This window comes from Musca autumnalis, unplaced genomic scaffold (assembly GCF_047663935.1).
Source record: "Musca autumnalis isolate F117 unplaced genomic scaffold, ASM4766393v1 scaffold_1, whole genome shotgun sequence".
Taxonomy (NCBI): domain Eukaryota; kingdom Metazoa; phylum Arthropoda; class Insecta; order Diptera; family Muscidae; genus Musca; species Musca autumnalis.
The window spans coordinates 221,395,748-221,467,836 of NW_027411644.1; the positions used below are offsets into that span (position 1 = coordinate 221,395,748).

The window sequence follows — 72,089 nt, forward strand, 5'->3', positions numbered from 1 at the left end:
TATATTAGCATTGTTCCTTTACCTTTTTAATGGTAAGAGTGGTAAAAGAGAAAAGTGTCAAAATTGCTCTCTCATGAACATTTTTACCAGTAAAGTAAAGGAACGGAGAAATGGTAGATCTGGCAGCAATGTCAAAAAGAAACATAAAAAAATCAATTTTCGTCTTTTATTTCATTTAGTTTTGTCAGCGTTCGACTTTTTCTTCTGTCCATTTTCTTCTTCATTGTGAAATAATCAAACAAAAGTGGAAAAATCAGTTCTGCCATTTTTTACCTGCAGAAATTTTGCTGGTAACCTGTGGTAGAAGAGAAAGCCATTTTCGCTCTCTCTCCCCTCTCACTCTCTTAAAAATTGCTTCCAGTTTGGCACTTTTCGGGTTTAAGGAACACTTTGCAGGTTAAAAATGGTAACAAATGGTAAAAATGGTAACCTCAGGTAAGTAAAGGAACACAGCTATTTATTCCTCATCAAATTTCAACATTGCGATTATTTAATAATTCACAAACAAAGACACAAATATATATTTTTTATTTGGATGTCAATATACTTCAATTGTACAATAAATCGTACCAGCACTTTTGTATGTGCTGAAATACAACTCTGCACTCTAGTACCAAAAACATCTGGCATGTTGTAGCAACGTGGATTTACTACGAGATACAGCAACGCTAACCCTGTTGGTGAACGCGAAATATGTCAAACGAGAATTCGAATTTCGAAATTCCATACAAATTTTTCACAATGGCGAAGTAAAATTCATGGCACACGGAAATTAAAGAAACAGAAATAGTTATTTTTTATTTAACTAAACTACAGAATAAAATTAATTAATTAAAAATACTAAAAAAGAAACGCCAATAAACAACAACTACAACAGTTTAAATAAAATGTAAGTGCAAAAAAGCAAACAAGAAAAAATATTGTGTGAAAAAATACCCCAAGCTTTGTATACGTAAATGAAATGAAAAAAAAAGTTGAAGGTGAGACGACCTACCGAGAGCTATACGAAAAATATGAGTATGTGAGTAGTACCCAGCAGCCACACCACATACACGACAAAATGTGCGAGCTTTGTGAATATTAAAAATGCAAAAATTTGTGTGTGTTCTCTGTAGATTTTATTTTTTGCAAAAACGAAAAAATAAAAAAGAATTTGTGTAAAAAAGAAAATTTATATGACTTCGTCGAGCATAAAATTTTTTCGGAAATAATTTTTGTAAAGAAAAAAAAGAAGAAATCCTCATGAAAGAGAAAAAGTGTCAAATGCAGTGACAATCAGAAATGTGCAATTCGCCCTCTTCCAGAAACCTACAGGAAACGAAAAGAGACAACAGTATCTTTCGTGGATGTGTGTGTTTGTGTTCGTGTAACTGTGTGTGTGCGTGAAGTCTCATTTTCGATATCCAAACAAAAAATTATGAACTTTCATGGCAGAAAACAAAGTCAGCTGTCAAAGGCTTAACAAGGCGCTACCGCCTGCCGCCGTTGATTTGTTTTCTTTAAGGATTTTATGAGACTTTCCCGTTTATCGGCAAAATGAACAAATATCTATCAATTGGTCAAATATTCATTGCAAAACTTTTGCTAAACGTGTTAATTATATTTTATATCTAATCAGAGTATGTATTTACATATTATGTATGCAAATTTGTTTAATTGTTTTATGTTTTCTTTTGTTTTAAGTTATCTACTTGGCTCTGCTGCATGGGGGAGGTTATTAGAAGTTGGTTCTGGTTGAAAGTGTTTGTAAAGGTGAGAACACAATGAGAAAATCTGAAAATACATCCAACGTTTGAGTAAAGTTTTGTGTCATTTCTGGTAGAAGAATAAAATACAAAGAGCTGCCAAGTTTCAATTTTTCTTTATTCTTCTACCAGAAATGACACAAAACTTTACTGAAACGTTGGATGTGTTTTTACCTAAATTCAGGCTTATCCATGGCGCAATAATACAGGTACAACGGCAAAAACAGCTGATCTTCATACCAGTTGCCAAATTGCATTATTGTGAAAATAAATCACATACAAAATGTAAACAAGCAATTCACAGTAATGCAATATTGTCAGCAAATTTGACGTTTTACATGATTTGATGTAACACCTTCTTATTCCACCATGGGCTTATCCAAGCCTCAATTTGTATACAAGAATAAAGAAATGCAGGATTGCATTTGAGTTAGGTTGTACTTGGCCTTTATCCATTTACATACAATTCAGCGTGAAGCAAGAAACAAGTCATTTTGTTCTAAAGGTAGAAACACAATGGCTATTGTTGCTTGCTTTACGCTCAATTTCAAGTAAATGAATAAAAGCCAGGTGCTACCTAATTCAAATGCGATTTTGGATTTCTTTATTCCTTTACACAAATTCAGGCTTGGATAAGCATGAATATCTCATTGTGTTCTCACCTTAAAGCTGAAAACACATCCAACGTTTGCATAAAGTTTTGTCAATTTTTGTAGAAGAATAAAGTAGAAAGTACTGCCAAGTTTCCATTTTTTTGAAACTAAACTTTACTCAAACGTTGGATGTGTATCTTTGGACTTAAAGCCTGGGTACATAAGCTGCCTCGCCCGGTTGCCTTGCTTTCCTTCTTCATTTGTGTACCCAGGCCTTACGTCCAAAGATACCAAGGAAATGGATTCTAGGTGGCTATAAAGTTACTGGTAATTTTCTACACTAGTTTACTTCTTTTGTATCGTTGTACCTAGAGCCTTAATGATCTTTCCAACTTTAGGTTAGGGGCTCCACTTTGAACATTTTAGTTGGTTTTAAGTGGGCGGATTTTGGTACTTTTACCTATAGACAGGTTAAAAAATGCTTATTTCGAATTCAGATTCTAAAACAAGCAGTGAAAACGAAAATAAAGTAGTGGAAGCAAGTTGAATTCCGTGAAACTTGAAACTTTTTCGACCTTGTGCCGGGATTTAGGACTTTCTCCTATGTACAGAGCTAAAGAGGGCTAACGCGATCATTTTATGAATTTAATTCAAGGGTAGGCATTGTGACTCACAAGAGAGCCCATGTGCTCTAAGTGAGCGTAAATTTGTTATCGCTCACAGCCTGTGTAGATGCTAACACGTTGTGAGCAACAACAAATTTACGCTCATTGAGAGCACAAGAGAGACCCAACAATTTTCTCTGCCTCACTCTGATTTAATTCTTAAAAACAATTAACTACTAGTAAGTATCAACAATATTAGGAGTGGAATATCCTTACTAAGAGGGTTCCGTAGCCAAGGTTACTATACCATTACCAAGGGGTCAGGGGCCAGATCATATTGTTTCGTGAAATATTCTTATCTCTTAATTCATCTTGAGTTAAATAAAGCCTCGTTTACTCCTAATATGGTCTGGTACTCTTTTTGTAGATCTTACAATGCTCCTGATCGGGTTCTGAAATTGGTGGCAGTCCATCCTGCTAAGCCAGAAAAATTCTTAAAACGTCGTAGTTTTCAGATATTTTCGGTTTGAGTCCCATAGGACATTGTTAACATGTAATATGATCTGGTACCCCCTTGGTCCATATGGTAACCCTCTTAGTAGGGATATTCTATGACTATTTAATTAATAGTATTCAGATATTTTCGGTTTGAGTCCCATATGACATTGTTAACATGTAATATGATCTGGTACCAGTGTTGCCGAATTTGACGATTTATCGTCATTTTGACGATTTTTTGGCCCAATATTGAAAAATGACGATTTGACGATTTTATGGTCCAAAATGACGATTTTTCACTTAAGCCAGAAATGTATGAAATAAAAGACGATAACTACACTTTGACCAAAATCTCCGAACGATTTTAAGGAAAACAATGTTCCAAACTCGATTTTTGAGCTTTTTTAATGTTTTATAGCAATTTCCAGACGGAGTGGCTATATTTAGGCACATATCTGGAATACAGGTATTTTCATAGTTTTTGCCCCACATTCAAATTACATCAGCTGAAAATTTTCGTTTAGTTTTGTTAATGGATGAAAATCTTCCCTGAAAAGTTTTCGAGATAAAATATTAATTGTATCTATTTTGTTGTAAAAAATATGAGTCCAGCTTTATTAACTTCCTATTAATGCCCCCTTTAAACTGTCAGCCAGTTTTGAATGACAATTTTTATCGATTTCCGACTGGCCAACAACCAAAATGTACGTGTACCGACAAACATGGGCGGTCACACTGTCAAGAAAGCGATTTTTGAGCTAAGCTGTAATTCAAAATGACAATGTGTATCCAGCTTTACCATGCTGCATTACTGCAAACTCGATAACCATAGAAAACTATCATCTACTGAGTGCTGTTTTTATAGGGTATTTAAGTGATATTGGGTTAGATTTATTGCTGTGGGTGGTATATCTTATGTTGCCAGTCTCATTCACAAAAATATCAGCGAAAAATCGCATTAAACGGTAACCAATCCGAGTTTTGGACTATGTTGACGATTTTTTGACGATTTTACAAATTTTAATGACGATTTGACGATTTTTTTGACGATTTCCAATCAAAAACTGTCGGCAACGCTGTCTGGTACCCCCTTCGTCCATATGGTAACCCTCTTAGTAGGATATTCAATGACTAATATTGATGATACTTGTTAGCAGTTAAACCTTGTTAAGAATTACGTTCATAAGATCTCATGTTTTTTAAGCATTTGCCGAAAACAAGAGGTATTTTGGAACCTTCATTACATTTTTAAAACATTTACTTGACAACTTGCATTACAGGTAAATTATTAGTTTTTGTTGAACTAAGTGGTTAATTTTTTTAATTATACATTCAATCTAATCCTAAACAAGTCGACCGACAAATTTTTGCAGAAATCCCGTCTTATTTATCGCAACTATTTGTCATTTTTCACTAATAAATGCATGAAAAATGTTCGATTTCTTAGTTTGAAAACAATTACTTGACAAACTGTGTGTCTCGAACTAGGTTGGTCTTTTTCATTTGTTCTTTTATTGGACCAAAGCCACACCAAAAAGGCAACGGGCTGATTGAGTTTTGTAGTCTCCCTATTCTTTCTCTGTTAGTTCTTCCTATTCTTTATCTGTTAGTCCTTCCTATTCTTTCTCTGATAGTCCTATTTTTCTAATAACTCTTAAGATCTTATGGGTACTTTACACGATATGTATTTTACATATGGGTTGTCACTTTGCGTATACATTTTATATATAAAAAGTGACAACCCATATGTAAAATACATATCGTGTAAAGTACCCATTAGCTTTCAAGTCCATAGATAATTTTGTTACATACCTAATAATAAAAACAAACCCACTTTTCTCCCAGCAATTGTTTATATGCCGCCGTTTCAGTTAGTCAGCAAACGCCGTTGAAAATTGGTTAACGGCGTTTCCCATAATGCAACGACGACGACACTGACTATGATTTCGAACATAACTTCTGTTTGTGTGTGTGCGCCGTATGTCGGTTGTCTAGGTGTTAAGAAGAGATTTTGTGCTTTATTTTTATTGGCAAAATTTTAACAAATGTGGAAAAAATAATTAACAATTGATGAGAAAATGCGAGAACAACTGTGATATAGTGTGGCTATAAAATTCAACTCTTAAATTGTGTTAAAAAGCAAAAAAGTTGCATAAAAAACATGTGGAAATTTTAAAGAAAATTAAAAGTGCTGGTCAAAATACATGTCCACCGCTGACTGACTGCCTGCCAAGAGCCAGCCAGCCAGCCATATGCAGGCAGAGCAGTGAGAGCACAGCACATATGGAACCAATAATTTGACATACAAAATCTTTCGAATACTACAAAAAATATACAAAAAGAAAAACAACTAGAAACAGGCACATCAATACCACCACCACCGTACATCATCGTCATCCAACATCGTTGTGTCGTCCGTCCGAGCAGCCACCACTTGATACTAAACAAAGAAATTTTCGAAAAAAAAAATCGCAAGAGAACTTGAAAAGAAATCAGATTTCGAACTCAAATGTTTTCTTAATGGCAAAAATGGTATATTTTATTGTGTTTTTAATTGATTATAAACAAATTGTAATAATTGTATATTTTAAGGTTTTTTTAGAGGCAAAAAATTTGTGCCTGTGGGTTTTGTGTACTTTAAAAAATGTGTCGGGGAAAATTAAAACATCAATGTCATGCATACGTCCAGATGTTTGTTTAAGAACTACCTATCTTCACAAATAATAACCATCCCTATACCCGCAAACAGTGCCCAAATTGTTCTGTTACAAAATTGTTGACTTTTTAGGTTATTGACTTGAAAAAAAGAAGAAAAAAGAAGGTACCCCCCGAACTAGTATTGACCTTTCTTCCACATAATCATCATCTCTATGCTTGTCTCCACCATCATGGAATGTTCGTTCAGTGCAATGTTTTCTTTTTCAATACGTACAAACATCCGTTCTTACAATCAGTGACAATGGACGTCGAACGGACGGACACATGATAGGCAAACAAATAGACATGACTTAACCCTTCTTTTCTTCTTTCACTTTTATATCATTCCATTTCTTTGGTTTCTAAATGTGTATTTGGATTTTTAATTGGATTCGATTCGATTTTTTACAAAAATTTCCTCGAATGAAGCTGGACCGAGGCACAGCTTGCATAAACTTGTAATTTTTATTGAATGCTGTTTTATGTTTCGATTTTCCTTATTTGTAAACCCTTTAATGTAACGGGTCTTTTTACAAGCGTTGATGGCTTGGTGGTTTGATTCCTTGGGTTGTTTTTGTTTTTGCTATTTACATTTTCATATACGAGGGTTGTTTTGTAAGTGTATGTGTATTTGCATTTTATTGTAATATGCTCTAGGTTAGGTTCGAGGATGTGTGACTTCCATTTGGGCATTTTTGCCTCTGCGTTCATAGTATTTTTTTTTTTTTTCAAAAACCACATACAGCTAATATGATAGCCTTTTGATGTTATTAAAAAGCATTAAGGATACCTTCGATATTTTTTCAAGATCAATACTTTTATCCATTCTAATAACGTGGACCAAAGAAACACAATTCGTATATGTTATACTTCGCAAGAATTCATGCTTCTATTTTATAAAACACGAGGTAGGCGAATAGGTGGTGTGTGTCGATCTGTTTTTAATTGGTCTTCTCTTGGATTTAGGAATAGACGTACGCTTTGTTAATAAGCTGATACATAATAATTATCCGTATGTCTCCACAGGTCTTCAACAGTTCGGCAGGCAGCCAATCATCTCCTGTTGCCTTATTGTTCTTCAGCTGATTAATCGCTGCCTTGACCTCACTTTGGCTACGTGGTAAACACTCAATGGCAATCGTTTAGGATTGGTTCTGGGTTATCTTCATGTTCGCTAGAGCTGGCAAACTATCGATATTTCCAACATAGATATTTTCAATATTTATACCCTCAGCCTTTAGGCTAGAAAGGGTATAGGTATACACTTTCATACGGGCAAAATGTGCCTCATCGAAATAATGGTTTTAGACCCCAAGTATGTTTGGACGAAATGTGTTTCAGACAATTTGGAGTTGATTTAGAAATGTCCGTCCGTCTGTCTGCCTGGCTGGTGCGCACGATAACTCTCGAACGGATGAACCGATTCGGTTCAAATTTTGGCTATCGTAATATTATGTCTAAACTTAGTTTAGGTATACACTTTCATACGGGCAAAATGTGCCTCATCGAAATAATGGTTTTAGACCCCAAGTATGTTTGGACGAAATGTGTTTCAGACAATTTGGAGTTGATTTAGAAATGTCCGTCCGTCTGTCTGCCTGGCTGGTGCGCACGATAACTCTCGAACGGATGAACCGATTCGGTTCAAATTTTGGCTATCGTAATATTATGTCTAAACTTAGTTTAAGTTCGAAGATAAGCTATATCGGTCCACTCCATCCGGTACCTCCCCCACAAAAGTTGCAATATGTTCGGAAAATTTTTGGGCACGATAACTCTTGAAGGGATTAACCGATTTGGTCCATACTTTGCACATCGTCAAATTTCTACCAGACTTAGATGAGGTTCCAATATGGAGTCAATCGGCCTACTCCTTCGGGTACCTCCCACACAAAATTTCGGATAAGTTCAGTTTAGAACCTGTTCTCTAATCGCTTTGATTTTTGTTGTAACAACTTGTATTCACTGCCCTCTATACCGATGGTACAAGTTTCATCAGGGGCAAGTCCGTACTTCCGAAAAAATAGCCTGAAAGCTGCAAAAAAAAACCTATGACACCGTGTGTAGTGGTGGTTGGAGCGCACGATAACTCTCGAACGGATCTGCCGATTCGATACAAAATTTGGCCTTCGTAATATTTTATATCGGTCCACTCCTTCAGGTACCTCCCCCACAAAACTTCAAGAATGTTCGGGAAAATTGTGCGCACTATAACTCTTGAAGGAAGTGACCGAATCCATACTTTGCACATCCTAATATACCATAATATACCATCCTGGTAGATACCAGATATAGATCCGATTCGAATATGGATAAGTTCACTTTAAGACCTGCTCTCGAATCACATCCATTACGACGATAAAAGTTTCCATATTTCTTAGGAAACAGCCCGAAAGGTGTAAAAACCCCTATGCCACCATATGTGGCGGTCGGAGAGCACGATAACTCTCGAACTGTTCAACCGATTTTGTCCAACATTTGGTCTTCGTCGTATTATATCCAAATTTAGTTTCATGGGGCAATACCGGTCCACAAGTTTCGGTAATTCTCCCCAATATTTTAAAAATTTCACTAAAATGCTAGGAGATATCACTTGAATGGGGCAACCAATTTGGCCCGAACTTTGGATATCGTAATATTTTATCAAAATTTTGTTTAACTTCTAAAATGGCCCATATCGGTCCTCCCTAAGGGTACCTGCCATACAAAAGTTCAACATTTGTGTCTTAGTGCAGTTAATTCCTAATCCACATTTTTGTCGGCTAGTTCAAATGTCCCAAAAGGGCCACAAAATTCTGAAGAGAACTTAAATACATTCGATCTGTCCGGAGGTAAATGTTTCGCTTCACATTGGCTGAGGGTATATATCTGTCGGCAAAGCCGACTGACACTTTTTTACTTGTTCATTTCAAAACATATATATTATCATTAATTTGTCTTCACCATTAATTTGGAAATAATCTCTAATGTTCGCCCGTATTCGATATCAAAAGCTTGATGAAATGCTAATATCTGCATCAGGTAACAGGTTCTCTTAACCGTCTTTGGAGGAGAATGTGCCTGCACCATACCCTTCAGTCTGGTATGTCACATTCTGGTATAATTTTCTGACTTCATTCTTACTCCTGAACATGTCGAGTTTCTCACGCTCACTTCTTTCCTGCTCTTCTTCTTTCTGAAAATACCCTTCTCCGCTCTTCGTGGTATTTTTTATTGGGGCTACTCACTGCAGCCTTCCTCTGTATGCCACATTATTTTCTTCAATATCTTTACGACACCCCTGATTGTACCATCATTAGGTGGTGGTTTGTGGTACCCAAGTATAGATTTTGCGACAGTTTAACTATAATGGGATATTCTTTGCCACTGTGCTTCCACATTATCGGGAGAAGGACTGCTATCTTCCAGCATTTGGGACAATTAAGTGGAGTAGGCTTGTGTTATTTGTTGTGATTGCAGCTTCCCAACATCAAGCTATCTTAGATTGCACTTTTGCCGCAACATTAAGACGATTGCATACCTTAGCTGCTACAATCGAATTACACACAGGAAGAATGTCTTCCGACTATCACAACACGGTTGATCTGGTTTTCCCATCTTTTGAAGTGGCCTTGTGTATGCCGAGGTGTTGGAATCTGATGCTGTTAACTACCACGTTTTGGCCGCTGCAAAATGATCAGCTGATTGATTCCGTTGTCGGATGTTACATCATGAAGGCTGAACTTGCCGACCGTGGGACAAAGATATGTCATGGCCATGCTCTCTCTCTCTAGGCGCTTGAAGAATGCATCCTTGGTCTCGTTTCCTCTTCGATAGGGGCATGGACGCAGATGAGATGATGTTAAAGAACTTTGCTTTCATACGTATTGTGGCTTTTCTCTCATCAAGCGGAGTACATCTGGAGATCATTTTTGTTTGCTTTCGGTGTACCATAAATGGTGATGATGAGTCCATAATATTAGCTTCATACCAATTACATCCGCCAGTGCACAAACTGTGCCCACTCTGTAGAGGGTCCGGATATTCCAAGTGCAGATAACAGTACCTCCAGATTTTACGTATGTGGTGGTATTTTTCACAATGATTTGACCTTACGAAAAGCAGGAATCAATATAGCGAAAGTGAACACGAACCTTGACTAAAGTAGCCATATTTGACTAAATGTCTGCTGGGGACTAATAAAATGGTTCCAACCAATTGGGAGTATATTGTTATAGGTGTTCTTGACTAACAGGTATGTGATGAAATTCGACTCGATTTGCAGAATCGAAATTGAATATATTTGGGTTGCCTTTAATGATAAATATATATTTTCTTCGCGAAACTACCTAATTTAAATGATACTTTTGAAATCCAATCATAGTTTCAATAAAATATTCACCAAAATTTGAATTATACGATTTCGATGTATGCAAAATCGAGTCGAATCGGTTTCCATCACATACCTGTAAATTTTCTTTCTTACAAAAGCGGAATACTTATGGTTAAAAAAAAACTTTCCACATTCGTAAGGATTTATATTACGTTAGAGGGTATATCATCCCTTTATACATGTTTTATTTTGTGGCATATTTCGTTTTGTAACCTTGGCAACGCAAATCCGTAACATTTGCCGGTTATTTCTTATTTACTTTCTCTAATAAGAACTTGACATAATTATTAACCTCCTACATCCTTATTTTTCCCCAACATTTTGACAGTGTTTGTCGTCATCAAATTGCATGTTTTCCAGTCGTTTAATATTTCGTATTTATGTTGCTAGGACAGTAAGCTCCTACCTACATACCGCCATTACAACCTTTTGACATGTGAAAAACAAAACTAAGTAAGGACTTCTTAATTAGGATTAATAAAAGTGTTTTCCTGTTGATTTTATGTGACATGAAAAATCATACCCCATATACTTACATGTGTATGGCTGTATTTTAGATGCTAATTTGATATTTGTTGTTTTCTTCCATTTTATATGAATTTCATGGTAAAAATGGTCCTATTTGCAGAACTTAATTATATTTTTTTCTTGAAATTTTTATAACAAAATCAAATAGACCATTTTCACCGTCAACATGATTAATTTAATGCTGTTTTACGCAGATTTATGTTTTTTGGAGTGACAATTTCATTTTCTTATCTTTGGTCAGCTGTTAAGTACCGTTTTATACTTAACTTCTACTAACTTCTTTTTTCAACGTGTTATTTCGCTAATAGGTATGTACTCTAAATAATATGTTATATCTTATGAGGAGAATATTTGTCTTGGTTTTGATGAGGGGCAATTTGTATTTAATTGCTAATACATTTTCATGACTTTGGCCACACACAATTAAGTTGTCGTTTTAGATCCTCTAAGGGGAAGAAAATTTCCCATTTTTGACGGCCACAGTTAGAACGATGCCTTGGTTATTATTATAAACCCTGTTTTTCTACAAATGGGTTGAGGTGAGAATACATAGAGATGTCGAAATCCATAACGGATCGTATAAACAAACAAGTCGTAGGAATTTTTGAAATGTTTGTGTTCCATTTTTTCCAGCTTCGCGATGAAGACAGAAGTTACTGATGGATTACTTTTTAATTGTTAATGTTCATCGTTGAGTTATCAATTTGATCGCAGTAGGAATTGTGATTAATCCTGGAATACATAAAGACAAGTTGAGTAGATGTTTTTTTTTTTTTTTTTCAAAGTCATGATAAGTATTTTTTAATTTAAAAAGGGATAATGGGATCTATGTTTGATAAGATGTTGTTGAGAGAGCAACTAGTCGTAACTGCCCACTAGTCGGTGTATTCTTGTGTGCAACAAAGGGCAACTGCAAAGTAGTGGGACCATCTATATCTCTTCTGTATCTTCGCATAATCTACTTTAATCGACATCACTGTCATCTCCATTAGTGATCTAACCCGATAGTGGCCTCTAATAAGTCGTACAGTGATTTTACATCCCTAACATATCGAGTGAGAGAGGGAAAGTGGTTCTACTATGAGAGATCACAGGCCAAATATCTTTGCTGCATCCAGGTGTGATAAGCCATCTGCGATGTGTCACTTATAAAGTACATCTCACGAAGTTTGCTTCAAACACATTGGTGGCCGACTTAAAGCCAGCTTGAGCTACTTCATCTGCTAATTCGTTTCCCATTATATATATTGCTATGACGTGCAACCCAGCAAAGTTTAACGATATTTAGTATATCATACAGGCTCTCCCTGCAATCCAAGATAGCTCGAGAGTTTATGGATCCATGACTTGTAAGAGCCTTGAGGACCTTTGAGGCTGGCTTCAAATCCTTAAAACAATTCTGCTACCTTCCTGATGATAGCAAAGATCTCTGTTTGAAAGACGACACAGCTGTCATTAAGCTTAAGTTAGTGTTTGATTAATGGTTTCTATACCCTCAGCATTTATGCTAACGAGGGTATATACATTTTCATACGGGCAAAATGTGCCTCATCGAAATAATGGTTTTAGACACTAAGTATGTTGGGACGAAATGTGTTTCAGACAATTTGGAGCCGATTTAGCCAAGTTCGTCCGTCTGTCTGGCTGGTGCGCACGTTAACTCTTGAACGGATGAACCGGTTTGGTCCAAAATTTGGCTTTCGTAATATTTTGTCAAACTTAGTTTAAGTTTGAAGATGGGATATATCGGTCCACTCCTTCCGGTACCTCCTCCACAAAAGTTCGAAAATGTTCGGAATATTTGAGCGCACGATAACTCTTGAAGGGAGTAACTAATTTGGTCCATACTTTGTATATCGTAATTTTTCTACCAGAGTTAGATGAGGTTTCAATATGGACTCAATCGGTCCACTCCTTCGGGTACCTCCCACACAAAATTTCGGAAAAGTTCGGTTTAGGACCTGGTCTCGAATCGCTTTGATCAATGACCCCCATACAACGGTACACGTTTCATCAGGGGCAAGTCCATACTTCCTGAGAAAATAGCATGAAAGGTGCAAAAAAAAACCCTATGACACCGTGTGTAGTGGTTTGAGCGTAAGATAATTCTCGAACGGATCTGCCGTTTCGGTCCAATATGTGGCCTTCGTAATATTTTGTGCACACTTAGTTTAAGTTCTCCCCCACAAAAGTTCAAAAATGTTCGGAAAAATTGTGCGTATGATAACTCTTGATGGGAGTGACAGATTGGGCCATACTTTACACACATAATATATCTACCAGGTATGGGTCAGGTTCGAATATGGACTATATTTGTCCACTCCGTCGGGTGACCTCCCACAAACGTTTTTGGATAAACTCACTTTAACACCTGCTCTCGGATCACTTTGATTTTTGTTGAAGAGATTTGCACTCGCTACCTCCATTACGACGGTAAGAGTTTTTTCAGGGGCAAGTCCATATTTCTTAGAAAAACTGCCCGAAAGGTGTAAAAAATCCCTATGTCACCATATGTGGCTCTCGGAGAGTTCAACCGAATTGGTCCAACATTTGGTCTTCGTCATATTATATCCAAACTTGGTTTCATGGGGCAATACCGGTCCACAACTTTCGGTACTTCTCCCCAATATTAAAAAAATGCCACTAAAATGCTAGGACGATATCACTTGAATGGGGCAAACAATTTGGTCCCAACTTTGGATCTCCTAATATTTTGTCAAAATTAAGTTTAACTTCTTAAATGGCCACTATCGGTCCTCCCTAAGGGTACCTCCCCAACAAAGGTTAAACATTTGTGTCTTAGTGCAGTTAATTCCTAATCCACATTTTTGTTCAAATGTCCGAAAAGGGTCACAAATTTCTGAAGAGACCTTAAATACATTCGATCTGTCCGTAGGTGAAAGTTTCACTTCATATTGGCTGAGGGTATATATCTGTCGGCAAAGCCGACTGACATGTTTTTACTTGTTTAAATTTATTTATTTTATGGACGTCAGAGTAGAATAGATGTGTTGGGAAAAACAATTCATGTTAAGTTTGTTAATTTCCTTTGTCACAGGGCGAGGTATATTAAGTTCATGACGGTATACACATATTGAAGTTGTCAGCTATTTATGGAGTATAACTCAAACAATCTGAAGTTTATGATTCGTCCTCCGAGATATATTGTCCAGCCCAATTTTATTACATGCTAGTTTTTCGGCTGCAGCACCATGTGATCGTTTGTTTAGTATTTTGATTAATTAATACTCAAAGCATCCGGTCACCCTAAAGCCTCTTTAGGTAACAAACTTTCTAACGAAATATTGTCAATTCATGTAATGGCAATGTGAGTTAGAATTTCTTTATACGTAAGTAGTTCGACATGTTATCTTATCTAGTAAGCTTCAATAATAAGTTAGATGTTTCAACCTGATGATGGCCTGTATAAACGTTTTATTCCAATCGAACTGTTTTTAGACATACAATTTTGTCTTCGTTGGGTCATGTGTTACACACCGTTGCTTTTTTTTTATTATTTTTTTGTTACAAAATATTTTTTTAACGTTACCCTGATTTAGTGGTGCGTTGTATGTTTGGTTCAATTACCCGCGTGTATTCCTGTACACGCACTTGCTTTGCAACGCAACAATAAGACACAGCTTTTTTGAAATGCGACCACCGTGCCCATAAACAATTCCTATTGCTGTCACGTTGCACGCACTGAGTCCGGACAACATTGTTGTTTTCGGTTAGTAAATGGAAAATAGTTGAAAATCACAGGGAAAAAATTCTATACATGAAAAACCACACACACATAGAAAATAAATCTGTACTTAAAAGCAAACCAAATAGTGGTGAAATTGTTTCCACATAAACCTTTACATAAGAACACACATAGGTATTATATTTTTAAAGTATTCTATGGAAAACAGGGAAAGACAAAAGCAACAACGAGAGAGGTCACTCAACAGCTGTTTGAAAGGGTTTATTTAAGTAGCTTTTACGAGGAACATTGCAATGGAAGAGAGTAGAAAGAAAGGCATAGCGATAAAAAAATCTTATCATTAATCAAGAATTTGAATCACGGAAGTTTAGTTTTTGGTCGACAGAAAAACCCCGACGAAAGTAGTAAATATTTGTTTTATATACCACTCATCATGCATGGCATTTAATGGCCAAATGACTGAGCGACCGGCAAAGAATCTTATGACGCTATCGAGCTTAACATTTTTGGGTAAGCTGAAAGACACCATGACATGGCTTTAATACACTGTCGACAACAACCACAGCAACAGAACCTCACAACAACGGTTTAATAACTAGAAAAATAGATGTTGCGATTGCGCTTCTATGTATTGTTGTGGATTTTTTGGTAAGACTTGGAAGCAATTCTGGTTTTTATATTGTTTACCTCTATGTTCTTTACTACAATTTTCTTCATTTATATGGTTTTTTATTTTCTCTTTCATTGTGTATTAAATCACTTCAAAAGAAAATAAATGGAAGCCAAGAGTGGTTAGGCTTTCTATTTGACTGGCTTCTATAGAATTTCGGTTGTTGGTCATTGTCATCATCTTTCTTATAGCCATAAACATGAAAGTGTTTCTATGTATAGATAACTTTTTTGGTAATGTTGTAGTTGTAGATTTTTTTCTTTGCTCCCAAGAACGTGCTGTTAACCAGAAAATAAAACTTCATTAAAACCAAACATTTCCAACAACTGTAAATATTATTAACATATGGCCATATTTGACAACTGACTTTCTGTTCCCTTTTCTGCTATATTTCGTGTTTATTACCACTTGTTATATTTAGTTTTTCATATTCGCCATTTTGGTTGGAACCTTATTATGATAATTCCATAATTGTTGTTGGTGGCTAAACCATTCTAGCGCCACATTTACCACTTTTGGTAAATACAAACTTCCTCAATACTTCCAAATATATAAAACCTATACCAAAATTGGAAACTGCATGGTTCTCAAAACAAACAAAACTACAATTAATTAATCATCAAAAAAAATTATATTAAAAATTGCAGTTTAATCGCCGTTCTTATTCCTTTGCTCCCCGCAACAGATTTTGTTTCAACGTACAATTTTTTCTATTATCTTCCCAACATCAGTTCAAATTTCGACATGGACTCCAACTGCACTTTTTTACTAATTTATTGTTAATTACTTTTGATTTTATAACAAAATTTTTGGAAATACATATTTATAAATGGTATCGCAACGTAGGGATCTACAAACCGACTTGTAATGAAGGGAGAGTAGAGACTTTTTCAGGAAAATATAATTTATGCGTTATTAATTTGACTTTTGTTCAAATCTCGAGAAGCGATATCATTCTATGTCAGATTTAAAACAGACATGGGGAACTTTTATAATGCCAAAGAGTGCTGTCCGATTCTATTTTTAGCTCGATGATTAGGAATTCCTTTTCATGGCAGAGTCTTAACGACGTTTCGAGCTAGGTACAACACCAATTGTTTAGAAGTTGTACTTGTCTGATATACAGGAAATGTAAGACAACATTACGGCGAGAGTTTTTAAAAACTTTGGTCGTCATTTTGAGTCTCCGACAACATCAAGCCTATTGTAAATAATAAACCTTACATAGTTTTCAACATGTTTAGGTAAATAAAAGGAAATATATATGTAAGTGTGTAAATAACAAGTAAAAAAGTATCAGTCGGCTTTGCCGACAGAGATATACCCTCAGCCTGTGCATATTGAAACATGCTTTTCCCAAAATACGTATGTATTTAGGGCGTTTTAAAATTGTTTGGCTTTTGAACCGACAAAAATGTTGATTAGGATTAAAGATCAAAAGTTTTGCGGAGGAGATACTAAAAGGAATGGGTCGACATTGACCGTTATGGAAGTGGACCTCCAGCCACAACATATGGTGTCATAGGGGGTTTTTACTCTCTTTGGGCTGTTTGCTCAAGACGTATGGACTTGCTCCTAAAAAAAATTTTACCATCGTAATTGGGCAGCGAATACAAGTTCCTTCAACAAAAATCAAAGTGATTTGGTATCAGGTCTTAAAGTGAACTTATCCGAAATTTTGTGTGGGAGGTACAGGATGGAGTGGACAAATATAGTCCATATTTGAACCTGATCAATGTCTGCTTGATATATTACGATGTGTAAAGTAAGGACCAATTCGGCCACTCCCTTCAAGAGTTACCGTACGAAAAATTTTTCCGAACATTTTTAAACTTTTGTGGGGGAGGCACCTGAAGGAGTGGACCGATATGGCTTATCTTCAAACTTTAACTATGTTTGGACAAAATATTACTAAGGCCAAATTTTTGACCGAATCGGCAGATCCGTTCGAGAGTTATCTTGCGCTCCAACCAACTCACACGGTGTCATAGAGATTTTTTGCAACTTTCAAGCTATTTTCTCTGGAAGTATGGACTTGCTCCTGATGAAACTTGTACCGTCGTATGGAGGGCAGTGAATACAAGTTGCTAAAACCAAAATCAAAGCGATTCGAGAGATGGCCCTAAACTGAACTTTTCCGAAATTTTGTGTGGGCGGTACCCGAAGGTGTGGTCCGATTGAGTCCATATTGAAACTTTATTTAAGTCTGGTACACGTTTCACGATGGGCAAAGTATGGACCAAATCGGTTACTCCCATCAAGAGTTACAGTGCGCACAAATTTTCCGAACATTTTCGAACTTTTGTGGGGGAGGTACCGGAAGGAGTGGACCGATGTAGCCCATCTTCGAACTTAAACTAAGTTTGGGTAAAATATTACGAAAGCCAAAATTTGAACCGAATCGGTTCATCCGTTCGAGATTTATCGTGCGCTCCAGCCAGACAGGCAGACAGACAGACGGACGGACATTGCTCAATTGACTCCTAATTGTCTGAAACACATTTCGTCCAAACATACTTGGGGCCTAAAACCATTATTTCGATGAGGCACATTTTGCCCGTATGAAAGTGTATATACCCTCGTTAGCATAAATGCTGAGGGTATAAAAACGCAAACTTCAAATCTAGTGGATCGATGGAATGGGTTCAAATGCTGATGAAAAGATCTGATCTTTCACGACTTCCTTTGAATGGGTTCAAATGATAATAAAAAATAGGATCTTTTACGACTTCCTTTGCATATCATCGCATAGAACCCCTTCCTTCAAATTTTGCTGTGCAGTATTGCATTGCATCTATTTGTTAAGCATTCTTTTCTCGAGGGTGTACTGTTTTCAATGGATTTAACAACCACAAACTCATGGTTGAAAAATGTTATCGGAAGCAAGCTTGAAGCTTCTCTTGAGTCTTTTTTAGGACTTGGTGTACAACAAATTAGATACAATTTCATAGGTGATTAGAAGCAGAATACTAAAGTTTCAACGCTCGGCTATGTGTTTCACCAGATCAGGGATACAAACACATGTACTAAATCGACGGCCACTCTGTTCACCACATGGATTGCGCAGTATAGAAGGCAGTTGAATATCAGGGTCGATGGTACCAGAGTTCCGTCCACAAACTGTCCAAAATTCTAGGGGTCACATTCGACACCACTTTCACGTCGTCCGCGCATGCCACAGCTATCTGCGATAAACTGAAATGTAGGAACAAGGTCCTCAAGTCCCTAGCCGGCAGCACTTGGGGTGCAGATAAAGAAACCTTGTTGACCACGTATAAAGCGATATGTCGGTCTGTGGTAAGCTATGCGGCGCCAGTTTGGTCCCCGAATGTATGCGACACGCAGTGGGATAAGATTCAAATTTGTCAGGACGCCGCCCTGAGAACAGCAACAGGGAGCCTCCTCAAATCTACAGTAGATCATCTACATGAGGAGGCAAAGATTCTTCCAGTACGACAATGAGATGAGATGCTATCGTTGCAGTACTTGCTCGGGTGCTACCGTGAGAGCCATCCCAATCACCATCTGCTGGTCACCGATACACCCAGGCATATCATAAGGATATTCATGCTCTAGAGCCGGCGGTCCAACAATATAGGAGAGAACCTCTAGATCAACGGACATATGAGGCAGGTTTGAACAGCATTCACACGGACACAGTTGCTAAGACCATAAGCAGTTATTGTGTGAATGCAGTCATCGGAGTACATCCCCCATCTATCGCAGCTGAAGATAGTCAGATGCCACGACAAACCAGAGTAGTTTTGGCTCAATTACGCTCGGGATATTGCATTCGCCTAAATTCCTATTGGGCGGGAATCGATCGCACCGTGCAAGACATCTGCCCAGTATGCGGCATGGGCCCGCACGATACTAAGCACCTATTCAACTGCCCGCCAAGCCTACTGATCTGACTCCAGTGGATCTGTGGTTACATCCCATCGAAGTAGCCACCTTCCTGGAACTGGAGATAGAACAAACATAATAGTAAAACACTGTTACAACAACCAGATCAGGGAAGGCATTTGCTTATCTTTTCCAGTACTGTGTACGTGATCAAAACAAATGATAAACATCATCTGGTTGTTGTTTTTTAACCAATACAAACATATATCCTTTAGTATTGATATGGTCTTCGCTGCTTAAGACTGATGATGCTAATTTTTTGTACGGTTCTCAAGGAGGAATTCATAAGTTGATTTCAATTTAGTTTAAAGCTTGAAGACCTTCATTCCCCATATCCATCTAAACCTTCTTGAGATACGGACAATGACTTCTGGGTCCATGTTAGATAGGTATGAAACAGACGAGAATTCATAATCACCGGAAAGCCTGTATCTAGTGTTGGTTAACATTGGACACTGGCATAGTAGTTTTTCGATGGTCAGTGTCTCCTCCTCATCCTAACATAGTCTGCAGTAATCGACATTGCTTTCATACCACCAGCAAGTTCTGGTCCTTAAATAGAACTTCCCACTGATGATCCCTTCTTGGCTTCTTGAGCAGAAATATGGAAGAAGTTCTACGATATATATATATATGTCCTGTTTTATTTGTTAAAGAAATGTGATACAAAATAATATGAACATATCATAACAAATAAAGTTCATGTAGAACATAGGGCGGTAACAAATTCTCTTCATTTTCTTCTATCGTTAGCGATACTTTTGACTTGATTCCATGTCTTGTTGAGGGCTTCGTATTCTCTCTTAACGCATCTGATCCACGTCATTCGGGGTCGACCTGGTCTTCGGTGTCCCTGAGGATTCCACTGCAAAGCTGACTTCGTGATGTCATTATCGGGACGCCTTAAAATGTGTCCAACCCAAGTCCATTTTCGTTTCTTGATTTCCTCCTCGACTGGGATATTATTTGTAATAGTGAGCAGTTCATTAGTTGATATTACATTCGGCCAGTATATGTGGAGGATACGTTTAAGGCAGCCATTTGTGAACGTTTGGAGCTTTTTCATATTCGACTGGGTGGTACCCCACGTTGATGAGCCATATAGCAACACTGATTTCACGCTGCTGTCGAAAATGCGTAATTTTGTTTTGCGACAAATGTTATTAGATCGCCATGTTTTATGTAGGGCTTGGAAAGCTGCTCTGGCTTTGTTTATACGGGCCACAATGTCGTCTTCAGAGCCACCATGTTCAGATTTGACGCTTCCGAGGTAGCAAAATGTATTGACGTCTTCGATGTTAATGCCATTAACGGTTAGTGGTGTTGTAACACTAGTCCCGATTCGCATAAGTTTTGTCTTTTTGATGTTAATTTTGAGGCCTATACTAGATGCATTGATAATAAGCCTATAAACGGTGGGCCATGAGACAAATATCATCGGCATAGTCAATATCGTTTAGGCGATTGTTGAGGTTCCACTGTATGCCACATGGGGCCTCGCTGTTTGTTTTGTTCATAACAAAGTCCAGCATTAACAGGAATAACGTTGGTGACAAAATGCATCCCTGTTTAACTCCGGCTGTAGTCATAAAGGGTGAACTTTCTGCTGTATTAAAACGCACACGGCATGTCGAATTTCTGTAGAGTTCACGAATGAGGAGTATTATTTTGTCCGGAATACCATTTAGGGAAAGGATTTCCCACAGTGCATCACGTGATATGGTGTCGAATGCTCTTTCAAAGTCGACGAAAAGTAAGTAGAGATGTGCATTGTACTCCTTTGATTGCTCGATGATAATTCGAAGTGTGTTGATATGGTCGGCGCAAGATCTGCCGGTGCGAAACCCTGCCTGTTCGCATCGCAGTATTGATTCCACAGCTGGGCGTATCCGGTTTAGCAGTAGCGATGCCATGAGTTTTGCAATAGAGTTGAGTAAAGTGATGGCTCGCCAATTCTTACATTCCTTCAAATCACCTTTTTGGGAATTGTAATTATGACTCCTTCTTTCCATGCGTCTTGAATTTTCGATGTTGTCCATGCAGTGCGTATAAAAGGAAAAAGGGCATCTACTAGTGATGGAGCGCCATATTTTAGCAGTTCAGCTGGTATGTTATCAGGGCCACTGGATTTACCATTTCTCAGAGACTCAAGAGCTGATTTTATTTCATCCCGAGTTGGTGGGTGGGTTGCGATGTCCCGTCTTTGGTTTCGTCTTGAGGGTGTTGGGAGTGGCTGGTAGTTTTGGGATGTTGTGGAATTTTCGGAGAAGAATTCACACCATCGATTAAGTTGTTCGTCTGGTGTTGTGAGTTCGGCTCCGTTTTTGTCTCTGATCGATGCAGTACTTCTTATGTTGTTGCCACTTAGTTTTTTTTATTGTTGCATATACTTGGCGCATGTTCCCAACATTCGATGCTTGTTCAGCTTCATCTGCGATTTTGTTAAAGTATACTTCACGGTCTAAGCGCGCAAGTTTTTTAACATTGTTTGCTGTTATTCTATATTCAAACTTTGCTACGGTCCTTTCCTCGTTAGTCTGCGCTGCTTCAATACGATTTTTTTGATTTTTCCGTTTTTGAATTTCGGCCCATGTTGTATCAGTTATCCACGGCTTTCTTCTATTAACAGCGCGGCCAAGTACGGTCTGTGCACTTCTGTTACATGCATCGACTATCGTCTGCTATTCACGAACAAATAGATATTTATAGAAGTTGTCGAGTTTGGCAATTAAATTGCATTTAACCCATCATAAAACATTCTACGTAGGTCTCTACCTGCTACAGCAACAACAACCGACCTCTTAAGCCCTATTAGCCGTTTTCGCCTGAAAGACAGTACAGATCTGATTCGACTTATATGATCGTCTGACATTAAGTTCCTCGCTAAAAACTCCGGCCCAATGCCGCCTTCCATTTTGGATCCATCTATATCGATAAAGACCAAGCTTGGTGGAAGTAGTCTTCCATAAGACCTGTCACTCCTAGTTGGAATCAAAATCTTAGTTGCTAAAACCTTTATATGGGGCCTTACAAAAACGTGGACCTAAGTCAACAATATTTGGTAAACAGTTTTTGCATCAACAGATCAAAGCTAATTCCATAGCTAAAACCTTCAAAATACGCAAAAATGAAAATTACCGTTCTGCGGAGCCAAAACGTGAGCCGATATTATCAATCTTCAAACTTGAACTAAGTTTGAAAGAAACATTGAGGTTAGTACAACGTTTGAATCGAATTGTTTACTCGCTTCGAGAATTATCGTGTACTCCATACAAAAGGACGGACATGACTAAATAGACTTCAAATTGCTTGAAATGAATTTGGTCCTAAAGGATGGTGGGACACATTTTCTTAGCCAGTACGCTATAATGAAAATAGACAAATAAGTAGACCTGGGCCCAAGCGATATGATCATCCTGTGGGATTGAGCTTCATCGGTGGTTACCTCTGAGTATGGAATTTAAGATTAAAGGAAATGCGGAGGCATTTCTGGTCATGTATAATTAGTAGCCACTTTTTTAAATATTTTTTAGAATATTTACTACAGCAAAATATGCTACCATATGTTTTAATACGCAGTACCTTTAAAATTGGTCATAAAATTAAATTACACCCTCCCCGTAATATTATAAACAAATTTTATCGGTCACAATTAAATGTATGTGTCTCCTTTATCGGTCAACAACATTAAAATACAATATTGTTCATTATTTTTTCATCCAATAATATTTGTAGACAAAATATGTATCTTTCTGATTCGTGGACTACATTCTATATTGGAGTGTATAAAAATACTGGCACTGGCACCAGCTTGCCTTTTTTTAATGTATGAAAAGAAAGTGAAACAATCTGTAGTGAACATTTACGCATTCACTGTTTGGCCTTAAAATGTGAAACCTTCAAGTAAAATGTTTATCACACTATCCACTCAATCATTAAAAAATCAATAGTTCCCTTAAAATAGAAAACTGATATACTAACTACAAACAATTATTGCCTAGCTGCTGATGCACAAAAGATAATCATCATCCTCCCCCTCCTCTTTTCCAGTCACCCATTGTATATACTAGCTGTACATAATGTTTCTATTTGTTCTTTATTAATTTTAATATAAACCTTAGTTATTTGTTCTATTCCAATTAATTTTAAACAGAAAGAAAAACTCAAAACAATTGAATGCCTTTCTTGAATGCACTTTAAGGAGATAAGACCTAACGAGCGGCTGAAGCAAATGCCAGTTGACTTTATAATACAGCCGTTACACAAATAAAAATCAATATGTTGTATGTATCATCGTCGTCGTAATTTTTTTCTTTCTTTTTTTTTCCTTTATTTTATTGAAATGCATAGTTACGACAGTATGAACGGACGGACGGACGCACGGACATACAATCATATGGTGTTACATATTATCGTAACGTCAATTCGGTCGTTCCCTATAACATTCCAACCAAAGAGTATTACATATTTTGATTGAATAGCTACTAGCTAGCTATGTACTACTAACAGTCTATAGATTTTCTGCCTTGCGCTTCATTTTCTTTTGGCTGACTGACTGCCGTTTGTTTTTGGTCGCCAGTCTAGTTGGAGGTATTAAATCAATTGAAAAACAACACAGAATGACAGCGGCGGCAGCAGACGGATTGCCCTCCGCGGAGACTAAATGAAAAGCAACCAAACAAAAATATTGCAATAAATATATTTTTCACACTTGAGATCACATATTCGTCATATTGTTTAAAATCGTTTTGGTGGTGTTCAGAAGGTGCATATGCATTACTGCACACATTAGTTGGATGTTTTGTCGTTTATTTATGTCCGTCCGTCTGACTGTTAGTTAATACACGTGTTTGTTTTCATTTGTTGTATGCATTTCTTGGTAGTAATAGGAGCTTTTGTTTTGTTTACCTTTATCGATCGCTATGACCGATAAATGTTTAGTATTGACGATTTTGCCTTTTAAGCTGCTAACAAAATTTCGTATTAAGGATCGTGTTAATCAGATGAAATTGATTTTCTAGGGCCCATAATTGCTGTTGGCTGCCACCGTGGTGCAATGGTATGCACATCCGCCTTGCACGCTAAAGCTCGTGTGTTCGATTCCCAGACCAGGCAACATCAAATTTTCAACGGTGGCAAAATACCCCTCAGTGATTTTGGCTACATTTCCTGATTATTTCAGGAAAGTGTTGTCTTAGGACACGCCGTTGCGACTCGGCAATAAACAGTAGGTCCCATATCATTGAACGAACTAATATGAATCGGGGTGCACTCATTGACGATATGAGAGAAGTCTCCCTTGTCCCATCTGGGATGTTTGCGGAACAATTATTATATTATAGTTGCCGTTGATTATACAAGCAATTTAGGTTTAGGTTTAACGGTGCGCAGCCCTCTATTAGAATAGGTGACTGCTTCACTCGGAGACCGTTGGTCCATTGTGTTCATCCTGTAGGCTATTTAAAGATGATGGAGATGATGGTTTAAAGATGATAGGGGTGTGTTGTTGAGATGATTAAAGATGAAGGAGATGATACAGTGTTGATGCAGCTTGATGAGATGAGGATGATAGGATAGAGATGATGGTGAGTGTAGGAGATGTAGAGATTGACGCCAAGGAATTATCTGGAAGAGTGAAAAGAGTCTGATTATTAAGGGTTGTTAAGGACCTTTGCCAAGCCATGCTAGATGTCTGGCAAAGTTGAGTAGGACGATGGGATCTATGTTAGACAGGAAGGTCAGAGTGTCTATCTCATATCTGCCTAGTGCATGGCGGTGCAAAATGCGTTATTAGGAATAAAATCACATACAAAATGTAAACAAGCAATTCACAGTAATGCATTATTGTGAGCAAATTTGACCGCGATTTTCATTCCTAACTTATCAAGTGAGAGGAGGGTAGCAGTTCTTCGACGAGAAACCACAGGCCAGATTGTCTTGGATACCCTACAACCAGGTTCCAATAGCCATCTTTGATGTGCTTTCTCATTGAAGATGTCCCGAAGTTTGCCGATGTAGTGGCACATCGGTGTCGTGTCCATATCTTCCTCCTCCTCAGTCAGCGATAATTTTTCCCAAATTTCATCCGGGATGCTTTCCTCCTTGAGTGTCAAGGGGACGCTTTCCTCAATTAAATTGAGGAGTACTAAGCTCTGTCTATTCAAACTGTCATTAATGTGGTCAAGTTCCGGAGTGTCGTCCCCGTCCATATTTTCAGTCCGCTTTGTAGCAGAGTTAGAGCTGCTGGCCGTAACATTAGGGGAATCGTTGTCAATGTCCATATTCGTAATTGTCAGGGATAGTGAGGAGGTTGCACTAGTGAGTGTAAAGACTGAGGGTGCCAAGGCACCCACACCTACATCAGTCGAAGGTTCATCTTGAGGTTTTTGGTTTTTTTGTTTAAATTTTGAATGTCCATGGGATATTGAGTTGTGGAGGAGCTGAGGTCTACCGCGGCATAGCCTCCTTACCACGGCAAGGGCATGATAATTACTACCTCGGTGTTAGGGGATCTCAGCAATTTTTTATTTGGTAGGAGATCGCTACCAAATATGTGTGTCACACATTCCAAAGATACACTATTGGTTTTGAGTGCACTGTATTGGTTTGTGACAGTAAAGATGGATAACCTTTGTTCGGTCACAACCCCCATATCAACACTCTAAGAAGCTGAGTGGAAGATTGTGGCGTCTATCCCCCGCATCGTGTCAAGATCGTTCTAACAGCGTATCACCTAACTTTCAGGATATGACTAAAACTTTGCGTCCAATGCGTAGCATTTTTAAACCATCCACAAAGGTAGTAGATTATTGAAATTGCGACCCATTGTGACATGATGCTTACCAGTATTCATCGCAACCCAAGTCTTGCAGGTTTAAGCTGTACTGTCGACGCAAAGGTAACGAGTGCATCTAAACCATTTTGGTGGTCCGCAGGTTTCTTCTTCATCTTTAAGTTCAAATGAATAACTTAGGTAAGGATAGGTTGTTATTGTAGCTGCATTGGTTTGATGCTTTTGGTTTCGGGTCAATCAGGTAGAAAGAACCCCCCGCTGCCGTTTCATTGAAGGTTAGGTTGTAGGATGCTCAGCTGTCATTGTTATAAACAGCTACTCCACTCGGTGACCTGCGGTCCATTATGTTCAACTAAAAAGAGAGAGAAAGGAGAGTAAATTGAAACTGGAAGGATGGGAGGGAGAGGTAGGGGTAGGTGAATAAAAGAGAGGGGCATATAGACGTCGGCAACCGTTGTAGGATGTTGCTGTAGGACACGATTAACTTGATATAAGTTGATAGTTTGCTGGACTGTTTGTTTATGAAGCGCCTTTAGCGAGGCCAGAGACACTCGGTCGATTTCCGATAGTGTGACATCTTGGATGTCGGGGCTGTAACGCCGGATATCCTTCAGGATGTGTTCAGGGCATTGTCGAACAGACGGTTATCGCTGGCTATGTGGTTTTTCGGCAATACACAAACACGCGACCCGAACTCAAAGAATGTTTTGAAAACATTCACATTTATGTCTGACCTCCTCTTGGTCGGTATTGAGTAGAGGATGGCTCCTATACGACAATATGGTGGTTGGGATGCGGAATCCTATGCAAATGCATATATGGTTAGGATGGTCGTAGAGAAAGTCTGATTAGACAGAAACTCGTTTTACCACAAAATAAAACGAATTAGGTCCAGAAATTTTTGCATATTTTACATATCGACAATATTTTGACATATTTTTTACATATTTGCATAAAATGAGCATATGCAAAACCATATGCAAAAATATATACAAGGATTTGTGGTCTAAAAATCCTACCGAAATTGCTGAAATATGGTATTAAGTCTTCGTTAGGGTTATGAAACTTTACACTTGAAATTAGTCCGCATGGGTCCACGTCTTCATATAGCCCCCATAGAACCATACCTCCCGATTTCCGATATTTTGAAGGTTGTGGCCTCAACATCGCACTTAAATGGCTGACATTTTGTATAAAGTCTTCGTTGGGAGTATAAAACTTTCCACCTGAAATTTGTCAGTATAGGTGCATGTCTTCATATAGCCCACATAGAACGGTAGCTCCGGATTTCTGGTATTTTGAAGGTTGTGGTCTCAATATCCCTCCTAAATGTGGCCTCAATATCTCTCCGAAATATCCGAAATTTAGTATTAAGTCTTCCTTGGGCGTATAAAACTTTCCACCCGAAATTTCTCGATATAGGTCCACGTCTTCATATAGCCCACATAGAACGGTACCTCCGGATTTCTGGTATTTTGAAGGTTGTGGTCTCAATATCCCTCCTAATTGGCTGAAACTTGGTATTAAGTCTTCCTTGGAGGTATAAAACATTCCACCTGAAATTGGTCGGTATTGGTCCACGTCCTCATATAGCCCCCATAGAACGGTACCTCTGGATTTCTGGTATTTAGGAGGTTGTGGCCTCAATATCTCTCCGAAATTGGTGAAATTCGGTATTAAGTCTTCCTTGGGGGTATAAAACTGTCCACCTGAAATTTGTCGGTATAGGTCCACGTCTTCATATAGCCCCCATAGTACGCTACCTCCCGATTTTCGGTATTTTGAAGGTTTTGGCCTCAATATCCCGCCGAAGTGGCTGAACTTTGGTATTAAGTCTTCCTTGGGGGTAAACAACTTTCCACCTAAAATTTGTCGGTTTAAGTTAAAACGATACCTCCCGATTTTCGGTATTTTGAAGGTTGAGGCTGTGGTTATACATTTCTCTATTTTATTGACTTGTCTGAAAAGGATTTTAAACAGAAAAATTGTACATACAAACATTTTTGCACCTATTATTTAAATATTTGTTGCATAAGAAAATATGTAATCAAAAGCCAAAAATATTCCCAGTCCCAAAATTTGACATGAATCGGACCAAAAATAGGTGTTGCATAACTAACTGCATGAACTGTCTAGAAGCAGCATCTTTGCATCCTTAAGCAGATGGTCCACACAATAGATTTGGACACATCCGGCAGCGGTTCGTATGGCATTGTTTTGGATGGTTTGCAACCCTTTCCACTTTAATACTTAGCGGCTAACTGCTTCGTAAGTAGTCAGCAAGATCTCCTTGTCCTTGCCCCAAGTGTTACCCGTGATTTCTTTGCCCAATACCCTACCTACTTTCTTTGTCAATGACTTGATGATTGCTGTGGATTTTGACGGTGATAAATATAAGTTTCTTTCCTTCAAAAACGTAGCCAGAGTGTTGAGATAGACATTGATTTTGTGCTCCAGTTCACTGATGCATACTATGGTGGCCATAATGGTGCAGTCATCTGGGTAGGTCGTCTGGAGGCGAAGGAAAATTAGAGACGTAAAAGTTAAACAGTAGGGGGAGATTGCAACTCTTGCTGTACGCCCTGTTCAACTTTCCCACTTCAATATTTCCACTTGTAAATCGGAAGACTATATCATTTCTCTCAATATTGCAGGCCCTGATACCCAGCAATATTTAAATAACCATACCACAAGTTTTTAATGAATAACATCGTAGGACAAATTTTCTTTAAAACTGCTGAGGATCGATCCATAATCCTCTCAGCAGATCAAATAAAGCCAACCTTCCGATTTTCACTAATGTTTGAACATTACTAACCTTGACCAAAATTCTGTCAAAATCTAGCCTGTAGAATCAAGTGTCATTTCTTCTTATCAGGTTTCGAGGTCTGAGTATGTGCCACAAGCCAGGGTTGACAGGAAATAGCAGAAGGATGTTGATATAGAAATTTGTTGGATACATACAAACCAGTCTCCCAGACGTTTTATTTGCTTCGGGCCTTTGCTAACTAAATTTAAAATTATCTTCATGTAAAAGTTGGCTTTGTATTTGTTTATATTCGTTTTGCTGTTTTTATGCTACATTACTAAATCGTACCATTGTATGTGTACAGCCCTGACTACAATATAAAGACCATCATGACCATCTATGCTTAAAACTATTAACAGGGTTCTCTCTAGCTACGGTCGGTGCCCTCATGACAAATCTTGAATAGCAATGATATAAACAGCCCAATAACACGTCAGTTAGATGATGCGAATGGTTTTCAAACATTACATTTTGCTACTGTGGACTCCGATTTTTTGTTCATCTAAGTACATATTTCCAATGCAGTTACAATTCATTAGTTTGTTCACTACTTCTTTCATATAAGGGGAAACGGATATGTTAATTATTAATTAACCTCTTTATTATGTCCAAAGTAAACGATGTTCTGTAGAAATTTCACTTTTAAATTTGTTACAAAATCTTTCAAAATTTAATGTTCTCATGTCGAAAATGTTAAAAAAAATAAAAATGTATTAAAGTTAACAACTTGTTGCTCCAAAAACACAACTGTTGTAAACTAGCACAGCTGTTTTGAACATTCACTTGTTTTTGTTTGTGTTGCTAAATATATGTTTCTGTTTTTTTTTTCTTTTTTAAGTTGAATTATTTCAATACTACGATTGTTTTCTACAATTATTTTTAGACAAATGACCTTAAGGCGGCCTGTGCCTGCCTGCCCGGTATGGTAGTTGAAACTCAAGTTTTTACTAATTGTTATCTTACTATTGTTGTTGTTTTGCTTAGTTTTTTCTTATGTGGTAAACTGTATTACTTGTTAATTTATGTTGATATTAAAATAGAACACACAACAATGAAATCTAGGCAAAAAATCGGTTTTGGTTTTTATTTGTTTTCAAATTTTAAGGTCCACATTAATTGGTAGATTAGGTTATATTATGAACCCTATATTCCCAGATCTGGGTGATACCAAGTTTTTGAATCATGTAAATATTATTCTTCGTATACCGACATAAAAGCCCTGTTACGTTTGTCTTACAAAAGTTTATTGAAATATGTTCTTCAGCAAAGAAATTAAAGCCGGCTGTGCTTGAATTTATTGAACAAATATACATATCATATTTAAAACGATTCAATGATAACGAACTTTAAATTCAATTAACATTCAATATGGTTTATTGAAGCAATATTTATGTCAAAAATGTTAACAAATGCTAATAATTTTCTATTTTATTTTACAGATAGATAATTATAAGTAAGGATACTACACAACACACTAAGAAGTAGAAAAGAAGGAGTACAACAACTACACATTTGAATTACAAAAGTCGTTTCGCCGCCAGCCCAACGTCTCAAAAGAAAGCAACACGATTTATGAGAAGGAAAGAAAAACACATTTAATTAACAAACAACAAAAAGTTGTTACAAAAAACATAATATTGGACGCCAAGAGGAAAAAGAGGGTAAATATAAATTTTATATCGTAATTTTAGTTTAATATTTATTTAACGCCACTTCTATACTTTATTTGCAGAAACTTTTAACAGAGAGGGAAACTCTGGTAATTTCATTATATTGAAAAACGCTCTTGTAGCGCCATCACAAACATAACGAACCCCTCCTCTTCGCACACACAACCCAACATTACCTAAATCTCACTCTAATCCACACACACACATCCAGACAACACAATGGAGTTACGTGTTGGCAATAAATATCGTCTTGGACGTAAAATTGGCTCCGGTTCCTTTGGTGATATCTATTTGGGCACAACAATCAACACAGGCGAAGAAGTTGCCATCAAATTAGAATGTATACGCACTAAACATCCTCAGCTACATATTGAATCAAAATTCTATAAAATAATGCGTGGCGGTATTGGTATACCGCGCATTATATGGTGTGGCAGTGAGGGTGATTATAATGTTATGGTGATGGAACTGCTGGGACCCTCACTTGAAGATCTATTCAATTTCTGCAATCGTCGTTTTACACTTAAGACCGTACTGCTGCTGGCCGATCAAATGATATCACGTATCGATTTTATACATTCGCGTGATTTTATACATCGAGACATAAAACCAGACAATTTCCTTATGGGCTTGGGAAAGAAGGGCAATTTGGTGTATATAATTGATTTTGGTTTGGCGAAAAAGTTCCGAGATTCCAGATCGATGAAACACATACCGTATCGGGAAAACAAAAATCTAACGGGCACAGCACGTTATGCCTCCATCAACACACATTTAGGTATCGAACAGTCAAGGCGTGATGATCTCGAGTCGTTGGGCTATGTGTTGATGTATTTTAATTTGGGAGCCCTACCGTGGCAAGGACTGAAGGCGGCCAACAAACGACAGAAATACGAACGTATTTCCGAAAAGAAACTCTCAACCACCATTGTGTCCCTGTGTAAAGGCTTCCCTAGTGAGTTTATTAACTATTTGAACTACTGCCGGCAATTGCATTTCGAACAACGTCCCGACTACTGTTATCTACGCAAAATGTTCCGCAATCTGTTTCATCGTTTGGGCTTCACATATGATTATGTGTTCGATTGGAATCTATTGAAATTCGGAGGTCCCAGAAATCCACAGGCATTGCAACAGGCCCAAGATGGCAATGGACAACAGGCAGCCCAAGAGGGTAATGGTCCCCAGACACAGCAGCAACAACAAACGGCCGCCCAGCAACAACATCCACACAATCAAAATCAAATTCCCGGTGCCGTGGCCACAGTGGGGGGTAGTGCAACCCAACAGCTGTTGAGCACAGGCGGTGCTGGCGGTCAAACACTGGTAAGCAGTAGCGGAGGTGGCATAATGGGTGCAGGCTCCCAAATGCTGGTAGGCGGCGGTGGAAATGGTGGTCTCACAATGGACGATTCAATGGCAGCCACAAATTCATCGCGCCCTCCCTACGATACACCTGAACGTCGTCCCTCGATTCGCATGCGCCCTGGCGGTGTTGTACAACCGGGTGGCGTGGTAGCCGATATACGAAATGCAAAATAATATCTTATCTTTTAGATTTCTATCAGAATCGTATCTATAATATTTTAATATTATATGTCGTTTATCTATCCTCTTAACTTGCGCGTCTCTAAATTTAGACACATTGTGGTAGCGGCGGCGGTGGCGGCAGCGACAACAACGGCGGTTGCGATGTCCGCCTTTCATAGAACAAAAAGCGCGCAGCCAGTCGCCACACAAAATAATAAAGAAAACAACGATCGCAAGCCGGAGCAGAGTGTGTGTGCCTGCCTGTCTGTGGCATCAGTTGTCTGTTGTGAGCAAAAGTGTGTATGTCGTCATGGCTCCTACTCTTATCCCTACTATATTACTGGCCCCTCTGCCCTTTGTACTACTCCCTCTGCCCCGCCCCAAACAAAAACACACACAAACATACATAACACACAATCACACATTTAGCTTGTAGAAACTTGTATATTTTTAGATGTTTTTATTAATTTCATTATTAAAAAACAAGGAAAAAACAAAAACGCAATTATAAGTTTTCCCCCCTTTTTTCTTAGAATATAAAAAAGCGAAGGAAAAATGAGAGAAAGAAACAAATCATTTCATAATATTATTCGTAATATATATAAAAATAACTTTCATACAACAAAAGAAAAAAACAAACAACAAAAGAAGAAGAATTAGTTTTGTGTTAAATTATTAATGGAAAAATGCAATTAGTTATTATTATTATATTTTTTGTTTATATAAAAAGAAAGCTAAAAGAATGTAAATGTAAAGTAAATGGCAAAAGGAAAAAAACAAAACATTTATGCGGGGAAAACAATTTTCAAAAACTTGCCATATATATTCAACCACTGACGCCAATTCCCAAAATATGGGTTTATTTTTCTTTTTTATTTTGAATGAATCATTTAAATGTAGTAGAAAATGAAAGCAAGTTTTGAAGTGTTCAATCCCCAGCAGCTATAACATACGACTGTATCTTTTTGTTCGTAAATCTTTTTGTTTTTTTTTTTTTCATTTTCACCATCTTTTTTTCTCTCCTTACCTTTAAAAACAAACTAAATTATATGTAATTAAATGCTTTAATTTGAAATGAACAGAAATAAATCTTAAATTATAATAATTAAAATAATAATAAACAACACTTTTATATGATTCTTGTAATTTTATACAAATAAATGAAGTTTATCCTAAAAAAACAAAAACGAAACAAATGAAAAATCCATTCATATTATTTTTTATTAAATTTTCTTCCCTCATTTCAACACGGTAAAATCAACTTTTTTGTGTAATTAAAATTTCAACTAGTTTTTGAATTAATTTTTTTCGTTTCAAAAATAAGTAGAGTTTGGGTTTATTTGTTTTGTAATTTATATTATTTTTTAGTAAGCTCATATTACAAATATTGAAACTTTTTTAAAGTGAGATTCCCTAAGGAATCATCGCAAAAAATTGTTATAGAAACCATTGAAGTTTTTCGCAAATTTTCTCGACAAACGTTAACGCATTGATGCTTGTCGTAATTTGTTTAATTTTAAACAGCCCAGTCATGATATCAACTCACCGTGAGTTGTTTCACTTTCTACTTTAAGTTGCATCGACAGAAAGACAAAACTCCCGGGGAGTTTACATTCATGATCGGGCTGAAAATCTGTTGTTTCAAAAACGAATGCAAAAGAGATTTTCTCCAGACTATTGAAATTTGTATTTTTACTTTCCTAGTATATTGGCCTGAGGAGTTCAGCAATTTTGGACCAATTTTTTGAAAGATTCCCATTGTGACATCTCCTATTCTCATTATATGGAAGCTAAAAATTTAAACAAAAAGGTAGTCAATCTAAGGAGAAAGATACCCATTCCTAAAAGATCTACACAAAATCTTTCTTATTTTTTTTTCTAGATATTCGGCAAATTTATAATTTACCAAAATAAGATAATACGGCAAGACAGAACTTGTACATGAAATTTGGGGATCGATTATTGAAAATTCAGCTCATAATTTAATTTTATAAAAACTATGAATTCCAATGCAAAATGCATTTTCAATTATTAAATTTGCTGACGGCATAATGCATAATCGACCTAACTGGCTTCCTAAATATCATTTGCGTTGCTCGATTAAACCTCTATAGAACATTCAATATAAAACTGTATTGAACTTTTCTATCGCCGTTAATCAAGAGTCGTTTTGAAAGTCGATATGTTCTTGTGAACATTACAACAGTGCAGTGCACAGTGGTAACTTAATTCCACAAATTTTGGCGGCTATATTGTGCGTTCTAACGAGATAAGTAATTATCCTACAATATATGTGTAAAAATACAGATTGAGGGATAGACCCCTTGTAAAGGTAACGCCGACCACCATACATTACACTGTCAACTGCTGCTGCCGATGAACGTATGTGATTGACTAGTGATTTTTTTCCTACAAACGATGCAATCGATTAGAACTAGAAAGTGAACTAGATCGTTCAATTGAACTAGATGCGAACGACTCTAATAACTATTACAAAGCCTAAGTCGAAGATTGCAATTTTTCATCCTGTATATCGACACCTCCATATAATAGTATGCTAAGTCTAAAAAGTGAGTTTTGCAGGAGAAGCTCTCAAAGTTTGAAATTTTTTTTGAACTTCAGTACTATGCTAAGTCAATATTTGTTTATAACTTCTGTTCGGATTGACCGATCATTACCAAAATTGGACAGAATTTAAGTTAAAGGACGTTCGACACCTCCAAATAATAGTTTGCTAATTCTGAAAAGAGAGTTTTGCAGGACAAGCTCTAAAAGTTTGGAAATTTCTTTGACCTTCAGTACTATGCTAAGTCAATATTTGTTTATAACTTCTGTTCGAATTGTCCGATCATTACCAAAATTTGACAGAATTTAAGTTAAAGGACGTTAAATATAAAAATGTAAAGAACTTGAAAACATGCTAAGTCGACTTAGCATTAGGGTGGGGCGATTTGTGTGGAAGGAAAAAAACCTTAATGAGCCCTTCGCGTTTCTGATTCCTGGGATTGAACTGAGTAAAAAAGTCCACTGGACCATATATCTACCGTGAAAATCGAGCCTCCCGATTTTGACTTTAAGTTTTTTATTGACGTTTTTTGGATATTTTGGCATATAACAGCCAAACCATTGAGATTTTCGATCCAACACAAAGACAAACATTGTAGCCAAGACAGTAATTGAAAACTCTCTAATACATCGCAAAAGCATTGGAACGCTCCTTCAGGCAGTTTTGGCCTTAAGAATGTGCAAACTTTTCTGAAAATGTCGGTAAATGACATTGTGCTACAAAATTTGACCCGAAAAATATTCAAGTGTTCTGATGCAAAATTATATCGTGTTGGGATCCATGGACAACGGCAATGCCTTTATTTCGTTTGGGTCACTTCGTTTTATTTTTTTATAACGGTAAAAGTAGTGAAAATCTGGGTTTCTTACATTTTAAAATTTAAACGGACATATCTTCTTTTTTCCACAACGGATTTCTTTTGATCCTTCTTCCTTTTAGAGGGGTGAATAATGTATTTTGAATAAGCTATTATTGTTTTAAATCGGTTAACAAATGGCTAAGTTATAGTGGTTTATGTCTGAAAACCCCCACAAAAAACCTATAAAGGAATTTCTCATCATTTTCAAAATAAATATTGAACAAAACAAAAAAACATTATATTTTTGAAAATGATGAGAAATTCCTTTATAGGTTTTTTGTGGGGGTTTTCAGACATAAACCACTATAACTTAGCCATTTGTTAACCGATTTAAAACAATAATAGCTTATTCAAAATACATTATTCACCCCTTTAAAAGGAAGAAGGATCAAAAGAAATCCGTTGTGGAAAAAAGAAGATATGTCCGTTTAAATTTTAAAATGTAAGAAACCCAGATTTTCACTACTTTTACCGTTATAAAAAAATAAAACGAAGTGACCCAAACGAAATAAAGGCATTGCCGTTGTCCATGGATCCCAACACGATATAATTTTGCATCAGAACACTTGAATATTTTTCGGGTCAAATTTTGTAGCACAATGTCATTTATCGACATTTTCCGATAAGTTTGCACATTCTTAAGGCCAAAACTGCCTGAAGGAGCGTTCCAATGCTTTTGCGATGTATTAGAGAGCTTTCAATTACTGTCTTGCCTACAATGTTTGTCTTTGTGTTGGATCGAAAATCTCAATGGTTTGGCTGTTATATGCCAAAATATCCAAAAAACGTCAATAAAAAACTTAAAGTCAAAATCGGGAGGCTCGATTTTCACGGTAGATATATGGTCCAGTAGACTTTTTTGCTCAGTTCAATCCCAGGAACCAGAAACGCGAAGGGCTCATTAAGGTTTTCAAATCGCCCCTGCCTACTTAGCATACTATTGTTTGGAGGCGTCGATATATGAAGAATATGAGAGAAAGACCAGTTTAGTCAATAATTAACGTTGTTATGGAATACATTTTCGATGTTTTCTAAACCCATGATGTCTTTAGCAATATTAATCAGGGAAAATATCTCGAGAAAAAAGGTTAGGGTATCTATCTCTTATTTACCAAAAATTCAGCGCTTCTTAGTGTGTAAAATGGGATGTTCAGTCGTATTCAATCAATTTCTTCTTCATTTGTACATAGGCTACATCCATACATATGTTTCCACAAACATCCCCGAGGATGCAAAGAAGAATTCTCTCATTATCTCAATGATCGACTTTTTATTGCCGAGTCCGAACATTGTGTCTTAAGACGTCGCCAAAATTGCTCTGAGTGTATTTTTGCCACCCTTGAGAATGAGATGTTGCCTGGATCGAACCCGGGCATACAGAGTGCAAGGCGGGCCTATAGACTACAATAGAGTTGTGCCAAAGGAACTATATGGAACTATCTAGTTCACTTCGCAGCTCCAATGACTCATATTTTTTCTATTTATTTTTCTATTTACATTTTATGATGGTACTCATACGTTTTGGAACTAGTACAAGGAACTAGGAACTAGATTACCCAACTCTAGACTACAATAGTCAATACCAGCATCATCCCATTAATAATTTAAAGAAGACAAAGAGTGAGTACCAGTCATCTATGGAAGTGATCTGGAACAAACTCTATTTAGGATCGTTACTCCTTATTTTTACACTAACGAACACTCACAATTGCATTCTTAAAATTAAAAATAATTTTGAAATTAAAATTTTAGCATGTTTTGCAGAACCTGCAAGAACTACTACTATCGATCTTTATTTTCAATTTTGGTTTTTTTATTCGACCTTAATAAGTGTTTGAAATTAAATAAATTGATCAAACTCGAGGTCTATTTATTTATTATTATTTTCTTTATAAATTTGTAAAAAAATTTCCAGTTTTTGACTGATTGGCTTGGATATTGTATAGAACCAGATTCCAACTGTCATCTCCCACATGTCCTCTTAAAATATCTCAATAATGTTGTGCAAGATCTTGATTTGAAAAGATTTTTATTTAAAAAATAATTTGATTTTGTTGTACTCATTTGGGGTTATTCTGAACACTTACTTACTCTTACTTTCTCCCTTAAGTTGAAACGGCCTTATGACAACAACTCACGGGAAATTTTCGTTCAGAATAACCCCCATTATGTGGCATGGGAAAAGTTTGCAAATTGTTCGGTATCAAAAAACAATAAGCTCAGTAATCGGTACAAGTGATGTTGATTGTCATATACAAATTTCCGAGAAACTCCATCATTTTATCCATCTTTCTCACCTATACTTTGAAATGGAATTTTCCCCAATTCTATGGAATGAAATTGCACCAATTTGCCAATTCAAAGAATCAGTTAAAGCTCCAATTTACTTCGAAGAAAGCGATTTCACTTTCACTTTATTTGTTTTTAAACAAATGCTTAGGATCGCAGTGTTTTGATTACTGCATTTTTTTTCATTTCTAAGATTTGACATTCAACTGTGTACGATGTTTGCTATACGAGACCCTGTGGCTCCATTAAAAAAAATCTAAAGTTAATTTCTGTTTGTTTCAAATTTTTTTCCGAATTCTTATAAATTTGCATATGATCGGCCTGATGGCTTCATGCAAATTCTATTACAATTTTTTAAAGAAATGTTATTGTAAGAACTTTTTTAACCATGCAAATGGTATGGCTGGCTTCCTAAACGCACCAACACATTGCAATTTTTAGATTTCGTCAAAATATTTCAGTTGTACACTAATGCTTTGTTCCTGCCTTGCAACTGCGAATGCATCAGAAATAAAAATGATACATGTTTGCTTTTTACCGCTTATTTTCAATTGCACTTTTTCGAACTACAGTTGTTTATACATTTCTCTGTTATTTGGAAAAGCTATTAACGCCATCATCTAACTTTTCTACAAAAAATTCCCATTTTCCTAAAAAGCCAACGAAAATGAAATAAATCCATTTATTCCAATATGTAACATTTGAATTTTTAATTTAACATGTTATAAGGCAATAGTATACAGATATAATTCATAACCCAGCAACAAAAGGAAATAAAATAAACAACAAACTATAGCTATTTATTCATATAAAGAAAAAATAGAGTAAACAAAAAAACCAAAATAATATGAAAAGATATGTAAAACAAACAAAAAAGGAACATAGTTTTAGACAAAAAAAGATACGAAACAAATCAAAATAACTGCTAAAAAATAATATAAACATTTTATTTTTTTCAATACAAAATATTTAAGCCAAAATATTTATTAAGTTACACATTTTAGATGTTTATAAAATTATTTCGTATAAAAATTGAAAATATTTAATGATAAATTTATTTTAAAGGGAGAGCCATAAAAACGGGATTTAATTTGTTTTGAAAAACCACATTTTTAATGAAGATGAATTTTACGCAATTGATGAAAGATGTTTCCAATTCATTGTTGCGCCTAAATAACGAATCCTGCAAAAATTTGTGAAAATCAATCGGCTCAGTTTTCTTTGAATGCCATATTCAATTGTATGTATCCGCTTAATATTTATTATGGGACATTCGTTTTATTTTTATAATATCAAAAGGCGAAATTCTAGAAACCCTATATTACGCTGAGGAGTTTACAACGGAATCAAATTCAGGCATTCAGAGTGTTACTTCCTATACCAATTTCAATAATATCCGAGAAGTGTCTAACTTTTGTTGGAGAGGTACCCAAAGAAATGTTTCGAACTTGATCTAAACTTTAAGGAGAAAGTGAGAAAACTCACGGGGATTTGATATTTATGATTGTGTTCACAAAGAAAAACACCTAAACATATAAGTTGGTATCTACAGTGCTGCTCAAAACAATTGCAACTCATATGCCTATATCACATTAACCACCATTATTATAAGCCTTCTTTTGTTATAGTTTAGATTTACCGAACAGATTTATAGCGTTCCGGTTAATTTAAAGTTAAAAGTGATGATTGAATTTCAATGAGGAACTTCTAAACATTAACTTTCAATGTAAAAATTATATTTTTAATGCCTCTAAATTGGTCTATTTTGCGTTTTTAAATCCATCAGATAGTAAAAGAACACATATGTATAATAATGGCCCTTAATCTATTTTTTGGGACATTTTGTGTTTTGAAATATATTTATTTTTGTAATTTGATTCTTTATTGACCCTACTTTCAAGATTTAAAAATTATTCAGTTTTTTTACACTTATGTTAAAAAATGTGTAAAATATCGGAGGATCCCGTATTTTAGCCTGCTCAAAACATTTGGAACTTCGTGGTTCGAGTATCTATTACTTCATTTTTGACGCGTTTTTATAGTCATTTTTGACATTTACCCCTGTTTGCTCAGAAAAAAACTGTGTTTTGTGTTTTTGTATGTTCTGTAACGAATATACAAAAAAAACAAAATATACAGGTATGTGATGGAAAACGATTCGACTCGTTTTGCCATAAATCGAAATCGTATATCTCTAATTTTTGTGAATATTTTAATGAAATTGAAAATGGATTTTAAAAATATACAAACAAGGAGCGTTTGCGAAGCAAAACTATCAGGGCAATCATGAAAAAAAATTCCGTGCGGAATTTGCTCCCTTTCCCCAATTTTACAATTTTTTATTTCCATATTTATGTACAAAAAGGGAATATTTTTGTCGTTTCGGCGAGAATATTCCATAATTAAGCGATTCTATTAATGTTAAAAGTTTAAAGGACTTGTTTATAAAAAAATGGATTTTTTAAATTTATTTTCCTTGCGGAAAATTCCGAGGGAAATATTCATGATTGCCCTGTATATATATCATCAAAGGCACTCCGATTATATACCATTTCGATTCTCCAAATCAAGTCGATTCGGTTTTCATCACATACCTGATAGTCTATTTCTGAACAAAAACCATGTAAATGCACAAAACGACCACGAAAACGCGACAGAATCGATTAGTTGTCAATGAGAGCCGTACCTAAAATTTTCTGAGCGACATTTTTGCAGAACATTTCGAAGCTGAAAAACGTCATCTTGTGGTACTTTCACAGCGGCTCTTAAAATAAAGGACGAAAAGGACATTGATGGAAGCGAGTAAGAAGGTCGAAGTGCTCTACGAAAATAATCCTCATTCGATTCGACTGAAGATATGTCATTTCAAAAATAAGCTAAAGCAACAGTGAACAAAGATATAACGCTAATTCCTGACCGCTTACAGGGTCTCTAGCAAAAACTTCATCACGCCATAACGCGGAAGTTCGACTTCCGACAGATTCGACGGCGGATCTGTCCTTCGGGGTTCTTAATATACTCACCAAGGCCTTTCTTCTCCAAGAGGAATTTTCCGTGCCCCAGACTTTCACCTCCATTTTGTTGCACAGTGTAATCAGAAGAAGGTGACAAAAAGCTTCCATGGAGGAATACATTTTATCCCACCTATGTTTACTTTTGACAGATAAGTATGCGCAAAACAAGACATGACTAATTTTCTAAGAAAAACAGAAGTTATGGCCATAAATTTGTATCAAAGATTTGCAAAAATGTTCATTTATGGAAATTGTGGATGCTTCGTAGTCCAAAAATAAACATAAGAATTGTAAAATATTTAAAATTGAGCTAGATACCGTGTAAAAAGTACTAAAATAGCCAAAAGGTGGGAAGTAGGTGGATGGACAACTACATCTACTGCAGGGGATAATAATCAAATAATTATGCATATTATTAATTAAGCAGAGATCTCAGAGGTCATAAACAGATGTCAAATAAAGGCTTAACACAGATAAATCTCTATAAACTCCTCCGATACATACCATGGATACCGGTAAAACAATATAGGCAAATTTTAAGAAACTGTAAATTCCAGGAAATTTTCAATTTTTCATTGTTGTAAAATCAATATTTGAGTTATATGAATCGAAAAAATGTACTTGATCACCCATGTCGAATGATGATCAATTTGTCCCCTTATACAAAAAAGGTGACCCAATAGGTAGAAGGTGTTTTATATTGACCTGGAGGTATTTTATGGACAGAGATGGTACTGGAGGCATGAGGTCGAGATATTTATTATATTCAAAAACTAACCGGACATATAACATGTCAAAATCGCACCACACCACAGATGTCGTATAACAGGGTGTTTTGGCATAATACCGTCACTAAACGTATATAACCACGTAAAACTAGTAATTTTTTTGAAAATATTTTTTGTGTCCTTATCGCATCCGATCAGATTAAGTGATCTGAATTCATATAGGAGGTTCCGGGACCCTAAAATGGACTCTACGCTATTAAATATCGAAAAAAACATTGGTATTTAACAAGTATCCTTAGAGACAAGAATCCAAAGGATGTATTAATTTATTTAGTTAACTGGATACATTTATGATGCGACCAGATAGTACATAAAAAGTGACAATATATTATCAAAACAATACTTCCCTCCGATTTTAAATCAAATTTTCTCAATTGCAAATGTTTTGAGCAGGCACAAAAGTGAGTCCAAGCTTTGTTTTGTACATTTTTGTAAAATAAGTGCAACTATTGTAAATTATTTTTTAAATCTCTAAAAATGGGTCAATAAACAATCAAATTACAAAAATATTTGCGTTTCAAATCCATAAATTACCTCAGAACTATGTAAAAAGTGAAGTAGTCATTCCAGTTGCAAATGTTTTGAGCAGCACTGTACTCTAAATTGCTAAATTCACTCCAAATTATCTGAAACGACGGATTTGGTATTAACAAATTTTTATTTTGACCATTTATCATTTTTACCATATTTAGGTTAGAACCATTTCTCATTCCGCTTGCTTAAAAAGCGAACAAGAGTCCAAGAACACTTGGAAGATATGCAAGCAAGTAACGGGGTGGATTTCGTAGTGCCACTTATAAGTCATTCTCTTGGAAAAGGACATCATAGACCTATGAAATATCAAAAGAAACATGATGTTTTTGGGTTAAAAATAACATTTATTTTATTGATACGACAAATCGGTATTACCTATGGCGTTGAAATACGAGGAAAGAAACGTGACCGATTTTGGTTACGACTGCATATAAAAATAAAATCAATTTAAAAATAATTTTTAGGCAATAATTATTGAAATATATTGGAAAAGAGCTAAAATAAAGCAAAGTTTTACAACCTTTATTAATTTCCTTAATATTTGGCTTGTGTTTTATCAGATGAACAGCTTTCTATTGAAAATCTGTTACGAGTCCCCATATAACAATTCATGCAATGCAAATTTCCCAATTCTTTTAAAAAAGATTATTACAAATGAATTGTTTTACAATTAAACAATAACCCTACGAGTGCGCTAACATCTACAAAAACGTCTACGCCAAACAATCATTTTGATTGTAAAAACTGTAGAGTTGGGTTTTCTTCTGGATTAAAAGTTTAAAGGTGATCTAATAACAATTCTATCAGGCATGTCACAGATTCCGATCGGAATGGTTGCAATTCCGAAATTTCATTTCGATCGTTTTTGTCTTAGCTTCTTTAGATTCCGATCGATTTTGTGAAGTCAAAAAACTTAATTATTTATTTTAAATGCGAAATTAAATGTAAATTTGTTAATAAAACAACATTTTAATTATTTCTAAGTGTTTTTAGAGTGTTTTAAAGTGGCAGATTTAAACAAAATAAAAATACAATTCCGTTTGCAAAATCAAAAGTGGTTTCATTCCGAAAAATTCTTAGTTTTTCGTTTTCTGTAGAAGCTAAATACGGAATCAATTCCACTTTCGATCGGAATTCGTTTCTGTGACATGCCTGTATATTTTTTTTTACAAAAAGAGCTCTTTATATTTTTGCTTTTTAGCACAAATACATTCATAATACCAATGAGTCGTTACGACACGCCATCTTGCAATTTTGGCTGTGACAAAGCCAACCGTGCTTAAAACGAGAGTGGGTTCACAATCCGTTCATCTATATATTTTCGTATTGTGAGCTTTCTGTTGGTTACCGGGACACTATGACATTGTCGGTCACTGTCTCCCAATATTACAGAAATCAGTGTCATTTCATTAGCAAACTCGATTACTCCTATATGTACAGTTCTGAGGCTCATCTGACCAGTTATATCGAGTCACAGAACTTCTTCCTTACTTCTACTCAACAAGGCCGAGGGTCATCACGGGATACTGCTATGTAATATCCAGAACTTGTTAGTTGTAATATCCAGAACTTGTTAGTTGTAATATCCAGAACTTGTTAGTTGTAAAAAAAAGTGTCTTACTGCAGGCTATGTGAGGATGAGAAGGAAACTCTTCGGTGGTTAATAGTTCCCATCTTGAGTTGGCTAGGGTAAAGTACTCTTCAAGCTAATTTCAATCAACTGACGACTTCCCTTTGAAGTTCCATCTATCATTCCTACTTGGCGTCTAACTATTTATACCTCTCTTCCATTCTACTTTTTCTTCTTACAGGATGAATACAATTGACCTTTGGTCTCTGAGTGAAGCGGCTGCTTGTTTCTGCCTAGCTTATGGGGTGTTTATTTATTTTCATAGCCATTTGAATTTCGAGAAACAAAATGACTTACCTTATCCCCATTTACATTACTGTGTTCTAATAACTCTTGCAAAAATCTACGCTTCTCCGTTTTAAATATAAGAATTCCTCAACTCCTCCACACCAGTAGTAACTTATAAGAACTGACGTTGAACACTTTATGCTTTAGGCACCTTTTTATCTTCACTTTATGTTCACAATATGGGCAAGATACTTAACCTCCTTAGATAGACTTAACTCCACACCACTGGTAGTGGGAAATGATGGGGATCTATGTTTTTCTGGGTTGGTAGTTTATAATTAGACAGATCACTGTACAATCCGCACCGTGTAATAATATGCTAGGAGTATATAACCTCAACTCGAGTTTATTTTTCCAATTCGTTTGATCTACCCACCAACAGCCCCCAAAGATTAACTACACCATCCTAAACTGGAAGTGAAGATATCTTTTCCAGGTTAAATTGACCAGCTTGGTTTTTGTCGGGTTCATCCTCAGTCTATTTCTATCAGACATGTCACAGGAACAAATTTCGATCGAAAGTGGAATTGATTCCGTATTTAGCTTCTTCAGAAACACTGATTTTGCAAGTAGAATTGTATTTTGTCACTTGCCACTTTCGAATCAATCGAAATCTGAAGAAGGTAAAACAAAAGCGACCAAAATGTCACTACGGTGACATAACTGTATGTTTTCATATTGATTTTTGACTATCAGGATAATCACATGATTGCCATATGAAACAAATAGTTTTGGCTATCTGATCAAAATCTGTGTCTCGCTTATCAACAATGACAAGTGTGAGTTCTTAACCTGCCTTTTACAATCTTATCAATCCACTCAATGGGTCAATGGCGATGATTAAAGTGATGGAACACTAAGTTAAATAAAAATAGATTTTTTTGCATTTTTATCGGATTTAATACAAAGATGTTGCGCTTCAATAATTTGAATAAAATTTAGACCTTTGAACGGTAAAGAAGAAACGCCTAACGACCTGGGGGGTTACTCTGTATTGCGATGCGTAAGAAAAATAGTACCGAATCAAGTAATTGGTACTCTCTAATGCGTTTTCGCACCTCCTTTCGCATCTAATTTTCGCAGATCTGGTATCACCGCACTCTGTAATACGAAAGCGTATGTCAAAATCGTGCGATAAGCGCAAATATCTTGCGTTAACAAAATATCAAACGCAAAGGAAACGAATCATGTAAGTTAGCACAATTAAATGCTTGTATTTATATAAGAATTGTTTATTCTTTTAGGGAAATGTCAAAATGTTGACGTATAATAACTTAATAAATTATTATTAAAAAAAAATCAAATTACAATTATTAATTATTTGCGGCATTGGAAAGTACTCTTCGTCGAGTCTCATATTTCATAGGTTTTAGTAATAATGGTGATACAAGTAAAAAAGTTAAGACCCATATCTCGGGAAGTATAGACTTAGCTCTGGAAAATTAAATATCGTTATAATCAGGGTACCAAGGGCTACCTATGGTAAAAATTTTAGACCCATCCGAGACATGGTAGAACAAGAAAAGGTAGCAGCAATACCCAGCTGACTGAACTGGGTTGTAGTGTTAGTGTCAAATTCCATTCGACATTTTATGTATTTATTTCTATGTTCGATGTATATTAGGGATATATATTTTTGAAGAACAAATTTATTCATCAGAAAAAAAACTATTTCCCATAAAGACGGCTTCATATCAATGACATGTAACCTCCTCCAGGTCCGAACGACATGCCGCACACTAAAACACCGCTTATAGAGGCGGTACAATATTTGTTAATATGTGTGGTATTTTGTTAAACTTGAAAAGAATAAAGCCCTAATAACATGTGCTTTTTTGTTTTCAAAAGCAAATGATTGAAACAGCTTCTCCTTTTTCAATGAATTACCAGCGACCCGAAACATTTTTGCAAGTATTCTACTTTCTGCGAGAAATTATGCATTTAGTGGAATGATATGGAAACATTCAAATTGAAAGTCTAACGAGTTTTCATTCATGTTTTCCAAAATATTCAATCAAATGTGAAAAATTATTAGTTTTTTAAATTCCAATAATTTATAGACATTTCCTTGTTTTGTTTACATTTACGTTGACACTAAGGTTTACAAACAAAAACAAATTCCTTTGTGGTTGTTGTTCGAGTTGTATTTGTTGTAGTATTAACTTTACCTTGTATTTGTTCTACCATGCATCCGAGAGGTGCTTCTAAACGACACTTGTTCCAAATTTTTTATTTGTCACCCAAAGTAGCAGGCAATGCTTATTTTTCAGTGTATTTTTTATAAATCGTAAAAACACTTTGTATAGTTAAATGGAATATTGTTTTGAGGATCAATAGCAATAGATTGGCACACCGTATAGCTTTTAAATAATTTGTTGCTATAAACGAACAATTAAAATGAAAACCTTCAAATTTTGGTTGTTGCAATACATTTGTTGTCTAATTGAACATAACCGCATCTTTATTGAGACGAAAAAAATTTTTCTCCTTGTAATCCGTTCCGCCACCGAATCCAAAATTATTTTTTGTTGTTGTTAAAACGATTAGCGAGTTTTAAAAACGAACGTACCGAACAAACATTTTTAAACATTTTTTGACATTTCTTTTTCTCATTCTTTTATTGTTTACATTGTGCAGCCAGCGTTGCCGTATTTTCGGTTTATTTTGCAAAAGCGTTTGCGTTTGTGATACAGAGTACCAAATTGCACTCTTAACGCATTTAACTTTCGCATCGCATTTGCTTTCGAATCGCAATACAGAGTAACCCCCCTGTAGTTCTTGGAAAGTAATATTTCGTTGGCTTCCTTGGAGTTTATTTTATATAAAATATCTCATTTTCTCTAACTTTTTGTAATAAAAAAATGTGTTTATGGCTCTCTACTTCTCATTTATGCTTTCATATTAAAATTTTATAAAATTTTAATTATTATTATTTTTTGTGAGAACAATTCAAGAAACCTAACCTATGAAACGAAACTTTATACGATAAGGAAAAAAATAAAAACTTTATATATGCAATATTTGCAATAAAAAAGAACAAAATTATATATATGTAGAAATGCAACAACTCACAAATTTACTATATATATATATTTAAAACAACCAAAACTGATAAAAGAATAATTATATATAAAAACAAAAGGCTTAGGATAAGTCGAATACAACAAACAAAAGTATAAGTATAACATAGTTAGAAGAGAAAAAACAAAAACACAACTGAAACTTAAGCGAAAAATATATTTAAAATACATACAAATAACAACAATTAAAAATCTTTATAAAACAAAGCTTATATACAACAAAACACTACAAAAAGAGGAAATAATATATATTCATAATAGACTTTAATATAAAAAACACGATATAAATATATGACAAGCATATAGATCTTTTATAAATATATATTTTAATTAATAATTCTTATTAGACACATAAACCCAATTTTTTGTAAGGCGTATTTAGTTTTCTTTATTATTTCTTATGATTTACGATTTCTTTTCGAAATATGGAAGTTATAAGCAAGCTTCAGGCAATGTTTCATTATATCTTCATAACCACTTATAGTAATAAAATCTATATAAGTGGTAATAATTACATTGTGATTCAAAGTATCGTTGTTGTTTTGAACTTCCCCTTATTATTTTATTTTATATTTTGTAAATACATTTTTTATAGAATTGAACTCATTATTATTTCATTAATTTTATTAATTTTAACTAGCCACTAAGAACTATCAACAAATAAACAAAAATTGTATTAGTTTGAAAATTAATAAAAAAATACAAAAGCCACTATAAAATGAAAAATTGTATGTGTACGTAAAAAACAATAACCGAAAATGCAAAAAAGAAAAAAAACAATATTTTTCAGTTATTAATTATAAGTAAAGAAATAATTATCTCTCAATAAGATTTATATACACATAAATTAACTCCATGAAATTCTTACTATTTTGAGTTTTAGTTAGACTTTATTTTTATACATAATTAAATTTTCATAAAACTTAAATTTCATATTTCACTTTTGTTAAATCATTCTTTAATTTCCTTATTATCTATCAACGAATTTTCCAAAAATAAAACAATGCCTGGTTTATTTAAGACGACTACAACATTTATAGGTCATTAATTTAATTATTAAAAAAAACAATTAATTTAAAATAAAAACACAATTTATTTAACTTTATGTCAAAACAATTAATATAAAAACAAACTATATTTGAACCAGCCCCTAAATTAAAAACACTATAAACAATATTAAAAAGAACCTCTGTAAAATACTAAATTAAATTTAAATATAATTTAAATACAAATACAAAAATACAAATAAAATTACATTAATAACTAAATATATAAAATTGAATTCATAAAATTGTTTTCTTTATTTTATTTTTTTTTAGTTTTGGCTTTATTTTGATATATTCCATGCATCTCATCTGTTTTTTTTTTTCTTCATTAGAAATACATGCGGTGAAAAAATTTAATTGAAGTAATCAAAAAGGGAAAGTACGAACGTTACTGGATCGATGATAAAGGGATATTCAAATTGAAATGCATAACTGCTCTATGGTTATATTTTCTAAATGAGAGGTATTGTTATTGGCATGGTATTGTCAACATTTTCAATAATGAACATACTGAGCATGGCACAATTACCAAGGTAGTGGTATCGTAAAATTTTGAATATGATATTACAAATAATATTTTTAAAACTATTCTAGTACGTTTATATATAACCGGATTTAAAGGTTAAAATTAAATGCACATCTTAATACAAATTAACGCTGCCGTCGGTCTAGGGCATTAGACCACATAAAAAGAAAAACATTTCAACATGGCAACGCTTCATGATGGCATACCGGGCTGCCAAAGATAGTACATCTTTTATTATACCCTACACCACTATGTGGGGAGGGTATTATAAGTTGGTTTTGGCCAAAAAGTTTGGAACGCATCGAAATAAAGGTTGTAGACCCATACTTATATATACAAAAATGAATGTCTCGACGAGCTGAGTCTATCTGGCTATGTGTGTCCGTCCGTCTGTCCATCTAAACCTTGTAATCAATTTTTTGTATTGATAAGGGTCCCGGAGGGGAAGAAGCCTATTGATTTTATGGGCCGAATCGGCCCATTAGTGATGATCGGATAATATTCAGGAGTCGGAATGGGCAAAAACTTATTTGGAGAAAGAGTCAACGTTTAATTTCAAAGCGAATATCTTCGCATCTATAAGGGGTATATCGAAAGCAACCTGCTGATGAAAGTAGAAAATATCACCTTTACAACGATGTCATGGTAGAACAAGAGAAGGTAGCAGCAATACCCAGCTGACTGAACTGGGTTGTAGTGTTAGTGTCAAATTCCATTCGACATTTTATGTATTTATTTCTATGTTCGATGTATATTAGGGATATATATTTTTCAAGAACAAATTTATTCATCAGAAAAAAAACTATTTCCCATAAAGACGGCTTCATATCATTGACATGTAACCTCCTCCAGGTCCAAACGACATGCCGCACACTAAAACACCGCTTATAGAGGCGGTACAATATTTGTTAATATGTGTGGTATTTTGTTAAACTTGAAAAGAATAAAGCCCTAATAAACATGTGCTTTTTTGTTTTCAAAAGCAAATGATTGAAACAGCTTCTCTTTTTTCAATGAATTACCAGCGACCCGAAATATGTTTGCAAGTATTCTACTTTCTGCGAGAAATTATGCATTTAGTGGAATGATATGGAAACATTCAAATTGAAAATCTAACGAGTTTTCATTCATGTTTTCCAAAATATTCAATCAAATGTGAAAAATTATTAGTTTTTAAATTCCAATAATTTATAGACATTTCCTTGTTTTGTTTACATTTACGTTGACACTAAGGTTTACAAACAAAAACAAATTCCTTTGTGGTTGTTGTTCGAGTTGTATTTGTTGTAGTATTAACTTTACCTTGTATTTGTTCTACCATGCAACGATGTATAGTAGGTTGTCGTAAGTGGTCAAACAACGAAGATATCGAAATAGTCGCTAATACAACCCAACTTTTCATTTTTGCGATTTTAATTATAATGACGAATATCACTGCTTTGATTGGGGAGCTTCCAAAAGCAAAGCCTGACTATGAAAGTAGAATATCCCACCTTTATAATGATGCAAAGTAGGTTGACGTAGGTGGCTAAATAACGGAGATATATCAATAGTCGGTAATACATCCCATTTTTCAATGTTTTTTGAAATCGCGCTACAGGTCGCAATTTTGATCGGATCGTCACGAATTTTGGGAGTTGATGCGGGTCCCACGGAGGAAGAAGCCTATTAAGTTTGGTTATAGTCGGATAATATTCAGGAGTCGGAATAAGCAAAAAGCTTATGTGGAGAAAAGTCAACGTTTTTCTTATGCGAATATCTCCGCCGCTTCTGGTAGGAGTGTTCCAAAAAGAAAGGCCGTTAATGGAAGAAGAAAAGATCTCCTTTATATTGATGCAAAGTATGGTCACAAAATTTTGGGGGTTGAGAAAGAAGCCTATTGATTTTGGTGATAGATAAAATTTAGGGATCTAAATGGGGAAAAACTCATGTGGAGACAAATTCAACGTTTTATTCTTTGTGAAAATATCGGCTTCTAGTAGGGGTATTCCAACGGTAAAGTCTGTCAATGGAAGAAGAATATATTACGTTTACATTGGTGTAAAGTAGGTTGGTGGTCAAACAAGGGAGATACCGCAATAGTCGGTAATTCATCCAATTCTTCCATTTTTTTTGCAATGGAAAGAGGCATATTATGTTTGGTGGTAGTCGGATTATATTCCTTAAAAGAAATGTTTACCAGTGAAGGGCTTATGCACATGGGTATTGGTGTAGGGTATCACATAGTCGGCCCGGTCCCGACTATAGTCTTTGCTCACTTGTTGTAAAATTTTTTAAAATTCAATCACAAGAGGAGCAAAATTGTTTCGCTCGACAATTAAACGACGTTAACATAATTGACGTTTTTTAAATGGAAAATGCGTGGAAGAGCATGCTAATTAAGATTGTAATAACAAATTAAGAAAGTTAGAAGTGATACGAAGCTGTGTACATAACCTGTAATTATAATGTTTGCAAAAATCGGACAGGATCGCGGTATTCTACTTCCAAAACATCATTTAATGATAGAAGTCACAATTACTATTGTATTGTACACCAATACCTCTAATAATCTCTGAGATTTTGAGTTTGGCTAAAATCCGTTTTGGGGGAGGTCCCCGCCCACTCCATTTTTCGGTATAAAAACTACCTTGTGATCTATTCTCAGACATAACAAATCTACAAACAAAATTTTATCAAATTCGGTCCAGCCATTTCAGAGGAGTTCTATTTCGAACACCATGACAGGCCTGAAGAATTCTTTTAATATATAGATATACTAGCAAAATGCCCGCTACTTTGTATGCGGAATAGGAACACTAAAAACATCCATTTTAGTTGATGTTATGCATACCCGCCTTGCACCCAGAAGGTCTGCGATTCGATTCCCAAAATCAAATTTTCAACGGTGGGAAATACCCCTCAGTAATGTTGGCAACATTTTCTGAGTATTTCAGCCATGTAAAACTTCTGTACAAGTGGTGCCTTAAGACACGCCGTTCGGACACGGCGATAAACAGTAGGTTCCATATCACTGAGATAATATGAATCGGAGTGCACTCATTGATATGAGAGAAGTCTCCCTTGTCCTTCTGGGATGTTTTTTGGAACAATTATATATTATAAATTCATTTAAGTAAGGTAAAGTAAGTAAAGGTGTACGAAACACCTTTGGTTCGAATTTCCACAAAAAACGTTATCGTATCACATCAACACCGACCCTCATTCTTAATTTCAGTCCACGATACGGGTATTTTGAACATTTTATCCACATTTTATCCACCGAAGTTGCTCTAATTTCGGAATTTGTGATATCAACATGTAGAAAATCTTTATTCAAAAAATGTTACTTAATGCGCACGCTTTGACATGGCCCCTATATTACAGTTAATTTTTGAGATTTTAATGTAGGCCTTTTTGTTATCTTCTTGTTCTAGGTCGCATTGACCTATGATTTCAAATTAACTTAGGAGATACGTTTTACTTTTTGATTTCAGTGCATTATTTAGAAACCGCCTTCTCGTTAGCATAAAACCAATAGTACACTATTCAGTAGAATTTTTAAATTCCAGGGCCTTAACTCAAATTTTACTGTTTTAGCTCTACATGTTCGCCCAATGCCAATGGTATTACATGTAGAAACATTTCATAGATTTTAAAGGCGGATTTTCATAACATCTATCTAAACACCAAAACAAATCCCAATATAAAAAATCGAAATTCAGAGACATAGCTGGTCCCTTCATGCAACACCAAAACGGTACCAATTTCAGTACTTTTAATAGGTATAAGGTTCAAAAATTACACCCCTATATCTAAAAGCTATATCCCAACCGCGATACTTATTTACAGCTCTATACGTTCTTCCAAAACCAATTATAGTAGTATTTAGTACTTTTCGTATACATAAGTACAAATTTCCAAAACCTCATCCCTATCTCCACTCTAAACGTCAACCGATATCCTTATACCGAATTTCACAATTTCAGCTCTACCTTTCATCTTTACCTTTACACAATAACAATTTGAACAAAATTCTGTGCCATTTAGTGAATTTCGTACACTTTTGGTACGTCTATCCACAACCACATTCATATCTCAACCCAACACCACCCCTTATACTAAATTTCCGAATTCCACCTCTATTCATATACCAAATTTGGTACCATTTAATACTTTTCGTACGAAAGTACGAATTTCAATAACTATCTCAATCCTCCACTCCAACAGTAATCTTAATTATATTTTTCAGAATTTTAGCTCGATGCGTGCACCACATCCAAACTGTACAAAATTTAGTACCATTTAGTACTTTTTTAACACAATAAGTACGAATTTCCAAAACTATCTCAATCTATACTCCAACATTAATCTTATTTCCAAATTTCAGAATTCCATCTCTATACGTTCAATAAAATCCAAGTAGTACTAAATTTAGTACATTTTAAATAAGTATTTAGAAAAATACCTCCATATCTCAATCCCACACTCCGACAGTAATCTATATTCCAAATTGTGTGGATTTCAACTCCATACGTTCTTCAAAACCAAAATCGTACCAAATTTAGAACCATTTAGTACTCTTGGTACACATAAGTACGAATTTCCAAAACCATTATTATATCTCAATCATAGACTTCAACAGTAATCTTAATTCCAAATTTCAGGTTTCCAGCTCTACCCTTCACTCAAATCTAAATTGTAACAAATTTAGTACCATTTACTACTTTTCGTACACATATGTAAGTACGAATTTTCAATACTCGAGTTTCCCCATACTCCAACAGTAATCATATGCCAAATTTCAGGATTCTAGCCCTATCCGTTCACCCTAATCCAATAAATTTGACCAAATTTAGTACTATTTTGTCCTTTTAGTACACTTAAGTACGAATTTCCAAAACTACCTCAATTCTATATCCAACAATCATCTTAATTCCAAATGCCAGAACTCTAGCTCTATCCGTTCTCTAAAATCCAAATTGTACCAAATTTAGTACCATCTAAAACTTTTCGTGTACATTAGTACGAATTTCCAGTACTCGAATTTCTCATACTCCAACAATAATCACTATTCCAAATTTCACTTTTCTAGCTCTTTCCGTTCACCAGAATCCAAATTGTACCAAATTTAGTACCATTTACTATTTTTCGTACGAATTTCCGAAACCACCTTCATATCTCAATCCTAAACTTCACCAGTAATCATTATTTCAAATTTCAGGTTTCCAGCTCTATCCGTTCATCCGAATCCAAATTGTACCAAATTTAGTGCAATTTAGTACTTTTCGTACACATAGGTACGATAATCCAAAACCACTTCCATACCTCCATCCTCCACTCCAGCAGTAATCTTAATTCCAAAAGTCAGATTTCCACCTCCATCCATTCACCCAAATTCAAATTGTACTTAGCACTTTTCGTACACATATATACGAATTTCCAAAGCTACCTCCATATCTCAATCCTACACTTCAACAGTAATCCTAATTCCGAAATTAAGGATTTCACCTCTATCCGTTCACCCAAATCTAAATTGTACCAAATTTAGTACCGTTTAGTATTTTTCGTACACATAAGTACGAATTACCAAAACAACTCAATCGTATCTCCAACAATAATCATTATTCCAAATTTCAGGATTCCACCTCCATCCATTCATCTAAATCCAAATTGTACCAAATTTAGTACCATTTAGTACTTTTCGTACACATAAGTACAAAATTCCAAAACCACCTCCATATCTCAATCCTCCACTCCAACAGTAATCTTTCAAATCCAAATTGTACCAAATTCACGTCCGTTTAGTACTTTTTGTACGCATAAATACGAATTTTCAAAACTACCTCAATCCTATACTCTAACAGTAATAATAATTCAAAATTTCAGGATTCCACTTCTATCCATTCACCCAAATCCAAATTGTAACAAATTTAGTACACTTTAGTACTTTTCGTACACATAAGAACGAATTTCCAAAACCACCCTCATATCTCAATCCTACTCTTCAACAGTAATCTTAATTCCAAAATTCAAGTTTACAGCTTTATCCGTTCACCCAAATCCAAATTGTCCTAAATTTAGTACCATTTAGTACTCTTCGTACACATGAGTACGAATTTCTAAAACTATTTCCTCTCATAAACACCACTTACCAACCTTGATATCCATACCAAATTTCAAGATTCTAGCTATGGCCGTTCAAAATATACAATTGGTACTAAATTTTATAACTTTTAGTACATTTCGTACACTTATAGGTCGAAATTCCAGAAACCCTTTGTTACATCTTTCTAACTCTCCACCAGTGACCCTCATTCCAAATTTCAGAAAGGGCTGGTCAGACTTCCTTAGAAACTTAACATCTTGGTTTAAATCTTAGGTTTCCTACTTATTTTATAATGTAATACAGAAGACTTTAAGGCCAAGAAATTGGAATAAAATTGGAAAATATAACAAACGCTAAGAAAAATACGTTGGAGTAGGTAGGAAAAAGGTATATCGATAGCATTGATCTTTCAGTCCCGAGAAGTGGTACAAACGTGAAGTGTATTGAGTTATTGATTATTATAGCGGTATTTACGCGTTCTCAATCATACGTTGTTATTTAGTTGCTTGGGAATCTGCCACGCCCATTTTTTTAAGTCTTATAGCCAACTCAATATACCCATATTGCATTGGTCAACTGTAAAAATGAGAAATATCATCGGTATTTTCTGAACTTTGAACGTCCATATCTCGGGAAGTATGGACTTGTACAAGATAACATTTATATCGTCATACTCAGGACCCTAAGAGCTATATGTGGTATATATATCGGGACCAGGACAGGGCCCTAAACTGGACTTGTTCTCGGTTATACAATCGGCAACTCAATCAAGTCAACTTTCTGCCATTTCATGAGGTAGCTAAAACAAGGATATCGAGAAAAAGCCAGGAAGATTTTTGAAAAATGAACCTAGGCTGTAGGGTATTCAAGGCAATCTGTACAATACCCTACCCATGCGAAGAACTGCATGAACTATTAGTAGGAATAATCACGGGTCACTACACAGTAAGGTCAATGTCTTGTAAATGGGATGGATATGAAGCCAATAATAACTTTTTTTTATATTTTACTTACAAAAGTTAAAATTCTGATACCGCTCTTTAGGCGTTGTTTAGTTTACAAATCATACCACCACACCAGAGAGCTATGGGCAAAGAAAATCCAACGGATGTCCTTTGTTAAAAGTCCCCAGCCCTTGCCAATGGAGTTCTTGCATGAATATAGAGCTATTAGACCTCTCTCAAGAGAGAGCTCTGTCATTGACATCAGTTGTGGTTGTAACATCAGTTGTTAATCCCCACTCAAATCGGAAAAGGCCAGCCAGATTTTGACACAACGAATCCAACTGTAGGGCATTTAAATGCAATCTGAGCCATACTCTCCATGCGAAGAACTGTATTTCTACTTTCAATGAAGAAATTCGACTTGAAACTAATAGTAGGAATAAACACGGGTCACTGGAGAGTAAGATCAATGTCTTGCAAATGGGAAGGAGGTGAAGCCAGGGGTCGGCTCGGACGACCCGGAATGATAATTTTTTAGACTTTTTATGTTTTACTCACAAAAGTTAGAATTTTGATACCGCTCTTTGGACTTTGTTTAGTTTATGAAGAAGCATTCCACCATACCAGAGAGCCATTGGTAAGGATTGCAGGAATATAAATCTATTAGACCACTCTTGGTACGTTCCTCGATATTTATTTTCCACGTTAGTTGGTGACACTTGGATTCTAAAGAGAGTTAGAGAATAGAGGGTGAATACTTGGGCTTCTCTTTTATTCGTCAAGATAACCAGCTCTGTCATTGTAACATCAGTTGTTGATCCCCACTGGAATCTCTGGCAGTTTTTATATGTATCCCTACAAGCAGTGGAGTCATTTTTTTCAAAAACAAAAAAGCGGGAGTATAAATTAAAAAAAAAATGTTATAAACTAAAAAGTTACAAGCTGAAGATGAAAAAAATTTTATAGGTAAACCTCGAGAAATTACTAAAGGAATGGTGTGCAAATGGAGTTTTTGTATTTTCACAACCTGTTTATGTATGTCGATAAGAAAATGTATTCGTAAGAAATACTACCAAACTCGTATGGGTTTTTCAAATTTGTTTTTTTTTTGTTTTGAAGCAAGAGAAAAGGATGGGATATAATATTTCGAAAACTGAAGTTTGGGTGTGTTTCATTCACATACATTTTCACATTTTGCCGTTCATTTCAAAGACGCAAAATTGATGTTTTTTAGTTATTTTATTTAGTCAAAATTAATTTTATAAAAACTGGGATTACTTTATAAAAACTATAACGTGACTATTTATACATTTATTTATTGTAAATATAAATTATCAACTTCTATTAAACACAAGGGTAATGTAATTAATAACAACATCTACTATAATTAATTGTAAAGAAAATAAAAAATATATACATAAATAATGAAACAACTAACAATTTTAAATTTATTTATAAACGTGATAAAATATAGTATAAATAACTAATATTAAAGAATAAAAACACTCCCCACACAAATATATATAAAAGGATGATAAAAAAAACAATCTTAATTGCTAGACATTTAGAGCGTCGTATAAAAGAGAATTTACAAACAAAAAGAAAATCTAAAAACTTAATAATTTTTTTGTTTGTTTTGATCGCAAAACGAAACATTCTAAAAAGCCATTAGATATTAATAAATAAATAATTATAATTTTTATTTCTATAATTTAATTTGCTAAATTATAAGAACTTGAACATAAAAAAGAACAACAACAAGAAAATGTGACAACAAAAATGCAGAAGATTTAGATGTATAATTATTACTATTTAAAATAATAATAAAAAATATCACAAAAAAAAAACAAAAATATTTTTTAAAGTAAGGCTTATATTGCGTGTAAAATATTAATAATAAATAACTATAAAACAATAACAAAAGTAAACATTAACAAAATAATATCAAATATTAATTTATATTTACTAATAAATTTCCCCACATAATAATTGGCTACCCCCCAATACAATTAATAATAAAAATGGAGAATCTGAAAAATGTTTTGCTATTTCAATTTGTTGGAATGTTCACAAATGCTAATTGTAAATATGAAGGGTAGTTGGCCAACTATAAAATTTAAAATTCAAATGTTTAAGATATATTCTTTCAATTCACTATTTGCATAATAGAAAACGAACTTTAATTTCTATTGAAATATTTATGATTGAAATACTTTCCATTAATATTTCTTAGTTATTTGCTGAACATTGCTTTTGGTCGTTTTGATTCATAAACCTAGTAAAGAGGTTAAATGTACTTCTTAAGGCTATTTCTATTCAAAAACTTCCTTGAAGAAAAAAAAACTTTTTAATCACATTAAAACCAAAGAATATTAACAAAACAAATAACCGTAAGAATATTCAAAAAAATAAAACTAAAAAGAAAAATGTGAAAAAATTCAAAATATAAAATTCTAACAAACACAAACAAGTAAAAAATGATAAATGGAGAAAAGAATAAAAAATAATATTAAAAAGAAAAACTGTGTTTTCTTTGTTCAATTTTTGTTAGTAGGTGGACTCAAGTGCAAGATTCCGTTTTTCAAAAACTAGCAAAACTTGCATTTCTCTTTTGGTTTTTTTATTTATTTTCCTATATTTGCTTTGTAATTGGAGCCATATTACAGTTTGAAGCCAATTTATATAATTACAAAGAGTCCACCTAAATATCAGATTGTTTTCAAGTTTTGTAATTTTTCCGTTCCAGTATATTTTGACTAAATTTCTATGCTAAAAAATGTTGACTGTTTGCTCGTTTGCTAGCTTTACCATTATAAAAGTACTGGCACAAAGCAAGTTACTGCAGAACTAGCTAGTGTTCGCTACCTCGTTAGCGACATATTTAAATTACTCCGTTGACCATACTTTATAGTGCGGTTACACTATAGTTTTTTGCCGGGTTAACCCACTTCGAGAGGATTTATTTGACGTTTGCGCTATGGAATTGACATTTGAAATCCAAACCCACTGGCTTAATCCGGTGAAGTGTAACCGGGGTATTATTTCCACCCTTCCGTATAATTAGTAACGAATTTTCAAAACCACCTCCTTATCTGAATGCTAGACGCCAATAGTGGATCAAATTTCAGGGTTCCGTTCTATCCCTACACCTAATACAAAATTAAATATCTTTTATAGTACGTTTATATATAAGTGGATTCAACAAACCCACTGGATTTCAAATGTCAATTCCTTTGCGTATACTTGCAATAAATCTATAATATAAACATGACCTAAGAGGATTTAACAAACCCACTGGGTTTCAAATGTCAATTCCATTGCATATTCGTCAAATAAATCCTCATAAAGAAGATTAACCCTACAAAAGGCTATAATATAAACAGGCTATTAGTACTTTCGCGTATACGTCAAATGAAAACTCATCTGAAATCCAATGGATTTCAATTGACGTTTAAGCAAAGGAATTGACAGTTGAAATCGAGTGGGTTTCATAAATGTAAACCAAGCTTAATGCCAAGTTTACACTTGCGCTCTAAAATCCACTTTATCCACTTTATACTTTTTGTTGATTTCAAACGTATCACAATAATTAAGGTAGATGCATATGTGCAGCTGATCGAACATGAATTTTCAAAACAAATTGTTATAAATTGAATTATGCTTGGTTTACATTTACGACATCCACTCGATTTCAACTGTCAAATCCATAGGTTAAACGTCAAATGAAATCAAGATGAGATTTTATTTGACGTTTGAGCTATGGAATTGACAGTTGAAATCGAGTGGATTTCGTAAATGTAAACTTATCATTAGTCATCAAAAATATACGACAATATAAAACTTTATTTCGAAAATTATCGTAAAATTCCCAGCAAAATTTGACGGAAGGGGTTCTTTGCGATGACGTGATTTCATGTCATCTTTTGCATTGGTTCAAAGGAAGTCGTGGAAGATCCGATCTTTTCATTAGGATTTGAACCAATGCAAAGGAAGTCGTGAAAGATCCGATCTTTTCATCAGCATTTGTACCCATTCCAGCGATCCAATAGAGATGATGTTTGTGTTTTTATTTACACACCTGTTTATTTTCATTTTGGTATGTTCCAGTACTGCAAAATCTACTAATTTTTACTATTTTTTCCGATAACATAAAGGAAAAATTGTTATCGTAGTAAAAATAAGTAGATTCTTGCAGTTTCTGGAACAGACCAAAGTTGTTAGAACTGTCGTCGTGATGTTGTCTTACATTTCCTGCATATCAAACAACTAAAACTTCTAAACAATTGGTATTATATGAAGTCCCAACCATCGAGCTAAAAATAGAATCGGACTGCACACATTGCTATTTTAAAAGTTCCCTTGTCTGTTCTAAATCTGACATAGAATGAAATCAATCAAATCTTGCTTCTTGGAATTTGAAAAAAAAGTCCGAAACGAAAAGGAACAAGAATCTGAAAATAAAGAAGAAACTACTTTTGGAAAGAAACAATTAAAAATAAATTAATTAAGCATAAATGGTATTTTCCATAAAAAGTCTCTCCTCCCCGTTCGTTACATTTTGTTCTTAGAGATCCCTAAAGCAAGCCGGGTTGTAGATCTCTACATATTTCCGTCACTAAACAAAAGAGTATAAATTACCAAAATGTTGTTATAAAATAACAAAATTATAAAATAAAAGTAATTTACGAAATAAAAATACTTAAAGGAGTGCATTTGGAGTCCATGTCGAAATCTGAACTGGTGATGGGAAGATAATTGAAAAAACCTTTTGTAAGATGAAAGAATATCAGTTGCGGAGAACGGAGGAAGTAATCTTTTGCGTTGCAGCGGTGGTGATTACATTGCAATTTTGGATGTAAACTTTTGAAAAGCTAAACTGATAAATTAATTGTAGTTATTTCATGAATTCGTTTGAATTAATAAAGAGTTTTGTTTTTCATGAAAACCATATTTCAATACAGCATTTCCATTTTCCAAACAATACATGAAAATTTCATGCCAAGGGGTTGGTGAAAATGACATGCCAAAGCATTGGTTAAAATGACATGTCAAAGCATGGGTGAAAATGACATGCCAAAGCATTGGTGGAAATGACATGTCAACGCATTGGTTAAAATGACATGCTTAGGATCCAGAAAAGAACGTCATCTTTTGGGGTCCACGCTCATATAAAATTCATCGATGAAGATGCTAAAAAGATGACATGCTAGATCACTTGCACCCATGATTGAATGTCATCTTTGGCATCGAACATTTTGCTGGGATTATCTATATATCGTATAAATTGTGTATAGTACTAACTAATGAAAAAATACAAAATGATTTTATCGATGAGACATCATAATAATAAATTTTGATAGATAAAATTTGTGTTCAGAACTTGCAAAATATTAATACTTGCAGCAGTTTTCCCGTTTAGTGCTAAAAATGCGTTCCCGTACTCCGAAATCTAGCAAGATTTGCTCTTCTATTTAAACAAAAATAGCGCCGAATAACACCCTATTCTCCTGTTTTCTGCCATACAATTTTGGCATAGTAGACATTAGCAACATGTTCATTATCATATAAATACGATAGCTGATACGTTGATTTTGACATTTCTGCTGCAGTTTTTGTAATTTCAGTCATTTTTTCGTTCCCGTATTTTGTAAGAAATTTGTATGGGGAAGCAATTTTCGACAATTCGATCTTTTTTTAACATTACCATTAAAAAAGTACGAGAACACAATGAAAAATAGCATTTTTTAAAAAGTAATTTAATATTTTTTTCACACTGTTTACAAATTTTGATACTAAATTTTTTTGTTGCAGCAATTGACCATCTACCTTGTTTATTGTGATACGTGAAAAGTGTTGCAACTTTTGGTACTTTTTTAGGCAAAAACAGGGTTGTATATCATGTGTATTGTGATTTCCATGTTGATTTCGCTGAAATCACGAAATGAGATGATTTCATTTTTGTATGCGAAATCATGATAAATTTTGCATGATTCCGCGCGAATCTTGAGTTTATGGGTAAGAAGAGAGAAATGGAGCTCCTTCACCTCATCCATGGTAGAATAATAGAAGGTAGTCGCATCTGTCAAATGTAGGTAAATACAACTCTGTATGCCTGTACTTGAGCGTGTCAAATACATGGTCTGTTCCTTTACTTATGAAAATGGTAAAACCAGCAAAAATTGTAAAAGTTGTAAACTGCTTCCATATGAATTGTATGGTGTCTGAACAAGATCTATTTAACAGGTCACGTAAGTAGCACAACAACAACTCTATTTTGGCCGAAAATTCTTCAATATGTCAAAATGTTTGTTTACGTTTTCATACAATTTATTCACAATAACAAAATATTTGACAAATTGAAACCAATCAGCTGGCCGTTTTACGCCACCTTATAATTTCATCATGGTGTCTGAAGTAAAGGAACGCTTTTCGAGTAAAAAGAGGTAAAACTTGAACATTCTTATTCTTGCACGTAAAGGAACAGAGCTACAGAGTAACAATAATGAGACATGACGTTTCATAACAACGCTAACGCTACGTACATACATACATATGTATATTTTGTGGTGAAAAGAAAATATTCAAATCATCAAAAATATTGAAAAGTTGGTGTCTTAATTGAACGAAATCAGTTTGTGCTTCAAAATACATAAGGGATAGTTCCATCTAAACATGGCACATTCTTCATACCAGCTGTAGAAATTCTTATTTATTTTTACAGGAGGACGCGTCTCTTTTTGTTGACGGCCGAACTTGACGTCGCACATAGAAACTTTTCACGTCGTACAATTTCTTCCAAACGCACCTCTACCTTCCAGGGAGTCCATATTGGACAACATCTCCGGATACCTCCTTCACAAAAGCTAAACATTTCTCTTAAGTCAATTTAAAGATTATTTTGAAATTTTTACCGAAGGTACTCCCGGTGGCCTTGTTGTCAGCGATATTATGTTTTTCGTGGGCAACTCCATGCTTCCTGATCAACCAAAATGTCTGGTGGACGGGCACCATAAATAAGAACGGAATGATTCTCAAAATAAGATCCAGTTTCAAACTGGACTTAATGGGCCATTCCTTCAAGTACACCACAAAAGACCAACACTTTTGCTTTTGCTCAAATTCATAAGGAATATGTAAGAATTTATTCAGAACGTCCACGATAAATACCCAAAAGTCTCGATACTTTTTTGGCAAGTTCATACGTCCAAACAAGGCAATAAAATGTCGGTTGTGTATCCGGCCTGTCCGTAGATGTCTCAATTCACAGAGGCTGAGGATATATCTGTGATACTGTTTTACCTATTTATAGTTAAAATTATCTTATTTTTTAGCGCTTTTTCTAATATTTTTTATTAATAAAAACTTCTTGAAACATATCAAAATGTTAGCTGTGTCTGGTTACCTTAAAATTTGTAACAATTTGTACCAATTGTTGCTGGAAGTCGTCTGTTAACACAAAAAACCAGCAAAAGAGAGAGCGATTCGAGAGAGACATTTTGACAGTTCTTTCACTGAGAGCTTGCAAATTCTTGCTGGACAAATTTCTTCTAGCAAGCACTTGCAAGCTCTTCTTCTTCCTGAAAACAATCAATCAGCTGTTTTTAGTTTTTTGTTGATTTATGTTTGTGAACATTAAAAACAATTTTATTGTGGAAATAACATAGTCTAAGGGCCATTATTATATGTGTTCTTTTACTATTGGATGGATTTTAAAACGCAAAATAAACCAATTTGGAGGAATTAAAAATATAATTTTAACGTTAAAAGTTAATGCCAAGAAGGTCCTTCATGAAATTTAATGATCACTTTTAAATTTATGTTAACCGGAACGCTATAAATCTGTTCGGTAAATCCAAACTATAACAAAAGAAGACTTATAATAATAGGGGTAATTGTATTGTTTTATGGAGAACAAATTTGTAAAGTGGAAAAATACTTTTTTGTTTCATTTTCTTTTTTATTTTTAATAAAATACAACGTGTTTGCTTCCTTTGTTGGCGGACAAATTGTTCTGTTTTGGCAAGTCAGCTGATCGCTTGCTGGATTTTGCTGGGAAGGTGTCTGTTTGCTTTTTACAATTTTCTAGCAAAAGAGAATAAAAACCCCTTACTCTCTGAGAAAGTTCTTGCTGGCTAATTCTTGCTGGAAAAGTAACCAGACAGACTTGTTGTTTAACATCCCTAATTCCGTTATATTAATAGTTTAGTCGTTCTTATTGTTATAACAGCAAATATGTGTCCCGAGTTTGACAAAAACTTTCTGGGTCAATCCGCTACATAGAGATGCCGCCACGGGATTCTTGTTGATGGTGCTTTGGACTGATGTGTTTTTGTCATCAACTGACCCCATTGTATAAAGTGCTCATTGCCGACAGGTCCAGGTTCATGAAGACAACAACTTACGAAAAGCTTGCACAAACACTACTTTCACCACATTGCTTGAGCAAATCGACACGGATTTCATGTTCGCGACAGGGTCGACCAACGAGGTTCCTGTAGGTGCGTCCATCAAATGACTTAACCAAGATACAACAAACAGTTTGATCAAATTATTAAGGGGTGGGTAGATACCATGGTTATCATGAGGGATTCTTGCAAAGCTTGATTACCTGTTTGGAAATCCACCTGCGATCCCCTTTAGGAGGCTCTGGCATTCCTTTATAATTTTACATTTGGGAAGCAAGCAAAGCAAGCGACGATTGATTCTGTTCTGGCCTTAAATTCCACTGCGTATACGTCAAATAAATCCTTAAGCCCTAAACACATCCAACGTTTGAGTATAGTTTTGTGTCATTTCTGGTGGAAGAATAAAGGAAAATTGAAACTTGGCAGCACTTTGTCCTTTACTTTACTTTATAGTGCGGTTACACTACAGTTTTTTGCCGGGTTAACCCACTTTATGAGGATTTATTGCTTAATCTGGTCAAATCTGACCAGATTTGCCATACAAAAATTAAATCCTCTCACGACTGGGTTTATTTTAAATCCGGCACAAATCCACCAAAAATACAGTGTTGTATTCGGTATTTGTGCAAAAAAATCCAACTCTACTCAAAAAGTACCAAAAGTTGCAACTGTTTTTGCAACAGAGTTTGTCGTGTTTTACACGTTTACGATTGGTCGCATGAGATTTTATGGAGTTAACAAATCTAAAGTTATTTGAAAATCATAAAATTATTTAATTTTTTACATTAGACACTTTTTTAACAAAAAGTACGCTTGATACCTTGATACAAAAATGTATCCCTGTGTGTAAAATATACCAATATGAGCAAAGAGGGGACGATATCTCATGCGAGAAATTGTAAAAGTGTTAAACACGACTTTATTAGTTATTTTGTATGTATACATAAACAAACATCAGCTGACAGTTTATATCCTCGAAAAGCTAAGTGTAACCAGCAAAGATTAACCCACTGGATCTATTAAACCCAGTGGGTTAAACTTCAATAGTGTAACCGGGGTATTAAACTTTACTCAAACGTTGGATGTGTTTAGGGCTTTATAAAGAAGGTTAACCCAGCAAAAACTCTAACGCAAAATCGTTTTGTGCAGAGCATCATGGTAAAACAAACGATGTAAAGTAAATACTACAACAAATACAACTCAACAACAACCACATAGAAATTTGTTTTTGTTTGTAAACGTTAGTGTCAACGTACATGTAAACAAAATAAGGAAATGTCTATAAATTATTGGAATTTAAAAAACTAACAATTTTTCTCATTTGATTAAATATTTTGAAAAAATGAAAACTCGTTAGATTTTCAATTTGAATGTTTCCATATCATTCCACTAAATGCATAATTTCTCGCAGAAAGTAGAATTCTTGCAAAAATGTTTGGGGTCGCAGGTAATTCATTGAAAAAAGAGAAGCTGTTTCAATCGTTTGCTTTTGGAAACAAAAAAGCACATGGTTATTAGGGCTTTATTATTTTCAAGTTTAACAAAATACCACACATATTAACAAATATTGTACCGCCTCTATGATGTTTTAGTGTGCGGCATGTCGTTCGGACCTGTAGGAGGTTACATGTCAATGATATGAAGGAGTCTTTATGGGAAATAGTTTTTTTCTGATGAATAAATTTGTTCTTCAAAAAATATATATCCCTTATATACATCGGACATAGAAATAAATATATAAAATGTCGTATGGAATTTGACACTAACATTACAGCCCAGTTCAGTCAGCTGGGTATTGCTGCTACCTTTTCTTGTTCTACCATGGCAGAGCATGGCCCAATTATAGGTCCTCCGGCAAAATCAGATGATTTCGATTTGAGCTGTGAAAATTCATATTTGTCATTTGAATTCGCTGTGAGGTATTGAAATGTCGAACTGTATAGAAACAGGTAGATGTATCTCGCAAAAAGAAAACAAATAAACTTAATGTTGTAAACGTAAAATGTCAACATTTGTTGTGTTTGTATGAGAATTTAATTTACAATAACTTATTTTAGCAGTTCAAGTTCGATCAGATGGTATTTTCTGTTTCGTCAAACAAAAATAACTACGGTAACTACTTTTTCTCGGAAAATGTTTTGTATGTATCTACCTGAATTGATAGAAAAGAAATTCCCCTCAAACATTTTTTCGCCTTTGTTTATGAATTTTGACATTTAAAATCTTTGTTTTTCTTCGAATTCGCTTGCTGGAGGACCTGTAATTGGGCCATGATGCAGGGCTTCTTATTTTTTAGTGAATTTTAAAATGACAGTAGTTAATTCATTTCATAATACAGAACCATGGTACTAATTGTACCATGTACAGAACACAACAATTAGTATAAGTCACCCATTGCTACTTTACGAGTAATCAAAGTGTCTTTGAAACACCCTGTTATAATTGTCCCCAACTCCAAGTGTCAAACTCAATAATACAGTTACTTTGACAATTACACGTTTGATGGGTTTTTGGTAAAAAAAAAGTTTTTTGTAGACGGGAGATTTCTGCTGAGCTCCAAAGGTTTGTTTTGATAATTTTATTGATGCATGCGAATTTTACCAAGCTTCACGCCATAACAACAAATCTTCTTCCATTTGTCCACAACAATTTGCAGTGATAAATAATTGAAACGCATAGAAAATGGGAGCAGCACATTCATCCGAACCGCGTTCAGTTTCTATGGATAATCCAACGCCTGCCGGTGTTATTGATATATCCGATGATGTTGTTAATCGTCTGAAAAAGGGCATCTCAAAACAAGGTAAGGTCCAATACTATATTATCCATTCATTAATATGCTTTTATTTGCTTTGATTTGACGCTATGCCATCGACGTTTTTAGCCACAAGTGAACGAAAAATTAGCAAAAGACAGCAGCAATCATGGGTTATGCAACCGAAACTATAATGCATAATTTTTTTGTTTTCTTTGCGAATGGCGTTGTTTTTTCTTTGGATAAACAAATTCTTCCAGGAGATGGGTTAATATATGACGTCACACATCACTAATTACAATGATCTTAAATTCGGAAAATCTATAGTGGGGGATGTGTAATGAAATCAAATTTTAGCTGGATACGAAAAATAACCACCTGACCAGTAAAATTACTGCTCTGGAAAGTCATCATAAATTTGACGGATCTCTTTAAGACACATCAACCTAGTTGAAGATTACAGTAGATTTTTGTGAAATTTCAATGGAGCTGTATGTATATGGACGTAATTCTCTTTTACATTTTTATGTTGAAATATACTCAACTTGCAACAAGTTGGATAGGTCATTTGACACAGATGTCATTTTTCTGCAATTTTTTCAGAGACCCTTCCTTTTGGTGTGATTTCCAAAGCATTTAAGATGAGAATTCTGAATGAGTATTCAATCTTTATATCCACTTGTTGGTCTCGTGCTACTTTAGGCTATTTGGTATTTTAAATACGAAGTGAATAAACAAGTGTGTAGTGGTTTACAGGTTTCAAAACAAATTTTCGAAGAGCGTTTTACTTTGAAAGAGATCGAAAGTTGCGACTTCTACCAGCAATTTGAAATCTATGTTTTGACACAGTTTCAGGTCAGCTAAGCTGATATATATACCGATATATATATACCACAGATAGCCCTTGGGGTCCTCAGTATAAAGATTTAAATTTTGTACAAGTCCAAAAATTACCGAGATATAGACATTTTAAGTTCTGTAAATACCAATGACATTTACCATATTTTTACAGCTAACCAAACCAAAATGGATATCATTGTAAACCTCGCGACTAATGGGTGTTGGAAAAACATTTCATTTTTAAATGAAACATTTAATCGCGTAGCCGGCGTTGGACCCTGCCCATAGGTGAAAAACTGAAATTCCCGGTCAAAGGCCAGCCAACCATTAAACTTCTAATTTTTAAAGAAAATTGTATGCATTGAAAGGAAACACAAGGAAATTATAGCATTGGTCGGCTGTAAAAATATGAAAAATGTCATAGGCATTTGTCGAACTTTGAAGGCCCATATCTCGAGGAGTATGAACTTGTGCATGACAAAATTTATATTGTTATACTCAGGACCCTTAGGGTTATCTGTGGTATATGTATCATCAAGATCCTTTACCGGGCCATAAACTAGTCTTGATCCACTGTGACTAACTTCATGGATTTGTATAATCAAGATTCTTTTGTTGTGTGGGTGCAGAGTGCTGTGCGAACCTTTACGACTTGTTGTTTAGTCGGTTGATAATTTTGTCCTATTAAACTCAACAATCCTCAGAAATGGTGACCAAAGACACCGAGGACATCATTTATATACAGTTTTGCATTCATCTGAACACAACTTATTCCTATCAGATAGATTTGCTGATCTAGAGGCTTAATTTCCTTATGATGCGACTCTGTGGTGGTTATTCTGAACGAAAATTGCCCGTGAATTTTTGTCTTAAGGGAGAAAGTGAAAAAAACTCACGGGAATTTTCGTTCAGAATAACTCCAACTCTATTTAGAACATGAATATAACAATTGGGATATCTGAGCGGTGTTTCCATACACCATGTTACATAGTTAGTAGAAATTCTGCTATAACCTTATGCAAGGAAGACATTAGTATCCTAGAGTACTAGAAATAAGATCTCCCCTTCTTCTATAAACCCTCATAGAGGGTCTTCTAAAGATCTATAAAGAATCTTCTGTATATAGGATCCAGTATATAGGTGACGTCCGACATGAGTCTCCTATAGATAGAGTAGCTCTGAACTGGTTTCTATACATATGTATGCACTTCGAGGCCTCCTAAATGAGCCTAGTAAATGGAATACATCTTAAATTGTTTGTCTACATATATATAGAAGATCGCCTCCTATATAGAAGAAGACCTCCTTAAGGGTCTCCTACTTGTAGAAGAACTTATCGAGTTATGCGAAGTTCATTTACCCGTTGTTTCCTTCTCTGTTGATATAGCGGACCATCACCTCCCAATTGGTCTTCTAAAAGGTTTGTTTATTCACTTATTTTTATACCCTCAGCATTTATGCTAACGAGGGTATATACATTTTCATACGGACAAAATGTGCCTCATCGAAATACTGGTTTTAGACCCCAAGTATGTTTGGACGAAATGTGTTTCAGACAATTTGGAGTTGATTTAGCCATGTCCGTCTGTCTGGTTGGCTGGAGCGCACGAATCAACCGATTCGATCCAAAATTTGGCGTTCGTAATATTTTGTCCAAACTTAGTTTAAGCTCGAAGATGGGTTATATCGGTCCACTCCTTCCGGTACCTCCTCCACAAAAGTTCGAAAATGTTCGGAAAATTTGTGCGCACGATAACTCTTGAAGGGAGTAACCGATTTCGTGAAATTTCTACCAGACTTAGATGAGGTTCCAATATGAACTTAATCGGTAAACTCCTTCGGGTACCTCCCACACAAAATTTCGGTTCAGTTTAGGACCTGCTCTCGAATTGCCTTGATTTTTGTTGTAACAACTTGTATTCACTGTCCCCCTTACGAAGGTACAAGTCTCAACAGGGGCAAGTCCATACTTCCTGAGAAAATAGCCTGAAAGTTGCAAAGATCCTATGACGCCGTGTGAGGTTGTTGGAGCGCAAGATAACTCTCGAACGGATCTGCCGATTCGGTCCAAAATTGGACCTTAGTAATATTTTTCCAAACATAGTTTAAGTTCGAAGATAAGCCATATCGGTCCACTCCTTCCGGTACCTCCCCCACAAAAGTTCGAAAATGTTCGGGAATTTTGTGCGCACGATAACTCTTGAAGGGAGTAACCGATTTCGTGAAATTTCTACCAGACTTAGATGAGGTTCCAATATGAACTTAATCGGTAAACTCCTTCGGGTACCTCCCACACAAAATTGTATTCACTGTCCCCCATACGAAGGTACAAGTCTCATCAGGGGCAACTCCATACTTCCTGAGAAAATAGCCTGAAAGTTGCAAAAAAAATCCTATGACACCGTGTGAGGTGGTTGTGGCGCAAGATAATTTTCGAACGGATATGCCGATTCCGTCCAAAATTTGGCCTTCGTAATATTGAGTCCAAACTTACTTTAAGTTCGAAGATAAGCCTAATCGGTCCACTCCTTCAGGTACCTCCCCCACAAAAGTTCAAAAATGTTCGGAAAAATTGTGCGCACCATAACTCTTGAAGGGAGTGGCCGATTTGGTCCATACTTTACTCATCCTAATATATTCGTCAGATATATATCAGGTTCGAATATGGACTATATTTGTCCACTCCATCCGGTATCTCTCGCACAAAATTTCGGATAAATTCACTTTAGGACCTGCTCTCGAATCACTTTGATTTTTGTTGAAGCAACATTGCATTGGCTGCCTCAATTACGATGGTAAAATTTTTTTCAGTGGCAAGTCCATACTTCTTGAGAAAACAGCCCGAAGGGTGTAAAAAACCCCTATGGCACCCCCATGGGCTATGTCGGTATATTCCTTTTAGCACCTCTTCCGCAAAACTTTTGAACTTTAATCCTAATCAACATTTTTGTCGGTTCATACGTCCAAAATTTTGAAACCCCCTAAATACATATTTTTTTTGAGAAAAAAGTGTTTCGATTTACACAATCTGAGGGTATATCTCTGTCGGCAAAGCCTACTGATACATTTTTACTTGTTGCTTTATCTGTTGATAGAACGGACGATTACCTTCTAAGTGGTCATTGATAGAAATAAAATCTTCCGAACGGATCATCTTTTAAAGACCTCTAAATGAATCTTCTGTAGATAGGAGATCTCGTCAAACGTTCCCCAATAAACTGGTTTCTATACATCGGAGACCTCCTAAACGGGCCTGGTAAATGGAATTCACCTTAAGTGGTTTATCTGTAGACAGAAGACTGCCTAAGTGACAGAACTGGGTCTCCTATCTGCAGAAGAATTTATCGAGTTATAAAAGATTTATTTTACCCATTGTTTCTTTATTGATATAGCGGACAATAACCTCCTAAGTGGTCTTTGATAGATAAAAGGATTAAGAAAGTGTCTCCTATACAAATAAGATCTTTCGAACGGATCATCGATAGGTAGAAAACTTCCTAGAAGCTCTTCTAAAGACATTAATGGAATCTTCCTGTAGACACAAGATCTAGTGAAACTGTATCCCAGAGATCGGTGGAATGTGACTTCTATAGATAGAGTACCTTTAACATGTCGTATTCGTGCATGAATAAAAGGGAAATGGTAATATAGTCAAAAAATGTCGACACTGATATACTTAAGTACAGCAACGGTATATTGAATTTTGTACGATAATATATGTTTACGCTATCTAAATAATGGTACGGTAATGGTGCAATGGTATGCACACTGGCCTTGCACGCTGAATGCCCGGTTTCGATTCTCATTCTGCGCAGTTCAGTAATTCTCTACAAGTGTTGTCTGTTCGGACTCGGCTACAAAAATTAGGTCCCATATCTTTTGAGCTAATATGAATCGGGGTGCACTCATTGATATGAGTGTCACGTCGGGAATGCTTGTGAAACGATTATATTATATCTAAGTAAACATGAAGTGTGAATATAAGTTAGGAATGGAACTTGCCTTAATAATTAAGACACCACCGAAATTTTAACTATATTGTGTAGCCAATTTTACTGCCCTAAGAAGGTAGCTAATGGTTCAACTAAAACTGTTTTTACTATTATTTTGGCTTTCAAAAATCATTTGCATTAACTAAATTAACTCCATTGTAACTCATTTCATCTTCCGTGTATGATTTACGTCACATCATGCATGCCTTCGCCGAAACTCATTTCATCGTTAGATTAAGATGTGTACACTTTTTTTTTTTTTTGAAAATTAAAGAAAACAAATTGCCCCCTTTATTTTTCAGCAAAAGAAAATGCTAAAGCCC

The 72,089-nt window shown here is 35.1% G+C and overlaps 2 protein-coding genes and 2 long non-coding RNA genes across 6 annotated transcripts in view; 3 read left to right on the forward strand and 1 right to left on the reverse strand.

The window, feature by feature from the left end:
• Positions 1-554: 554 nt before the first annotated feature.
• On the forward strand, positions 555-33,325 carry dco (discs overgrown casein kinase 1). 3 transcript variants are annotated; one of them, XM_073960223.1, is made up of 3 exons: positions 555-1,619; positions 30,362-30,583; positions 30,655-33,325. In XM_073960223.1, exon 3 carries the CDS (start codon positions 30,812-30,814, stop codon positions 32,132-32,134), a length of 1,323 nt encoding a protein of 440 aa, XP_073816324.1. In that variant the 5' UTR covers positions 555-1,619; positions 30,362-30,583; positions 30,655-30,811; the 3' UTR covers positions 32,135-33,325. The 3 variants fall into 3 exon arrangements, with proteins under 3 accessions (XP_073816324.1, XP_073816322.1, XP_073816323.1); XM_073960221.1 differs by having other exon boundaries at positions 634-889; XM_073960222.1 differs by lacking the exon at positions 555-1,619 and adding an exon at positions 5,310-5,973.
• Positions 33,326-38,517: 5,192 nt separating this feature from the next.
• Positions 38,518-43,458, reverse strand: LOC141389155 (uncharacterized). The gene is made up of 3 exons (XR_012408995.1): positions 42,548-43,458; positions 42,322-42,468; positions 38,518-42,264 (listed from the first exon to the last, which is right to left on the reverse strand). It is a non-coding gene; the product is annotated as an uncharacterized lncRNA (long non-coding RNA).
• A 1,741-nt stretch (positions 43,459-45,199) lies between these two features.
• LOC141389156 (uncharacterized) lies at positions 45,200-57,292 on the forward strand. Its single transcript, XR_012408996.1, has 2 exons — positions 45,200-45,279; positions 46,728-57,292. It is a non-coding gene; the product is annotated as an uncharacterized lncRNA (long non-coding RNA).
• A 9,322-nt stretch (positions 57,293-66,614) lies between these two features.
• Positions 66,615-72,089, forward strand: part of Chchd3 (Coiled-coil-helix-coiled-coil-helix domain containing 3) — a 6,402-nt gene continuing 927 nt past the window's right edge. The window contains exons 1-3 of the mRNA XM_073960224.1: positions 66,615-66,741; positions 66,836-66,982; positions 72,069-72,089. The exon at positions 72,069-72,089 is cut by the window's right edge and continues 927 nt beyond it. Of these exons, the coding sequence (XP_073816325.1) occupies positions 66,862-66,982; positions 72,069-72,089 (142 nt within the window). The 5' untranslated portion in view covers positions 66,615-66,741; positions 66,836-66,861. The remainder of the gene's footprint in view (positions 66,742-66,835; positions 66,983-72,068) is intronic.

Coding starts and splice junctions, on each gene's coding strand:
- dco (XM_073960223.1), top strand. CDS start 30,812: ATGGAGTTACGTGTTGGCAATAAATATCGTCTTGGACGTAAAATTGGC.